Source organism: Lathyrus oleraceus, chromosome 4 (genome assembly GCF_024323335.1).
Source record: "Lathyrus oleraceus cultivar Zhongwan6 chromosome 4, CAAS_Psat_ZW6_1.0, whole genome shotgun sequence".
NCBI lineage: Eukaryota > Viridiplantae > Streptophyta > Magnoliopsida > Fabales > Fabaceae > Lathyrus > Lathyrus oleraceus.
Genome location: NC_066582.1, coordinates 400,695,517 through 400,767,605, shown reverse-complemented (window position 1 = coordinate 400,767,605; position 72,089 = coordinate 400,695,517).

Sequence of the window (72,089 nt, the reverse complement as noted above, 5' to 3'; positions counted from 1 at the left end):
CCCATTACCTCACATCGATGTGTTGGTAGATAATACAGCTCAGTTCTCGGTGTTTTCCTTCATGGATGGCTTTTCTGGCTATAATCAAATTAAAATGTCGCCAGATGATATGGAGAAAACAACGTTCATCGCACCGTGGGGCATTTGTTATAAGGTGATACCATTCGGTCTCAAGAACGTCGGTGCCACGTATCAAAAGGCTATGGTGACTTTGTTTCATGATATGATTCATCATGAAATTGAATGCTATGTTGATGACATGATAGCAAAGTCCTAGATAGAAGAGGGGAATCTGGTAGATCTGGCCAAGCTGTTTGACCGGTTGAGACAATTCAAACTGAGGTTGAATCCGAATAAGTGCACTTTTGGTGTGCGGTCCGGTAAATTGATGGGGTTTATTGTAAGCGAAAGAGGAATCGAGGTTGATCCTGCTAAAAATAAAAGCAATACAAGAAATGCTTGAACCGAGAACAGAAAAAGAGGTGCGTGGTTTCTTAGGTAGATTGAACTACATTTCATAGTTCATATCTCATCTAGCAGCCACGTGTGAACCCATATTCAAGCTGTTAAGAAAAGATCAAGCGGTCAGGTGGAATAATGATTGCCAAGCGGCATTTGAAAAGATAAAAGAATATTTGTAGGAGCCTTCGATTCTGATGCCTCCTGTGGAGGGACGACCATTAACTTTGTACTTGACAGCCCTCGAGGGATCTATGGGGTGTGTATTGGGGCAGCATGACGAGTCTGGTCGAAAAGAGCATGCAAATTACTACCTTAGCAAAAAGTTTACCGACTGGGAAGCAAAATATTCACTGCTCGAGAAAACTTGTTGTGCTTTGGTATGGGCTGCTCGCCGACTGAGACAGTACATGCTGGTTCATACCACTTTGTTGATTTCCAAGATGGATCCGATCAAGTATATTTTTGAGAAGTCAGCATTGACCGGACGAGTTGTGAGATGGCAAATGATTTTGTCTGAATACGATATTCAGTATACCTCTCAGAAAGCAATGAAGGGGAGTGTATTGACTAATTACCTCGCCCGACAACCCATTGAGGATTATCAACCGGTGAAGTTTGAGTTCCCTGATGAGGACATCATGTTTCTCAAATCGAAAGATTGTGAGGAACCAATCCCGGAGGAGGGGCCTGACCCTGAATCCGAACGGATTCTGATGTTTGATGGGGCCGTTAACGTGAATGGTAATGGAGTTGGTGCTGTTTTGGTTACGCCGAAAGGATCCTACATTCCTTTTGTTGCCCGGCTAACGTTTGAATGCACCCACAATGTGGCAAGTACGAAGCTTGTATCCTGGGTATCGAACCTCGGTGCATACATATACTGGGGCAACGCCTTTCTCGCTCGCATATGGGATGGCAGCTGTGTTACCAGTTGAGGTCCAGATTCCGTCATTGAGAGTCCTGATGGATGTGAAATTAAAAGAGACGGAATGGGTAAGGACTCGGTAGGAAGAGTTGAGCCTGATTGTGGAAAAGAGGCTGGCGGCCATTTGTCATAGGCAGTGTACCAGCAACGAATGAAGCGTGTTGTTGACCGAAAGGTGTGACCTCGTGTGTATCCCGTAGGAGATATGGTGTTGAAAAGGATCCTTCCTCCTTAGAACGATCGTCGGGGCAAGTGGACACCCAAATATGAAGGTCCATTCGTGGTCAAGAAGGTTTTCTCTGGCGGAGCCTTGTTATTGAATGACCATGGATGGCGAAGATTTTCCATCCCCTGTGAATGCAGACGCAGTTAAAAAATACTTCGTATAAGAGACCCGCTGGACGAAAAGAATAAAATAGTCCAGGCAAAAAGGGGCATCCCGGTGAACCAAACAAAAAATGAAAAAGGTTCGGGCAAAAATTAGGGATAAAAAGGAAAAACTGTACACCCGACAAGCCGAAAACCCCACAAGGGCGGCTTGGGCAAAAAAGGGTATCCCGGTGGACTGAAAACCTGAAAGGGCGGTCCAGGCAAAAGAGGGATTTAAACGAACAACTGCGTCTAGCATGATCGTTTGTACTTTGGTTATGACACCTGGATAGTCCCCGGTAGAGATCGGTTGGAAGCGCCTTGTTCAGAAGGCAGAAAGTGCGGAGAGTCTTGAGGACATATGGAGTGTAACCGAGTTGGATCTCAATGAGATCACGGGTTCACATTGCCATTAGGATAGATTTTCCTTTTGTGCGCAATTACCTCTTTTCAGGAATTGCTTCCTGTGCTGCTCAGTTACGAGCCACCTTTTTCAATCAATAAATGTATATTCAGTCAAAAAATTTTATTTTTGTTTTCATTACCGCTTTGATTGCAAAAACATCAGTTTATTTTGATAAGAATCTTTGCATGTTGAGATATATGGGTCCCTTCCGATGCATGTTTATAAGGTTGAAAACGTGAAATCTTATTCGGAAGTCTGAGTGACCTAAGTGTTGAAATTTTGGCACGCCTGGGGCACGTTTTATCTAACGATCTCTTTTGCAGGTGCTGTTGGTTATTTTCACTCACTTGCAGGTTGGGATATGAAGCCTTTTGGCAAAAGAATCCTTTGAAGTCGAATCAGGGACGAGGGATAGAAGAACGGTGAAAAGACGGCGAAAGAATGATGACGATCCTAGAGGGTAATCAAGAAGACTCTTCAAAGTCTGAGGATTAGAGAGTTGGCCCGGATCTGAGCAGATAGTCGACAGGCGTTCCGTGTCAAATAGGCTGTATCTCCCCAGTAGGTTCGGAGATTGTTATCCACCCAACGGGCCCGAGATCGGTGTTTCCTTAGCAGCCAGGCCTGAAGTTTGCTTTTTCCCCTAGCAGGGTTGAGAGTGTTATTTCCCCAGCAAGTCTGAAGGTTGTTGTTTCCCCAGCGGAGGTTTGCGTTGGTAGTTTTTCCCCAGTGAAGTCCCCAAGCGGATCGAGTTCAGTGGAGGTCATCCCCAATGTGGATTATCCTTTTCCCAGCAGTAGTGTTATTCCCCAGCAGGATGGAGATGGGAGTGATATCAAGTTCCTCAGCAGGGTTACTCGTGTCGTCCCCGGAGGGGGATACCTTTTTATGCATTCATCATTTAAAGGAGCATAGCATATTGCATCATTAATTGCGTAGCATTTCCATGGTTATGGAGCATTACGCTGTAAAATTCATGCATCAGCATTGCAAGCATAAGCTAGTCCCAAGCCGTGGTTACCGTTCGAGGATCGGTTTAGCTAGTTGGTGAATATGTTGCTCTGAGGAGTTTAGCATCACGACGTTGGGTCATCTAGGTCGATTTCAGAATTTGTTTCCCCATCATGGTCGAGAGGTTGGTGTTTTCCCAAGCACGCGAACGGTCTTCATCTCTCAACTCCTCTACTCTTTGGTTAGGGAGGGTTGAAGGCCCAACGATAACCATAGGTGTAGGTCTCGGATAGTCATACGACATGCAGTATTCAGAAGCTCTCTTCCTCACCCACAAGGTGTAGGGTTCCAAAGCAATACAATTCTTCGGACCAAGCTCTTTCCCTCCCTTCCTATGGATCTTACGCCAAGCGCGGACCATCCTGCCCATCAAGTTCTGGGGATTTTTACCCTCTTGAAAGAACACACCTTCCAACAAAACATTGTTAGGTTTTTCCTTTAAGGGGAACCCAAGCTGACGGCGAGGCAAAACAAGGTTGTAGTTAATCCTACCACATGTACCAAGAAGAGGTACATTGGAGAATTCACCACAAGAGTCAATAATCTGCACACCATCATACACACGGTTATACCAAAATATATCGTCATTAGTGAGAGACATAAGTCTCGTAGACCACCGTAGACATCCTTTGTTCTCCTTGAAGGCAAGCGTTTGTGGCAAGTGCAAAATAAACCACTTGTACAACAGAGACAAACAACACACAATGGTACCACCACCCTTTGCATTCCTCATATGCAAATAGAAATAAGTGTCACCCAACAGAGTAGGAACGAGATTAAGAGTGGAGAAAATCCTAATAGCATTCACATCCACAAAATTATCGATGTTGGGGAATAACACTCGCCCATAGATGAGAAGTACAAATATGGCTTCAAAGGCGTCGTCACTCATGGCCTTCCCAAACAAAGTAGCTTGGGCAATGAGGAAATCAGATGGGAGACCTTGAATTCCAACTTTGGTAGTCATATGAGCACCAATATCAGATACATCTATATGCAACAGATCAATAATCTCTTGGGAAGAAGGAATTCTCTCCAAGCCACTGAACGACAACTGATCTAAGATAGGTATACCCACAAAATAGGCATACTCCTCAAGTGTAGGAAAAAGCTGGAAATCCGGAAAAGTGAAGCAACGGTACAAGGGATCATAGAATTGCACCAACACACTCATCAGACCTTCATCCACCTGAGTAGCAAGAATAGACAAAAGCTTCCCATGACGAGCTTTGAACTCCAAGGGGTCTAATACATAGTATGTCAAACTCCTTAACTCTTTCAAGTCGGGTTGTCTGAAACTGTACTTCTTCGTATTCCTTCTTTGCTTATCCATGTCTGAAAATTTGCAAATAGACCTCTTAAGTTCCTTGAAATTTTATCATTGTTGATGATATGGATGCAAATGAGTGCATGAATGCATGGATGCAACAATCACACTCAAGGATCAAGCAAGTCACACCACACAAAGGTTACGGGATGGATCAAGTCATCCTTAATATCAATCATCCATTTTGGTGGATTATGGTTTACACCTTATCAACACCCAAGTTCCATTGATATTAAGGATATACGAGAACGGATCAACCGCGAATCAAGGGTTTGTTGCAAGTCACGAGCATGGAGTCTTGGTTAAGAACCACCCAATGGGAGTGTACTATGGTTAAACCTGACAATCATGTCCTAAAAAAAGGTTCCCAGAGTCATCATCTCATCTTTCGGATATTATCGGATAAACAACTACTCGTATTCCAAAAATATTCTTAAGAGAGACTCTTATGAGTGTAGTATCATGTAACAATCGTATCAAATCTTACACTTAAACGATCTTCACACTACGTCCTAAAATAGGCCAAGATGGGCTAGGTAATCTAAGGTCCTTGGCTTCTAAGGTATATATTGGAAAGAGTAATGCCTAACCACAACTACTCGTGTGACATTATTGATCCCAACAAAACCTCCACCAAGTGAATGGGCTTGCAAGTCAACTTGCTAAGGAATAACTCCACACAAGTCAATAAGACTATGCCATTCTACTATCATAAGTGCACTCGAGTTCGGGTATAGAACTCATCTCACAAGAAACCACCAAGCATACAAGCAATTAATATATCAAGCAATTCATACATTACAAACAATACAATAATCCCAAATTTGCACAAAAATATGTCACAAATAATATAAACATACAATACAACAAGCAAAAAGTAGGCTAAACTCACTAGGAAAATTTATTCTTCCCCAGCAGAGTCGCCACTTTTCTGTAGCGGGGTATTCGTTACCTTTAGATTTATTGACTAAATCAAAAGTAAGCTTACAATTCGAGTCGCCACCGCACTTCTATTTATCCAAAGGAAAGGTTAGAAAGCGAACAAAAACCGAGAAGTTTTATCAATTCAAAAACTAATAAAAATGTCAGAGATCTGGGTAAGGGGGTTGGTTATGCAATGGGAAGGTTTTAAGCACCCAAAACATCCTTAGTACTCTAAGGGAGCCCTCTTTGCAAATGTTGCATGGTAGGTTGGTATTTGTGAAAAAAATATTCGTGCAAACATGATTGGGGAGATGAGAAAAGAATATACAAATTATTTACAATTTTGTTGTTTTAATGGATAAACCCATTGCCTACGTACCATCACAAAAGGTAGGATTAAAACCTCGTAGTTCGGGGTAAAAATCCCAAAATATGTTGGTGAATTGGTTTGTCAAAAGCCTTAAGGTCTTTTGTTATCAAAGGGAGAAAACTCAACCTAAACCAACAATCTACCATGTGAGGAGAGCTTTAACATACTAGTGAGGGATCCACCCTATAATAAGTATGGATGACTTATAGTCCAAATCACTAAGGATGAGGTGAGGTTTACATCAACCACTAGGATAACTCAAACCTATGGCTAATAGTTATGACAAAGGTTTTAACAAAGGTGGTCATTGGAACCACAAAAGAATCATTTGAAGTGAGTTATATTTACAAATTAAAAGTATTCACAAAAATGAAGTCAAAGTTGGCTTAAGATTCAATTCAAAATAAGTATTCATGAAAAGAGTTTGAAAAATCAAAGGCATAATGCCTAGGTTTCTAATTTTGAAAACAATGTCAACGTTTGCATGAAATCAGTTTGGCTTGGGTTAGAGTGGAGAGAAGAAGATAAGGGCTAGTCATAAACATGCAAAGATGAGAGAAGAGATAAAACCCTTGGAGTTCCTTTCTTGAGATCATAAATATGATTCAAGATGCTCCTTTCCTTTGGACTTAACAATTAACTCAAGTAATCAATCAAATATTCAATCAAGGTCCTAGGATCTTCCAATTGGCATGTCTCTCTTAACTTGGATGCTCATGACAATGATCCTTCTAACTATCTCAAGTTTGGGAATCCCTATCACACAAGAACAAACAATAAAAAAGTTCACAATACAATAAGAAATGGACAAAGAGAGAGTTTAGATTAGGGGTCCTTTCAAGTCAACATCAAGATGTAAGCATTCTAAAGGCATGAGGCCTAGTTGCTCTTCAACAATTTTAGCATTCTAAAGGCATGAGGCCTAGTTGCTCTTGAACTCCATTAAGCATAGGTGAGGTCCTAATTCTAAGTCCTTTCTCCTTTTTGCATTGGGTTCACACAAACAAAGACAAAACAAGCACAAGGCAATAGTATATTTACACAATAATGTGCTCAAGTGAGCAAAAGGCAAATGGCATAAACATAAACATGAGCTCAAATGAGCAAAGGGAAAAGACAATATGAATAAATGAGCAAGAAATTAAATTGCATTAAAGTAAATTGCAAGAATTAAATGCTTGAATTAAAAGTTAGCAATTAGTAGTTAGTGTTAGTGTTCCATAAGGCAATTTAGCGCTATGTTAAGCAATCGTAAGTGAACTAATGTAGTAGTCACACCTATCTGAGGCCGGTCAATAAAACTATAGGAAAATAAACACAAGTTAGAGATCATGACTAGTAAGCCAAGCTCCTACAACTTGCCATGCCAAAAGAAAAGAAGGATGACCTTATATGGATTTCAGGTTCTTTGCTTGACCAAGAAGCAACCTATCTTGGACATAAAGCAATTCACTTGATCTTTGATCAAGTTGAATTTGATTTGGATCAAAGAAGGTTAAGCCTCTCATATGTCAAGGCTAACGAAAAATCATTAACTCATTGGTCAAAAGAAAGAGAAGAAGAAAAGAGATGGAATGAAATGTACAAAATGGAAATTCAAATGACATAATCAAAACATAATGGTCAAATGTGAATGGAATCATCATCAACCAATGGTAAACAGAAGTGAAATGAAGATTAGAAGTCAAGAAAGGTCAAACATATTTTTGGTATTTTTTGGAATTAAAATAATACATAAAATAAAATGAACAAATTAAGGTCAAACTTCAAATCCAATTCAAATCAACTTGGATAAGTCCAATTGGATCATCATAAGTCTAACATGGTCAAACAAGGTTTGTCAAATTTTCTCAACATTTTTTGAAAACAGAAACTATTTTTAAACAATTAAAAATGAAGAAAAATAACACAATTGGACTAAAATCTCAAATAAATCTCAAATCAATTAAGAAATTGATGAGAATATTTTTCATAGACTTATCATCATCCAAAGATGTTAAGAAAATATTTCTGGCAATCAAAAGATGTTAAGATGTTAAGAAATTGATGAGAATATTTTTCATAGACTTTTCATAGACTTATCGAAAAGTATTTAAAATGAATTAAAAACAATCAAAAACAAAATAATTCACAAAAAGTATTAAATGGGATCACAAAAATAATTAAAAATCATATATGAAACTAGAATCTAAGAGAATTTTTTTGCAATTGGTCCCATATTTTTGTGATTCCAAATAAAAGAGTTATGAATTTTTGAAAATAAATGGATTAAAAGAAAAATAAAACAGAAATAAAAAATATAAAAAAAAAACCACAGCGCTCAGATCCACTTTCATTAATTGACGTGGCTGATCCTAAGGCGATGAGGCGTGCGCGCATGGTGTTCACAAGTCAACAACATCACATGTTGTATTTAAAAAAGTAAACATAATACAAGGCCATGATTAGATCTGGAGAGTTGGATCCAAAGGATATGGATATTCCACGTGTGGACGATGGTGGAAACCACCATCTTCTCCAGCGAGCAAGCTAAATCTGGCCACCAGTTGCAGGTTTTGCAACCTCAACCAAATCAAATGATCCTTATACCAAATTAAAGTTGGGGTGATGTACATCACCCATGTAACCTTGGATTGTTCTCTAGATCTCTATGGAAGGAGAAATCAGAGATGGAAAATCCAGGTACTTGATCTGAAGTTCAACAATTCACAAAATTAAAGCCACCATTGGCTTGCCTCTCACATGAGGACTTCAGAAAACTAAGCAAACTCAAGCAATGCACAATATATAGTGAGATTCAAAGCAAAACAGTTCAGATGGAAACCTTTGAAGGTGAAGCTTTGATGAGCATGATCCAACCAATCTCTTGCTTGCAGCTTGATCTTGAGGTATGGTATAAGTACAAGGCTTAGGAATTAGTGTTGAAGATCAACTGATGTTGTTGAAAATTAAACTTGAAAAAGAGAAATAGAAATTCAAATTCCTTTGGTGTGAGGTTAGTATTAAATTCCATCAGGGTTTTAGGCACCTTCAGGTTGATTATTCAATGAAGCAGTGCATCTATTTATAGCTAAATATCCAAGGCAAGGTGGATGGAAACCGTGTGCATGAAGCTTTGGGTCCTCTATGCATGGGCCTGTACAGGGGCAAGTGAGGCCCAAAAGCTAATGGTTTTGCATGCTGAGCTCAATTGAAGTATGTTTGGACATGCAGATTGAATGGCATTGGCTTGTGCATGAAGGTTTCACTTGGATTCCATAAATGGTCACAAATGTTCTCCTCTTCTAAAGTCATACATGACAAATCCAAACATAGGCATGTGAGTAATGGTTGGAAAGGTCTTGACATAAGGAACAAAATATATGTTGGACAAAAATCCATTTGGAGTTTGGAAAATTGTGAAAACTGGCCATGAAGTTCAAGGTACAAAACATGTATTTGAAAATTTTGCCAAAAAGGACCAACTTCAATCCCTTTTGTTTCAATGCTTCAAGACAATGAATTTGGACTTAAATTTTACATCATTTGGATTTTTGATAAGAAAGTTATGGGCGCTTGAAGTTGGACTTTTTCAAGATTCAATGGCTTTGGTCCAAAGTGACCTCTAATGTTTTGTATTATCACAGATGTTTCTTTTAGGATTATGAAATTTTGTCCAATATAAAAATTGAATAGACGTCTTAAAATTTTCAATGCACTTGGTCTCACCTCAAAATCATAAAAAAAGAAGGAGTTAGGTCCTTGGGAAGTTGACCCAAAATTAGGGTTTCAGTCAAAATGACATATAATGATTTGAAATGAATGATAACCTTACAAGTTTCAAACAAATTTTTTATGAAAATGAAAGTTGTTCATATGGTTCTTAAGAACAGTTTGTATCTTGGGGTCATCTTCATTTGACAAATAAATCAAAAGTTAGGTCTCAATGGATCTCAAAATAGTCAGATGACTTGACTGGTCAACTTCTCAAGTCCAAACTTCAAATCTTGATGAATGAATGATTGAGGGGCCTCACATAGGCTCATATATGCATAAAATTATGAATTAAAGAACTTACCTTGATTGAATTTGATAATAGGTTGAGGTTGCTTCATGAGCAAGGCACAGTCAATGCATAGTTGAATTAGGGTTTCCTTGGGAAGCAATCCTCAAGCCCTTTGGTTTATCTTGATCAAATTGGCAAATTGAGATACTTGGGAGACATATATGATGATCGAGAGCTTTGGGAACCATTTTCATGCTTGCTTTCATCTTTATCTAGCCATTTCATTGAGCATAGGGGCCTCCTAGGAGCCTTGGATCTCATGATTGCTTAAGCTACAAAACAAAAGAGGTTAGTGACATATTTTTATGCTTTTGGTTAGTAAACAAAATAAGAAAAGCAATAATATACAATTCAAGCATGCTTGGTGGTCTCAAACCAACTCACACAAGTCCCAACCCTAGGGTTAAGGAGCCAAGATGCTAGGATCCTTGAGGCAAATGTAAATGAGCAATGTTATGATGCCATGAGGGATCTTAGGGTCAAAATTAGGGTCTTACAAAACCCCCCTTTCTTATTTTTGTCTACCTTCAGGTCATTACTATCCCAATAAACTAAAAAACTTCCAAACAGATGATATGTACCACTAGTTCTTTTCCTATTCAACTTGCAATCGACAAATTTAGAATCATAAAAACCTACTAAGCTACAATTGCTTCTTTAGGAAACCAAATACCGTGATGTGAGGTTTCGTTAAGATACCTCAAAATTATTTTTACGGTCTTAAATTTTGATTCTGTCAGACACCCCTAAAATCTAGCACACATACACACACTAACCAAAATATCAAGAGAACTTCAAGTTTTCAAGTTGGTTCAAAGAGGTTGACGAGAGAAAGTCAATTGGTCAAAACTAGGGTTCCCTCGACCTTATCTCCTATAATGTTTGTCATATTAAAATTATTCCAAGAGAAACTTTACTCCTTATGATATTCCAAACAACTTTCATGTTGACATCAAGAGCTAGGTTTGCTTCAAAAGTCATTTTTTATGGCGAACAATTATATGTCATTTTGTTTGTGCCCTAACTAAGAGGTCAACTTCCAAGGACCATAACTTGCTCAATTTTTATGAGATGAAGGCTATCCAAGTTTAATTATAAATTTCAATATTTCCTCTCCAACTTTTGTTCTTTGAGAAATGTCAAATTTAACATGAAAGGGCATGTTTCAAGAGGAAACATTTAAGGTCATTTTGGGTCATTACCATTGAACAAGTAATTTTCCCCAACTTCTAAAATACATAACTCCTTCATGCCAAATTAAAATGAGGTCAAATTTGTGGCAATATTGAATAGGATTTAAATAGATACAACTTTTATGAAGGAACTGAAGGAGAATTGCGATCCAAAACGCAGCGGAAATAAAATTTTCTCCTTTAGAGATCCTTACGAATGGTCATGATCGGTGATAGAATATTTACCTCTTGTGACGATTGAAACCTTTGATGCAGATCCACGGAGTGATCATGAACGTTGAACGATGACAATGTCTCTACTCAGTCCACACGAACAGATTCCTTCAATCTCAATGCTAGCTGGTACGAATGAAGGCTTTGAGTGAGAGAGACAGAGAAAACGAAAATAATGCAACCGCAATGAATGCTTCTGCACAAGGGTTCTATTTATAGAACCACTTGTGTGGGCTTCAAGCTAAAAAGCCCACTTAAGTGTATTTTGGCCCATATCTTATAATATGCCCAAAATCACTAAAGCCCATGGTACCTTACCATATTTCGTATTCTACTCAAGTAAACCGTACCTTACGATGTTCTATAATTCACTTAAGGGCACCGTACCTTACGGTATTCCTTAGTTACTCTATCTCTCATCAATCCATCCATTGTGTGTGACCCTGTAGGTTTTCGTGACGTTGGCAATTATATTAAATCATGCATTTAACATAATAAACAGTGAGCGGTATCTAGCAACACATCACTGCTACCCAAGACACGAAAATGTCATGTGATCTGACAATTCCTTCTGTGATAATACTTATGTGTATAATTACCCTTTTTCCCTTATGTCTATATTGAACACAAGGCATAGACCGTGTCATCCTTGTCCAGTTCAATATTGGGCCCATAGACATTTATCCTGTTATGCAGGATGGGCAAATTCCATCTAGGTCACTCATGTCCCTCAGCATGCTTCGTGGAGTACCCATCAACTGTCTTTATGGTTATCCAGTTACGGACAACGTTTGATCAGCAATAAAGCACTCGACTCTACATCTAGGGTCCATAGTGGTTTCAGGTCGAAGAGTGGTATACACCATTATCACCATGAGAATAACTTATGACACTTTGCATAACTTTCTATATAGTATTCTCATAGCGGGTCAATCCGGTATAAATATTACTCCTAATACTCATACCTATGTTTAAGACTTGATAACTCTTTATCCATGATCCATGAGATGTGATCATCAGTCTACAAACATAATAGTCTTAATGCTTTAATGTTATCCCACTTCACACTAAAGCTCGACTACGGATACTTTAAGAATAATGTCCTTATGTTTAATGTGATCTCATGATTAAGTCATACTTGATACATTAAACAGACTAGCTATTCTAGGGACTTTATTAAACAAACGTAATAAAGAAAAAGCCTTTTATTATTAATAAATAATTCGATACAAGTACCAAAAGTATTGGCCTCTAGGGCTTACACCAACAGGAACCATTTCCATTTGAAACTCATAGAAAAAGTTATTCAAGGTGGAAGAAGTGGATATTTTACTTGGTACTTATAAAATTTTCAATTATGATTGATTTCTCAAACTTCCACCTCAAAATTAATCATGATCCAAGCTTCAAATGGAAAACTGTTCAACATAAAAGTTGTTCCCCTTGATGTCTCCTTTCCAAAAAGTCCAAGATCACTTCATTTAGAAAAGATTTGAATGACTTTCGCATGGTTACTCTTCTTGGTCCCATTTGGATGAATCACATAATCATTTCTCAAGTAAAATTGCATGGCCTCATGTTAAGCTTCCAGCATCATTCATGCTCATTTTTGGACGTATTCCAATCATCTCATGGGCCTATCACACGCCCATGCAAGCATGCACTAACATTTCCAACTTTGGCCAAATTTTCAAGTATGTGAAAAGCAATGCAAAACCCTATAAATACATGACCATTGTGATTAGAATGAGGATCCTGCTTGCCTAAGCTTTGAACCATTGCTTCCCTAACATCCATTAAAGGATAAACTTGAAAATTTCACCTGAAATCGAGTTTCAAATCTCCTTCTGTTTTGATATTGAAACTCCAAGAATCCAAGCCTCTCCTTGATCAATTTCACTTCCTACAAGCTTTGAGAGTCAAGCCAGGCCAAATTGGAACCAAGATCAAGCTGATATGAAGCTCCATGAAGGTGAGATTTCATAAACTTCTCTTCTTTGATTCTCTTTCAATTCTTCACTATTCTTGTTGATTTTTGGTTATCTGAAGTCCTACCAATGTAGGCAACAAGATTGAGTTGTTTTGAGGTCAAATGAAAGCAACTCAATTCATGATCCTCAAAATTCAAATCCATGTATCTTTCAATATACTTGGAATTGGAAGAAATTGAGGCCAAATTCGAGCTCCCGAGCATTTTTTCTTTAAAATAGTATGCTCACTTTTCATTTTCTTGATGGTTGGTGGTGGACCAGTCTAGTGAGGTCCACCGGAGAAGATGAGGGAGATCTGATGGCCCTTGTTTTTTTGTATTTTCTGAATTTCCATTTAATCCACTTATTTTATTTAATTCATAGAAAATTCACTTTTAATCTAAAAAATATGGGACTTTCACCAACAATCTTTAAATATTTTTCTCTTTCATATTTTGAATTAAAATCATTTTTTGGGTTAATTTTGATATTTTTCATGAATTAAACTTTTTTGGGCATATTTTTAATTATTTTAAAATACTTCTGACTTTTTAAAATTTAGAAATGTTTTGTCTAAGGTCCTTTGACCTTGTGTTACTTAGGATAAATCCTTTGGCCATTTATTTGGTGTTTTGAAAGGATTTGAGGTTTTGACCAAATTGAAATGCATTTTAATTCATTTTTAAATTGATTAAATGTTTGAAAATTAAGTTAAGCCATTTTTATGGTCTTGTGATGTTTGACTTTCTGTTTGAGCCTTGGTCATGGTTGATTTGACTTTTGTTGGATCAAAACCATTGGATTTATTGGATTGATAGAATGTAAATTTCATCTCCCAAAATGAATGAATGGTTTTGATCAGATGAAATTCCTCTCATGATCAATTTGTGTTTCTATCTTCACTCCCCTCTTCACCTTTATCCCTATTCTTTCCCATTCCCTCATTGAACCAATGAAATCTCTAATTTCTAAATGTTAGTTGATTCATCAATGACCTTGTGTTAGATGAATCAATACAAGTATGACTGAGATAGGTCCCTCCCATTTTCTTTTAGTGTGTGGTGTGTTTTAGGAGTTTGGTTCTTTGTACCAAATCTCTAAAACGCATTAATACCTATATTTTTATTGCCCGACCTCAGATAGTTGTGACTTGTCCATAAGTCCAATTACGATTGCTTAATATAGAGCTAAATTTGACCCTCAAGGCATATCATTCTAGTAAGTGAGATTGTAAGTCTCCCATTCTTCATGGCATTGTGTCGAGACTTGACCTTTTTTCCTTTCATGATAGCTAGTGGCATACTTGTTGAATTATCCAAGTTGGATCCCTTCTTATGGATGATGTCTTGGTTCAAGGATCCATACTTGTGAATGAATGGTTGAGTGTTCTCCAAATAATGAGTTAATCAATTAAACTCAACACTAACATTTGATAAACCATTGACTAACCCTTTATTCATTATGCTTCTACTTTCAAGTCATTTACTTTATGAAATTTAAATTTCAGTCATTTATCATTCATGGCAATTTACATTTCATATAACTTGTTTATGTTTCTATCCTTTTCACTTTGCTCATTTGAGCCATATCTTATGATTGTATATATTGTTTGTGGTCTTAGTACCTTAAAACACCTAATAACAACAAAAACCCAAAAAACATTTGGTGGACTGTTGGGATTTGATCTAAACTGTTGGACTTAAAATTAGGCAACTTTCCCTATGCTAAAGGACTTGGCCAATGCCAACATCTGAGACTGAGCTATCTTTGACAATGACTTTCATATGATGCAAGACTTGGGGATCTCTTTCATTCATCTGCTACTTTGTCTATGTGCTTAATGGTTATCTTGTTGTTGCATATATCTGATGTTTTTGTTCTGAGACGATCAAGGAACACTTCATCTAATGCATTGGAAGACAATGAAAACTGCTAGCTATTGGAAATGCTTGCTTGGATGTGGCTATCTTTATTTGACGCCTTGATCTTTATGATGCCTAGATATTGCTTATTGCTTATTGTTTGGTCAAAGTCTAAAGGAAAATGGGTTTCTATATGACATTCTTGTCTGTTGGATTGCCTCCTATTGGTCAGATCTTTTCAACTCTTAAATTTTAAATTTTTTCTTAGGGTAGTCTCTTCATCTCCTCCCACTTCTTAAATTTCAAAATCTCTCCCTCTTTTGAAAACCTTAATTGTTTTCTATTTTTCAACTTATACATGCTTTAATGATTAGAAACTTTGGCCTTATGCCAATGGATTTTTAAATCTTTTCTTAATCAAATTTGTAAATAAACTTAACCATATTGACTTAAACTTCAAAAGACAAAAAGAACTAACAACCTCATTCAAATCCACAACTTTTATGCCCTTTTACTTAAACTTTTTTTTTGTTAAAATCAATTCACCAACTTATTTGAAATTTTTACCATGAACTACAAGGTTTTGATCCCTCATTTTTATGTTGGTACGTAGGCACAAGACCGAAGGGCTTGTCAAACATAAAAATATAATCAATGCATTCTTTTCTTATCCCCACACTCTATATTTAATCAAACATCATTTACACCCAAAAACACATGCACACAAAAAGGGCTCCCTAGGATTACCTAGGACACTTTGGGTGCTAACACCTTCCCTCTATGTAACCAACCCCCATACCTGTAATCTATGGAATTTTATTAGTTTTGATTTGAAAACTTCTTATCCTTATATTTTGTTCGTACTTTTTCCTTTTCCTCGGGAAACAATAAAAGCGTGGTGGCAACTCTAGTTTTATTGACGTCAAGTTTATCAATAACTTGATGGACATGAATTTACCGCTACATAAATTAAGTGGCGACTCTGATGTGTATATATTTGTATATTTGATGTTTGTATATTTTGTTTGTGTGATATAATATGTCTGATGTGCTTGGTGATCTCTAAGTGGTGCGATAAGTTCTAACCCGAACTTAAGTGTAATTAAGATAGGAGGACGGTATAGTCATGTTCAACTTGTATGAAGTAGTCCTTAACAAGTTGGCTTGAAACCCATCTACTCAGTGGAGACCTATTTAGAGTTACTGATGTCACACAAGTTATTTATGGATAGGCATTACTTTCTCTAAATTTGGGTCCGAGAAGCTAAGGACTGTAGAACATTTAACCCAACTTGGCCTATTTAGGACATAGTACAAAGACTATTCAAGTGTAGACTTAATAACAATTGTTACGCGATACTACACTCAGACGAGCTTCTCTTGAGAATATTATGGGTTGATAAGTCAGTCATATAAACTTATAATATCCGATAAAATGGGATTAAGATTCTGGGCCCTTTTATAGAACATGGTCTACAGGTTTCTACCCTTAGTACATTTCTTTGGGATGGTTGTTAACCTGACTCCATGCTCGTGACTCACAATAAACCCTTTGATTCGTGGTTGATCCGATCAAGTCTTGTCAATATCAATGGAACTTGGGTGTTGATAAGGTGAAAACCATAATCCACCAAAATGGATTATTGATCTTGATGATGACTTGATCCATCCCTTGACCTTTATTTGTGTTTGCCTTATGTGTGATTGTTGCATACATGCATACATGCACATCATAACATTCTTCAAAGAAAATAAATTTCAAGGAACATACTAAGGTCTTATTTGAAAATATATTCAGACCATGGATTGTGGACGAAGGAACACTAAGAAGTACAGTTTCAGATGTCCTGATTTGAAAGATCTAAGGAAGTTGTCATCCTTTGTACTAGATCCCTTGGATTTCAATAAAACTCATGGGAAGCTCTTGTATGTTTTATCTACCGATATAGTTGAAGGACTTCTGAGTGTTCTGGTTCAGTTTTATGACCCCCTTTATCGGTCTTTCACTTTTCCATATTATCAGCTTGTGCCCATGTTGGAGGAATATGCCCATCTATTGGGTATATCTGTATCTAGCAAGGTACCTTTCGATGGATTGGAGGAGATCCCGAGATCTCACGTCATAGCCAAAGCTCTTCATTTGATGAAATTTGAGATTGATGCTCATTTGGTGAAGAAAGGAGGAATTCTTGGTTTGACTTTTGAATTTCTCATTGGTAGAGCTACTGTTTTTGCTCAAGCCGGTATCATGGATGGTTTTGAGGCTATCTTGGTACTGCTCATTTATGGCTCGGACTTGTTTCCTAACATTGACGGTTTTGTTGATGTTAACATCATTAGAATTTTCTTGATTGGGAATCTTGTTCCGACTCTGTTGGGTGACATGTGTAGCGGGAAATTCATGATCATCAAGCTATTGACATGCTAGAGATTAAATAACAAGAGTCGCCACCATACTTTTATTGTTTCCAAGGGAAGAGAGAAAAAGTAATATCAAAAACCAAAAGTAAGAAGTTTTCAAATCAAAACTAATAAAAAGTCAGAGATCACAGGTAAGGGGGTTGGTTACACAGAGGGAAGGTGTTAGCACCCAAAGTGTCCTAGGTACTCCTAGGGAGCCCTTTTTGTGTGCATATGTCCTTGGTATAAAGTGATGTTTACAAATAAATAGAGTGGGGGGATGAGAAAAGAATTTATTAATTATATTTTTGTGTTTGACAAGACCTTCGATCTTGTGCCTACGTACCAACATAAAAATGAGGGATCAAAACCTCGTAGTTCGTGATACAAATTTCAAAGTGGATGCATTGATTTTAATAAAATTTAAGTTTGAAAGGCACAAAGGCCTAAAAATGGTTCGAATGAGTTAGTTCTTTTTGGCTTTTTGAAAGTTTAAGTCAAGTATAGTTAAGTCTATTTACAAGTTTGATTTAATAAAATAAGTTTGAAAATGCAATGGCATAAGGCCAAAGATTCTAAGTCCATTTGTCCAAGATCAAGCCAACAGTCCACTCAAAAGTTTTTTTAGGGTTTTTTGTTATTATTATGTATATTAATGGTCAAAGACCACACAAACAAGCAAAGTATACACAAACAAAATATATCACACAATATGGTCCAAATGGACAAAGTGAAAATTGCATTAACATAAACAATTAGGATGATATGAACAATGGAAAATGAAATAGAGTAAATTGCATTAAAATAAAAGCTTGAAATTAAATGTTAGTAGTTAATTGGTTAGAAGTTAGTCTTGTTTTGCTTTTGCTTTTCATCTTAAGACATTCTTTGGAGAACACTCCACCCACTTATCACAAGCATGAATCCTTGAGCCAAAACATCTTCCAAAGGAAGGAAAGAAGGCCAAGTTTCCACACAATACCATGAAAGAGGGGAGACTTACAATCTCACTAACTAGAATGCTTATGCCTTTTATGTCACAAATTTAGCGCTATGTTAAGCAATCGTAATTGGATTTATGTAGAAGTCACAACTATTTGAGGTCGGACAATGGAATTTTAGTGTTAATTCATGTTAGAGACATAGTATAATGGACTATGCTCATGAAACATACCACACACAAAAAGAATATGCAAAAGGTGTGGCCTAATCTCATCCATACTCATGTCAATTTTCAATCAACTAGCATTAGGACTTTGAGATATCATAGGCCAAATGGAATGAATGAATGAAGAAAGGGAGTAAGATGAAGTGGGAGGGGAATGGATCAAAACACAAATTGGTCAAAGGAGGACTTTTACCAAATTAATATCATCCATTCATTTTGGGAGATGGAATGTACATTCCATCAATCCCCTAAATCCAATGATATTAATTTGACAAAGTCAAATCAACCTTGACCAAGGGCCAAAAACAAGAGTTAAACATAAACAAGTCATCACAATTGGTCAACAAATTTATTTGGCATTTTATTCAAATTAAAATACTAAAATAGTGCATTTAAATTAAATATGGTTTGTCCAATTCCTAAAATCTCATCAAAACACCAAAGAAATGTCCATGAGATTTATCATAGGTCAAACAAGGTCAAAGGACCTTGTAGAAAAAAATTCATAATTTTTGGACATTTAAAAATATTTTTAAACAATTAAAAACAAATGCAAAATCAATTAATTCATGAAAAATATTAATAATGATCCAAAAAATAATTTTAATTCAGAATATGAAAGAGAAAAATATTTAATTTTTTTTGGTGAAAGTCCCATATGTTTTGGATCAATATTGAATTTAATATGAATTATTGAAAATAATGCATATAAAATGAAAATTAAAATATCAGATAAAACGTGCACCACTTGATCTCCCTCATTAATTGAGGTGGAAGATCAAGTGGCCAGAAACGCGCTATCCACGATTGACATGAGTCAGCGCGCCAAAACATTGGTATTTAAAAGGGACGATCGTAATTAAAACAAAACAAGAGGATCATGTGGTTGTGAGACATGCCAGCGCATGGCCGGAGCTGTAGCTTCGGTCTTCTTCTCCGGTGGACCTCACCGAACTGCTCCACCATCAACATCACAAAAATTTAAAACAAGGACATGATTTCAAAGTAAAAATGGCACTGAGCTTGAATCTGGGTTGCTTCGATTTGGCCTCAAAGCAACTCAATCTTCTTGCCTACATTGGTAGGACTTCATACAACCAAAGAATCAATGGAATTGAGCAAGAATTTGAGAGAATCGAAGAGATCAAAATTTCTGGAAAATACGTTCAATGAAGGTCTAGATTCGACTGATCTTGATCTTGCTTGTGCTTGATCTTACTCCACTTGCTTGCAGAAGAAGGATTGGATGCTTACAAGGCTGTGGATTCCTAGAGATTTGAATTTCAAAACAGTGGAAATTCAACCTCAAATTCAAATGAATTTCTCAGGTTTATCCTTTACAAAGAGAGGGTTAGAGATGGGGGATCAAAGTTGGCGTGAATGTGTGTTGATTGTTGAGCATATGAGGCTCTATTTATAGATGAAACCATTGATATTTGCACACTTGAAATCACTTTCCAAATTTGGTCATTGATGATGCATGGGTGCATGGGAGCGCATATGCCTATAAAATCATTTCCATAAGTCCGCAAATGAATGTTAGATAGTTTGAATTCAGCTTGGATTGAAAGGCAAGTGCGCATTTGGATTTGAAGTTTTATCCTTGCCAAGTGATGTCACCATGTTCATGCCATGCGCAACCTATGCATTCCTTGTCCAAAATCAGTGAGTTTGAACTCTTTGGAAAGGTGAGATCAAGAGGAACAACTTTCATGTTCAACACCTTTTCATTTGGAGCTTGCAACTTGGAGAAATTTGAGGTGGAAGTTTGGAAATTTTTGACATATCCAAATTTTTCTAAGTGTCAAGTCGTATGTCTCAATATTCCACCTTACTTAACTTTTTATATGAGCTTCAAATGAGAAATGTGTCTTAATAAAAGTTGTATCTCTATCAAATACCTTTAAAATGGTCACCAATTTAATGTCATTTGGATTTAAAATGGTAGAGTTATGCATTTTTGAAGTTTGGAAAAATCACTTGATCAATGGTATAGGTCAAAAGTGACCTATAATGTAACCTCATATCACATGCTCAAAAAAGTTGAATTAGCTCCCACTACAAACATAAAAGTTTAAGTAGAAACATTGAATTTGATTGTTCAACTTGGAAATATTTCATCTCATAAAAATTGAGAAAGTTATGGCCTTGGGAAGTTGACTTTCAAATTAGGGTTTAGACAAAATGACCTATAATGTTTCAACATATAAAATGATTTTCCAAGCAAAACTAGATCTAGGTATCAACATGAAAGTTGTTTGTAATTTCATTTAGAGTAATTTTTCTCTTGGAATCATTTTCATATGGTGAAAATTGTAGGAGATAGGGTTTAGGGAGACCCAGTTTTGATAAGATGAATCCATCTGGCCAACCACCATCAACCAACTTGTTAACCTCCAATTATCTTGACTTTCTTGGATCATGGTAGATCATATATGCATAAGATGATTAATTTTGATGTGTCCCTTGAGAAATTTGATCAATTGGCGAGATAGCTTGTTGGAGAAGTTACTCAAGATTCCTAGTCAAATTAGGGTTTCCAAGGCAAATCACCCTCAAACTCTTGAAGAAAAATTGATCAATATAACATGTAGAGAAAATTGGGACTCATATATGATGTTCATAACCATTATTTAATCAATTATTGGTTGTGCTCTTTGTTCATGAGGGTCTCAAACCCTAGATGTGAACTTGATGAATCAATGGAATCATGCCCTTCCTACAAAAGAGTTAGACAAATGCAAAGACATATTTTTGGTATTTTGGTTAGGGAAATGATAAAATACAAGTATGATATAATCACAAAGTTCTTGGTGATCTCTCCCAAAATAAACCCAATGAAAATGGGTAAAGTGGATGCCAAGGTATGATCCCAATGCTAATACTTATGATGGAATTGCATGAGGGATCTAAGGGTCAAAATTGGGGTCTTAACACATTCAATTCTCTTTTCATTTGAGGAATTATAAAGGTGGTGGGACTATTGTGTCCTGTGTTCCTCTTTTGTACAAATGGTTTATTTTGTACTTGCCTCAGACGCATACCTTCGTAGAGAACCAACAATGTCTACGGTGGTCCCAAAGACTTATGTCTCTCACTAATGATGATATTGTTTGGTATGATTCTAAATTGGTTATCTTGGACATTATTTTCAAGTGTCGTGAGTTCTCTAATGTGCCTCTCATTGGTACGTAAGGAGGAATCAACTACAGCCCTGCTTTGGCTCGTCGTCATCTTGGGTTCCCCTTGAGAGATAAACCTAATAACACTTAGTTAGAAGGTCTATTGTATAAAGAGGGTAAAGATCCCCAAAAATTTGAAGAAGAGGATGATACATGCTTGGCATAATGTGCATAAGAAAAGGAATATTTGGGCTTGGTCCATGCAATTGTATAACTTTGGAAGCTTACACTATTTTGGTGAAGAAGAGATCTTTGGAGCTGAAGATGTCGTACGCTTGTTAAAAGACCTATATTTGTGGTTGTGGTTGATCCATCAACTCTCCCTAACCAAGATGTAGAGGATTTGGAAGACTCACTTGCCAAGATGAAGCAGGAGAGAGACATGTGGGAAGAGTGGTTCCATGCTTTGAGCCGAAAGCATGAAGAGTTGCAGCTTGAGTCTAAAGACAAAGATGCACTTATTGAGATTCTTGAAGACCGAGCAGTGAAGAGACAGAGAGAGATAGAGGGTTTAGTTTCCTCTAGCATGCCTTAGCCTTCCGGTACTTGGAAGAAGATTGTTGATTAGCTTGTCCTCGAGAAGGCTTAGATGAAGACATCCTTTTAGTCCACGATTGTACGCATCCGAAGGAAGTATGCACCCGTAGCAAGATAATCTGATGCAGTTGTTATGGATCCTTAGGATGATGTTTTCCTTTTCTCTTCTATTTTTTTACTTTGGTTTCTGAAAATGTACTCAGTGTAATCCTTCCAATTTTATGAATAAAAAGAGATTTTGTGGTCAATCAAATTGTTATTATTGTTATTATTTGAATATATATTTGCAAATAGGATTTCATATATTCCTTGAAATTTAAAAAAATCAAAACATTGCATTTCATGCATCATTTGCATAATAGGTTTTCTTCCACCAAATATATTATCATTTCTTTTTCTGTGCATCAGCCAAGCTGACTCACCGCTATAACACTCGTGCTAATCAACTGAAGATAATGGAGCATCTAGAGCAAGAGAACAAAGAGCTGAAGGATGATATCTCCAGGCTTATGGCGCTAATGGTATCCGTGATTGCTGCTCAGAATCAGCTGTCACCATCTCCTGCAACGCCTCCTCCTCAGAGGACTGTTATATCTGATATTGTCTCCTCAATTGTTCCTGTTGCTGCTCCCAGTCAATCCATTCCTGCTATGCCTGTTGGATTCCCTTGGGAAATGCCACAAAACTTCATTCCAAAAGGGTATGCACCCACATTTATTTCTCTACCGGCATCTATCCTGGTCATGTTTGTGCCTCCTCCCATCGTTAATACTTTGCCTCGTGTTGAGGAGTTTATCTACCACTCTGAGCCGTCTGAAGGTCCATATGTCTTTGAGAAGATGGGTGAGATGAAAGATCAATTCCTTGAGTTGCGCAAAGAATCAAAGACTCTAAGAGGGAAAGACTTGTTTGTAAAGAGTGTTGTTGAACTCAGTTTGGTTCCCAATGTTGAAAAGTACAAAGGGAATACTTGCCCACTGAGCCATCTTGTTATGTATTCTTGGAAAATGTCTACTCAAACTGATAATGATCAGATGTTGATTCACTATTTCCAAGACAGTTTAACCAGAGCTGCCCTAAGATGGTATATAGGCCTGGATAGTGCTAGCATTCGTACTTTCAATAACTTAGGCGAGGCCTTTGTCAAGCAATATAAGTACAACATGGATATGGCGCCTGATAGAGACCAGTTGAGGTCTATGTCTTAAAAGGATAGAGAGACATTCAAAGAATATTCCCAGAGATTGAGAGAATTGGTCGCTCAGATAAGTCCACCTCTTGAAGATAAGGAGATGAAAAGATCTTCTTAAAAACACCGAGTTCTTTTTATTACGAATGCATGATTGCAAGTTCCCCCAATGATTTTACCAAAATGGTAAACATGGGGATGAAGCTAGAAGAAGGAGTTCGTGAAGGACGTTTGACTAAAGAAGAGGCGTCATCCAGCAAGAAGTATGGTGGTAGTTTCTCTAAGAGGAAGGAGGAAGAAGCTAATTCAGTGTCAATGGAGAGGAAGAGGAGGCCTCATATCAGGAAAGGTTCTCAATCCCGTCAACATCAGCACCAAGTTTCTTCAATAATTCCAGTTTTTTTCCAACAATTCCAACAACCAATCAACTCCAATTCAGCAACAACAACTGCAACAAATAACCAACTACAACAATAACAACAATAATCATCAACAAAAGTTTGAGAGGAAAAAGGTCTCCTTTGACCCTATTCATATGACTTATGCAGAGTTGTACCCATCCCTGGTACTCAAGAATCTTATTCAATCAAGAAACCCTTCGCAAATTCCTGAGCCACTATCATGGTGGTTCATACCTGATCTTCGTTGTGCTTTTCACCAGGGAGCCCCTGGTCATGATATAAAGAACTGCTACCCACTGAAGTACGAAGTTCAAAAACTTGTGAAAAGTGGTATGGTGTCCTTTGAGGACAGGGTGCCGAATGTGAAAGTTAATATGTTTCATGCTCATGGTAACGCTTCTCTCAATACGATTGATGGTTGTCCAGGGAATTTTAGAGTTTTTGATGTGAGACCTATTCGGAGGTCTTTGGTAGAAACGCGTAGAACTCTGTGTTTAATCAATGACTGTGAACATGACCATGATAGTTGTGTTATTTTCACCGTGAACCCTCGTGGGTATGATTGTCAAGAGAGATATCCAGAAGTTGATGGATGAGAATGTAATCCAGATTCAACAGTTGAGAGATATGAGAGATAATGTGAATGTCATTGTACCGGTGTTTAAGACCCCCGAGCGGGTAGTCATTCAGTTTGATTGCAGCAACAACAATAATATCAATAGATCGATATCGTCATTGTTTATACGGTTAGCGAACCCTGTCCATTATGCATCCGATAAAGTTTTTTCATACCAATATAATGCCACAATGATTGGTAATGGTCAAGAGGTTCCTCAACCAGTTGCAGGCTCAGTGGTAAATATTGCAGATATTGCGAAGGTGACCCGTAGTGGTCGTGTGTTCAGTCTAGTATTCCTAAAGGTTGTAGAAGATATGTCAGTAAGTAAGAAGGCACATGTTCCTGCAAATAATCCGATTTATGCTCCAATGTGTCAGTCTGGTAAATCCAGCAAATTGAAGACTAACGATGATGATGAGGTGTTAAGATTAATTAAAAGAAGTGAATTTAACATTGTGGAGCAGCTGCTCCAAACACCGTCAAATATCTTTATGTTATCATTGCTAAAGAATTTTAAAGCACACAGAGAAGCATTGCAGAAAGTGTTGGAACAAGCTTATGTTGAACATGATGTAACTGTGGATCAGTTTGACCACATAGTTGCCAACATCACTTCTCGTAACAATCTGATTTTTTGTGATGAAGAGCTTCCGGAGGAAGGTAGAAATCACAATTTGGCGCTACATATTTCAATGAATTGCAAGGAGGACGCTTTGTTCTATATGTTGGTTGACACTAGGTTATCATTAAATGTATTTCCAAAGTCAACTCTGTCAAGACTCTCCTACCAAGGCGCCCCTATGAGGTACAGTGGTGTAGTTGTTAAAGAGTTTGACGGGTCTCGTAAAACTGTCATTGGAGAAATGGACCTTCCAGTGAAGATAGGTCCAAGTGATTTCCAAATTACTTTCCAGGTAATGGATATCCATCCGGCCTATAGCTGCTTGTTGGGAAGGCCATGGATTCATGAAGCTGGAGATGTGACATCTACTCTACACCAGGAGTTGGAATTTGTGAAGAACGGCAAGCTTGTCGTTGTTGGTGGAGAGAATGCATTATTAGTGAGCCATTTGTCATCTATCACTTATGTTGATGCTTTGGAGGAAGTTGGAATGTCGTTCCTAGATTTGTCCATTGCTAATGAATTAAAGAAAGCGGGGGCACCCATGTCTTCTTTGAAATATGCGCATGAAGCTATTCAGGCTGAAAGTATTGATAAGTGAGGCCGAGTTGTGGAGGTGGCTGAGAACAAGAACAAGGAAGGGATAAGATTTCAAACAGGTTCACTCAACACTAATGTCAAGGTTATGCAACCAATATTCAGAAATGGAGGGTTCATTCATGAGAATGATCAATACTCAACTGCCATTATTGAAGACAATGGTGATGAAGACGAAGCTTGTGCGAACTTTGTGACGAATGGCCAGACTTGCAACAATTGGGTTGATGTTGATGCTTCTACTGTTATTCACCATTCGAAGTAATTTTTTTTCATTTATTTTAAGAAAAATCCTTCTCATATGCCTAAGGGAGAAGTGAACATTGTTGGGTATTTTCCTTATTATCATCAATGAAATACAATTTTATTCATCCACATCTATGATGTTTTATTTTTACTTTTCTCTTTTTCTTAAAATGGTAATCACAAAAAACATAAATAAATAATAATCTTCCATCTACATAATATTTCTTCGCACTCCACCTCTCTAAAATCAAAATATCAAATCATTAGGCAGGTTGGCTCTCAAAACATTGAATACAATGATCCTATTCCCTCTCCAAACTTTGATTTCCCTGTCTTTGAAGTAGAGGAAGAGATTGATGATGATGAAGCATCTGATGAGTTATCCCGTTTACTTGAGCACGAGGAAAAAGTAATTCAGATGTTTGAGGAGCAGATTGATTTAGTCAACTTGGGTTTCGATGATTTTGAGAAGGAAGTCAAGATTGGGTCTCAACTGTGTCTAGAGCTAAGAAGGGGTTGATTGATCTTCTTCGAGATTATTCTGATGTGTTTGCTTGGTCCTATCAAGACATGTCTGGTTTGGATTCTAAGATTATGGAGCATATATTATCGTTGAAGCCAGAATGCCCGCCGGTCAAGCAGAAGTTGAAAAGAACTCACCCTGATATGGAAGTGAAGATCTAAGAGGAAGTGCAAAAGCATATTGATGCTGGTTTTCTTTTTACCTCTGAAAATCCGTAATGGATAGCCAATATTGTGCCTGTTCCAAAGAAGGCATAGCATTCTAGTTAGTGAGATTGTAAGTCTCCCCTTTTTCATGGTATTATGTGGAAACTTGGCCTTTTTTCCTTCCTTTGAAAGATGTCTTGGTTCAAGGATCCATGCTTGTGATAAGTGGGTAGAGTGTTCTCCAAAGAATGACTTAAACAAAAAAACAAAGCAAAAGTAATACTAACTTCTAATCAACTAACAACTAACATTTAATTTCAAGTCATTTACATTTAATGCATATTAATTTTTAAGCTTTATCCATTTGCCATTATTCATACCATTTAAGTTGTTCACTTTAATGTCATTTTCCCTTTGTCCACTTGGACCATATTTTGTGATATATTGTGTTTATATATACTTGTGTCTTTGTGTGTTCTTTTGACCTTAATATACATAATCAGAACAAAAACCATAAAAAAAATCTTGTGTGAACTGTTGGTTTAATCTGAGACTATTGGACTTAGAATTTAGGCAACACTCCCTATGCAAAGGACTTGGCCAATGCCAACTTTCATGAAACCAAGTGCTTGTGAAGTGAACTTTCATCTGATACAAAATTGAAGATCCACTTGAGTTAATCTACAACATGATCATTGTGGAGCTGTTATTTTGAACCTGTGTCTAATGCCATCTTTAAAGTCATCTGATGCATGGGAAAATTTTGAAGAAGATCATGGAGTTGCTAAGCTTGGATGTGGCTGAAGTAGAAGGGCGATCCAAAACGCAGCGGAATTTAAAAATTTCTCCTTTAGTGATCCTTATGAATGGGCATGATCAGTAATAGAATCGTTACCTCTTGTGGCGATTGAAACCTTTGATGCAGATCTACGGAGCGATCACGAACGTTGAACAATGACAACGCCTCTACTCAGTCCACACGAACGGATTCCTTCAATCTTTGTGCTAGCTGCTACGAATGAAGGCTTTGAGTGAGTGAGAGAGAGAGAGAGAGAGAGAGAGAGAGAAACGAAATTGCAACTCCATAAATGCTTCTGCACAAGGGTTCTATTTATAGAACCACTTGTGTGGGCTGCAAGCTAAAAAAGCCCACTTAAGTGTATGTGGCCCATATCTTATAATATGCCAAAATCACTTAAGCGCGTGGTACCTTACTCTACTTCGTATTCTACTTAAGTACACCATACCTTACGATGTTTTATAACTCACTTAAGTGCACCGTACCTTACGGTGTTCCTTAGTTACTCTATCTCTCATCAATTTGTCCTTTTGTGTGTGACCCTGTAGGTTTACGCGACATTGGAAATCATATTAAATCATGTATTTGACATAATAAACAGTGAGCGGTGAAATTCTAGTATCAGATATGAGATGTTGAAGGTAATGTCACGACACTAATATCTGATCCATACAAACAGGATAAAAGATAAAGAACAGTAATGCAAGAGACACAAGCAATTGTTAACCCAGTTCGGTGCAAACTCACCTACGTCCGGGGGCTACCAAGCCAGGAAGGAAATCCACTAAACAGAATTAGTTCAAAGAGACTCTCAATAAACAACTTCAAGTTACAGTCTTTTCACCTAATCTCTACCCATGTGACTTCTACCTAAGAACTCTTAGATATGAGATCTTACTCACTCCCCCTTAATCACAGCAGTGATATAAAATAAGAATTATAATGAAAATAAGACAATCTAGTTGATTATATCTCTTTGGAAAATAAGTCAATCTATTTGTAATTACTGATTGATAGCGTGTTCAATTATCTCATCAATCATACATAGATTAGCATTAAAAATGCAATCACATAATACATAACATTCAGACTGAATGTTCTGTATACAGATGTCATGACATCGGGTCTGACATCTCAGTAAAATCCTACATAATCACATTTTAAACATCCTATAGCTACATGTTATCTTATGTCAAGACAACACATGTGACAACTTGTGAACACTCTAGGTTTTACCAAAATTGCTGCCAACACATAGAACCAACAAACGGTATCTAGCAACACATCAATGCTACCCAAGACACGAAAATGTTATGTGATCTGACAAATCCTTTTGTGATAATACTTATGTGTACAATTACCCTTTTGCCCTTATGTCTATATTGAACACAAGGCATAAACCATGTCGTCCTTGTCCAGTTCAATATTGGGCCCATAGACATTTATCCTGTTACTAGGGGTGGCAAAATGGGCTCGGCCCGCGGGGGATGCCCGTTTTGCCCGCACTTTTGTGTGGGGCGGGCCAAAGATTTAGGCCCTCACCCTCAAATGTGTCCGCCCCGCCCCGCCCCGTTTTTTTCGCGGGCTTTTGCGGGAACCTGTATTTACATATTTTTTTTGCATTTTTAGGCTTAAAGAGTGCAGTGCCCGCGGGCTTTCCCCGCCCCGCCGTCACTTTTTGGCAGGGCGGGTCTAAGTTTTAGGCCCGCATCCTCAACTATGACCGCCCCACCCCGCCCCATTTTTTTGTGGGCTTTTGTGGGGCGGGTCTAAACGGGGCGGGCATGCCCGTTTGCCACCCCTACCTATTACGCAGGATGGGAAAATTCCATCTAGGTCACTCATGCCCCTTAGCATGATTCGTGGAGTACCCATCAACTGTCTTTATGGTCATCCAGTTACGGACAATGTTTGATCAACAATAAGGCACTCGACTCTACATCTAGGGTCCATAGCGGTTTCAGGTCGAAGGGTGGTATACACCATTATCACCATGAGAATAACTTATGAAACTTTACATAACATTTTATATAGTATTCTCATAGCGAGTCAATCCAGTATAAATATTACTCTTAATATTCATACTTATGTTTAAGACTTGATAACTCCTTATCCATGATCCATGAGATGTAATCATCAGTCTATATATACATAATAGTCTTAATGATTTAATGTTATCCCACTTCACAATAAAGATCGACTACGGATACTTTAAGAATAGTGTCCTTATGTTTAATGTGATCTCATGATTAAGTCACACTTGATACATTAAACAGACTAGCTATTCTAGGGACTTTATTAAACAAGCATAATAAAGAAAAATCCTTTTATTATTAATAAATAATTCGATACAAGTAACAAAATTATTGGCCTCTATGGCTTACACCAACAATCTCCCACTAGCACTAGAGCCAATCAGGCATACCCCTAATGCCCATAGATCAAGTATGGTCGTCATGCTTCTGCTGCGCAAGAGGCTTTGTCAGTGGGTCAGCAATACTGTCAAGTGTAGGTACTCTGCATATTTTCACATCTCTTCTATCTATTATCTCTCGAATGAGGTGATAACGCCTAAGTATGTGTTTAGATCGTTGGTGAGATCTAGGCTCCTTAGCTTGTGCGATAGCACCATTGTTATCACAATAGAGACCAATGGGATCCACAATGCTAGGAACTATGCCAAGTTCACTAATGAACTTTTTGATCCAAACAACTTCCTTTGCTGCACTTGAGGCAGCAATATACTCGGCCTCGGTTGTAGAATCAGCAACTGTATCTTGCTTTCAACTTTTCCAGCTCACAACGCCACCGTTTAAGCAAAACACATAACCAGATTGCGATCTAAAGTCATCCTTATCTGTCTGGAAGCTAGCATCGGTGTATCCAATTACAGCAAGCTCTTCCTGACCTCCATATATCAAGAATGAGTCCTTAGTCCTTCTCAAATACTTAAGGATGTTCTTGACAACTACCCAATGAGCATCACCAGGATCAAATTGGTACCTACACATTGCACTTAAAGCATACGAGACATCTGGTCGAGTACATAACATGGCATACATGATAGATCCTATTGCAGATTCCTATGGAATCTTATTCAGGTGATCCCTTTCTTCCTTGGTTGAAGGGGTTTGTGTTTTTGATAGACACATGCCATGTTGCATATGTATGAATCCTTTCTTAGAATCATGCATATTAAAGCGTCTCAGCACTTTGTCTATGTATGTACTCTGACTTAGGCCAAGCAATTTTTGTGATCTATCTATATAGATCTCGATTCCTAATATATAGGTTGGTTCCCCTAGGGACATCGTTTCTAATGAGTAATATGTCATCTACATATAATACTAGGAAAACGATCAGGCTCCCACTAACCTTCTTGCAGACACAAGTCTCATCTTCGTTCTTGATGAATCTATATTGTTTTACTGTTTCATCAAAACGAAGATTCCATCTTCTAAAAGCTTGCTTCAATCCATAGATTGATCTTTTTAACTTACATATCTTTTGGGCTTCTTCTGGTATGTCAAATCCTTCAGGCTGTGTCATGTACACATCCTCAAGAAGATTCCCATTAAGGAAAGCAGTTTTGACATCCATCTGCCATATTTCATAATCATGATATGCAGCGATAGTAAGTAAAATCTGAACAGATTTAAGCATTGCAACTGGTGAAAAGGTTTCATCATAGTCAACCCCATGAATTTGTTTATATCCTTTGGCAACCAGTCTTGCCTTATAGGTATGTACCTTACCATCCATGTCAGTCTTCTTTTTGAAGACCCACTTGCATCTTATAGGGTTAACTCCTACAGGAGGCTCTACCAAGGTCCAAACTTGGTTTGTGTACATGGAATCCATTTCAGATTTCATGGATTCTAGCTACTTCTCAGGCTCGGGACCAGTTATGGCCTCTTGGTAGGTCACATTCTCATCTTGATCCATGAGTAATACATCACCTTGATCAGTTATGAGATATCCATATCTCTCAGGTAGGTGACGTATCCTGCTTGACCTACGTTGATCTTGTTCTACTTGAGCAGGTTTCTCTTCCCTAACTACTTGTGTTTCTAGCTCTAATTCCTCCATAGGTGTATCAATGCTTTGTGATTCTTGAATTTCTTCAAGCTCTACTTTCCTCCCACTAATTCCTTTGGAAATAAAATCCTTTTCTAGGAAAACTCCAGTTCGAGCGACAAACACTTTGCCCTCAGAAGGATTGGAGAAGTAATACCATCTTGTGTCTTTAGGATACCCCACAAATAAGCATTTGTCAGATTTGGGCTCAAGCTTAGTTGAAATTTGTCGTTTCACATAAACTTCGCAACCCCAAATCTTCATGTAAGACATATGTGGTTTCTTACCACTCCATATCTCATATGGTGTCTTCTCAACCTTTTTGGAGGGAACACAGTTAAGTGTGTAAGCTGCTGTCAATAGTGCATGTCCCCAAAAGGAGTTTGGAAGATCGGCGTGACTCATCATGGATCGAACCATGTCTAATAGGGTTCGATTTCTTCTCTCAGATACACCGTTCCATTGGGGTGTTCCAGGAGGAGTAAGTTGGGATAGGATCCCACACTCTTTCAGATGGTCATCAAACTCTATGCTTAAATACTCACCACCTCGATCTGATCGAAGAGTTTTAATATTCTTACCTAGTTGGTTTTGTACTTCATTCTTGAATTCCTTGAACTTTTCAAAGGACTCTGATTTTTGTTTTATTAAATACACATAACCATATCTACTAAAATCATCAGTAAATGTGATGAAGTACTGAAAACCTCCTCTGGTTGGTAGGTTTAGTGGTCCACATACATCGGTACGTATGAGGGACAAAATATCATTAGCTCTTTCACCTTTTCCTGTGAATGGAGACTTTGTCATCTTTCCAATTAAACAAGATTTGCATGTCTCACATGACTCACAATCAAAATAGTCCAAGAGTCCATCTTTATGGAGTTTGGAAATGTGTTTCTCATTTATGTGGCCTAATCGACAATGCCAAAGGTAAGTTGGATTTAACTAATTAGGTTTCATCCTTTTAGTATTAATGTTATAAATAGGCATTTCAAGATCAAGGACATATAATCCATTGTTCATTTACGCAGTAGCATAAAATATATCATTCAAATAAATTGAGCAATAATTGTTCTTTATTATAAATGAAAAACCAAACTTGTCCAAACAAGAAACAAAAATAATATTCCTACTAATTACAAGTACATAATAACAGTTCTCTAAATGAATTATTAAACCACTAGGTAAAGTCAATACATAAGTTCCTACGCCTAAAGAAGCAACCTTTGCTCCATTGCCAACTCGTAGGTCAACTTCAGCTTTTACCAAATCTCTACTCCTTTTTAGCCCTTGCACATTGGCACAAATGTGAGAACCGTATCCAGTATCTAATACCCATGATGCAGAAATAGATAAATTAATTTCAATAACAAAAATACCTGAAGTTGAAGTCTCTACTCCATTCTTCTTATCTTCCAGGTACTTTGGGCAAATTCTCTTCCAATGTCCGGCCTTACTGCAATTGATGCAGGTGCCTTCCTTTGCTACGCCTCCACTAGGCTTCAAAGCAGCAACAATGGGTTTGGGTTGTCGCAACCTGAAAAATACAGTGCGAAAAAAAAACAACCGGCGAAAGAAAAAGACAGAAGAGTCGCCACCGTGCGTTATTCATCCCAAAGGAGGGAAAGGAAACGCTCGAAGTAAACCTGAAAAAAGGAAAGAACAAGACGGGGTCTCGCAACCAAATCTTGGGTTCGGGAGTCGGTTATGCGAAGGGAAGGTATTAGCACCCCTACGCATCCGTAGTACTCTACGGGATCCACTTTTGTAGTTCTTGTCTAAAGGGTGTGGGTTTATCTTGTGCTGTTTACAAAAAAAAAGGGTTAAATGAAAATGACTCGCGCGGATGTCGCATCCACTGCATACGTATCTCATCTGAATATGAGAATCAGAGTCTTCGTAGCTCGACTGACCTATGGGTTGGGGGGATGTGTGCTCGCTAAGACATCGCGTCTTATGCCTACGTATCTCATCTGGCCTGAGAATCAGAGCAAAACGTAGTTCGGCTAACTACAGGGTTATGGATTGGGTTTTGGGCGAACAACGTTACTACGCAATCTACCGGATGCTCGACCTTTGGAGACTTACTCGCCTGTAGTAGAAGGAGTTAACGTGTTGCTTTGGGTTTTAGGGTTTGGGATGCTCAAGGGCAAAAAGGGCAGTCCTTGATGAAGGAACCACGCCACCTGTAGGGATACGAACACAAAACACAAAACATGTATCTTGAGGTAAACACAAAACATTGCCTCCTATCGAGGTCTTCCAGCTAGGAAAGCAGTAAAATGCGGGAAAAGGTAAAAAGTACCACACGGATAAATATCCGTAGTAACAGCAATTAAAGGAGTAAGAAACCCAGGGATCCTTCCAAGCTAACATCATCAAAGAAAGGTGAGTCAGTACAGGTAATCGGAATGAACCTCCAGGGGTTATCCCACAAATAAAGTGGGAAACCACGCAAGTTATCCCTGCAAAAGTCATGTGAGCCCTCACAAAAACTCAACAAAAGGGTTAGTGAAACATCATAAGCATTTTTTTCATGATCAACAGTATGGTTTCAGAAACCTCAAATCCTGTGGCATACACTCAAAAACTAAACGGTTAAACATTCAAGGCATTGTTTATACATTCATATACATATTAAACCCATGGGAAAAGGTAATGGGAATAATGGCAAACCTGATTGGAGAGCTTGATTGAAATTGAGTTGCACCCGTGAGGTTTACAAAACAATCTTCAGGGTTTATGTGAGGCAGAGGTGATTCTGGGTAGTTGAGTTCCCTTCGGGGTTTCGAGGCTGCTCTGAACTCCGTTAAGTCTTCTCTCACTATCTTTTTCCTCAGGGTTTTGTTCCAAGGAAACCTCAGAGTATTTTGCTTCTCTTCAAAATCCCCCTTTGTTCTGTGTTCTCTCAAGTGAAGCCTTGGTATTTATAGACTGAATTTCATGGTTTTGTGGGCTCAAATGAGAGAGACCCAAGTCCAAAATTTTTTATTATATTTTATTTATTTAATTATTTAATTAATTAATTAATTAATTAATTAATTTTTTTATTATTATATTTTTTTTGTAAAAAATTATATTATTATTATTTATTTATTTTTCGTTTCGTTTTCGTTTTTTTTTCGTTTTTTTTTTTAATTTTTTTTTTTTTGATCTATGTCTGATTGACATGATGAAATGCAATATGAAATTCTAAATCAATGCATGAATGAGGAGGGCAAATTTTGGGGTGTTACAGCTGCCCCTATTCAAACATCAGCTAACCCGAGTAGGATGAAAGCGAACATCTTATCAGACAAACGGGGTGAGCTGTGATTGAATACCAAAGACAAACCGAAAATTTGCGCTCCGAGAACACCACAAAAACGCGGAAATACACCGTGCTGTTTATTTTTCTTCCGATCCTCTGGCTTAATCTGGAGTTTCGATCCTCTGGCTGAACCTATACTCAATTTAGTCCTCTGGTTGGATATTAATTTTGATCCTCGGGCTGGATACGATTTTGATCTTCTGGCTAGATCTTCTTCGATCTTCTGGCTAGATTTCCTTCGTTTCGATTCTCTGGCTGAATCTATTTCCTTTGATTCTCTGGCTGAATCTACTTCGATCTTCTGGCTAGATCTGAATTGTTGCGATTTTCGATCTTCTGGCTAGATCTTCTTTGTTTCGATTCTCTGGCTGAATCTATTTCCTTTGATTCTCTGGCTGAATCTACTTCGATCTTCTGGCTAGATCTGACTTTGATCTTCTGGCTAGATCTGGAGTGTCGATCCTCTGGCTGAATCTGAACTTAATTTGATTCTCTGGCTGAATCTACTTCGATCTTCTGGCTAGATCTGAATTGTTTCGATTCTCTGGCTGAATCTATTTCTGGTCTTCGGGCTAGACCTGACTTTGATCTTCTGGCTAGATCTTCTTCGATCTTCTGGCTAGATCTCCTTTGTTTCGATTCTCTGGCCGAATCTATTTCGATCTTCTGGCTAGATCTGGATGGTTTTGATGATAAATTCCCATCATTAGGATCCCGCATCTGAGGCATGCGCTGGTTGACCCTCTTTTGAAATCTACACCCAACCTTCATATTAGATATGCAGCTTCGAGCATATTCCACTTTTGGGCTTCGTACATATTCTTCGGGCTAGAACATGTTGTAACGACTCCTCAATTAGACTTGCTGGGGAAATAAAGCTTGTAGGCGACTTCACTGGGGAATCTTCAAATTGAGCCTCAGGCTGACTCTTGGGAAAACGATTCTCAGGCTGAATCTTCAAAAATGACCCTCATGCTGGATCACGGGAAAACGATTCTCAGGCTGAATCTTCAAAAAGTGACCCTCATGCTGGATCACGGGAAAACGATTCTCAGGCTGAATCTTCAAAATGACCCTCAGGCTGGATCACTCACGCTTGATCCTCTGGCTGGATCTCATGACCTTGGTTGTAAAGTAATTCTTCAGTCTGCTTGGAAGAACCTGTTTATCAGCTTATGTGTATGCTTGATATGATATGCATGCGAATGCAAATGCTATGCATGGTGTAAAAGAAAAAAAGAAATCTGCTAGGGGAAGCAAACTCCGGTAGGGAATAGATCGCTGTATCAATCCTTGAATGCTCTGTGGGGAATGATCCGTCTGCCGGGACCAATGAGCCACCAAAAATAAATTGGCTGCTTGAAAAGTCGACCTTGCGGGGGGAGTATCAACTATGGAAACTTTGTTCGGCGAGGCTCTGTTAGGAGAGTCTGTGGGGAAAACACTTCCTGGGGAAATGTCGTAGGAAACGACCTTTGCTGGGGATATGAACTTGCTAATCGTCCTCTAGCTGGGGATTAGAACAAATCTGTTAGAAATAATCTGTTGGGGATGAGATGAACACTGGGAACACCACCCTTTTGTCCGTTGGGCATGCAACCACTCCGCTGTTGCTAGGAAGATACAGTCTGACACCGTCAACTCCGCTGGGGATAGACAGTCTGGATACTGTCAACTCTACTGGGGATAGACAGTCTGGATACTGTCAACTCTGTTGGGGAACATGCTCTGCTGAGGAGAGACTTTGTCAACCGCTTAGGGATGAGGATTCATGACTTGGCATCCGGTTCCTGTGACCTGCAACCAAAAATACACGTATGCCTCGGGGGAATTACTCGGTTTGAATTCACCGTTCGGGATTAAGCACATTCAAAGCAATTTTAAATGTTTTCCTGTGCAAATCATCTGCAAAAGCCACCATTATATTCATATGCAATATGTTTTATCAAAAATTCGGACATTTTTGTAAACAAACTGATAAATGAAAAATAAAGAGGCTCTTTAACTGAATTATTCGACTCTTAATGGGGAGAAAAATTGTGTCAGGAATAGGCGAGGGTATCAGGAAGCTGATCCCTGAAAAGAGGTGATCGCTATAAAAAGAGAACTACCCTAATGACAACGTGGATACGGGGTCCCACTGAGTTTCGACTCTGCTATGGTTCGTATGTCCTCAAGACGCTCTGCTCATCTTGCTTCCTGAAGTGGATGATTAGTCGATCTTTAACCTTCGAAGATTGTCGGATTGAATGAAACGGTGATATAACACTGATGAACTCAGATCATAGTCATTCGCTTATTCCCTAACTTTTGCCTGGATCGCCCCCTTTTCGGGTTTTCAATCCACCGGGATACCCATTTTTGCCTGAGCCGCCCTTTTGGGTTTTCGACTCACCGGGTGTACTCTTTTTTTTTTATATATCCCTAATTTTTGCCCGAACCTCTTTATTCTTTTTTTTTTGGTTCGTCGGGATGCCCCTTTTTTGCCTGGACTATTCTTTTTACTGTCCAGCGGGTCTATTTTATGCGAAGTATTTTTTAACCGCGTCTGAGTTAATAGGGGACGGGAATCCTTCGCCCTCCATGGTTGTTAGCGTCAAAGCTCCGCCATAGAAAATCCTTTTAACCACGTGCGGACCCTCCTAGTTCGGTGTCCATTTGCCCCTGTGATCTGTGTTGGGAGGAAGAAATCTTTTGAGTACCAATTCACCGACTCGATACTCCCGAGAGCGCACTTTCTGACCAAATGCTTTCTTCATTCGTCTCTGACCGAGATACGTCAATTCTGGGTACGTAGTTCCAGCATAGCACCATTTCCCGTTGGTTTGATTGATGACCAAAGCTGAATCCCCGTATACATCCAGGGTTTTAATCTGTATATTGACGACTTCCTCAAGTCTTAGGATACAAGCTTCGTATTCGGCTTCATTGTTGGTGCAGGGAAAAGTTATTCTGGCACCAAATGGCATATGAACCCCCTTCCGGTGTGATCAACACTACACCAACTCCGCGACCATTGATGTGGACTGCCCCATCAAACATCATAACCCATTTGGATTCAGGGTCAGGCCCCTCCTTTGGGAGTGGTTCCTCTCAATCTTTCGATTTGAGAAACATGATGTCCTTATCAGGAAAGTCAAATCTCATAGGTTGGTAATCATCAATCGGTTGCTCTGCAAGATAGTCTGACAAGACACTTCCCTTGATGGCTTTTTGTGAAGTGTATTGGATGTCATACTCTGTCAGTATCATTTGTCCCCTAGTAACCTTTCCGGTAAGTGCTGGCTTTTCAAAAATATACTTGACTGGATCCATTTTTGATATCAATAGAGTCGTGGGAGTCAACATATACTGTCTTAGTCGGCGAGCAGCCCATGCCAAAGCGCGGCAAGTTTTCTCGAGCAATGAGTATCTTTGTTCATAGTCGGTAAACTTTTGCTAAGGTAGTATATTGCATGCTCTTTTCGACCTGACTCGTCATGTTGACCGAGCACACAACCCATTGACCTTTCTAACACAGTTAAGTACATGATCAACGGTCTTTCCTCTCGGCCTGTAGACTTACCCCGATCTTGATCTCTTTCTTGTCGTCTTCGGTACCAACGTTGATGGTCTCAACCACCTCCTGATAAGGTGTAATAGCTCGGTCCTCCTGTTTCAACAATCTGGCTAACCCTTCAGGCAATTCACAATCTTCCTCAGCCCCTTCTTCGGCTTGATAGATAGGATTGTCGAAGTCATACTTGGCCATAGCAGTGTCGTTAGCAGTGAGATCCGGGTGGTCGGCTCTGCATGATGGAGGATCATGCTTTACCTTAGAATGAGAGATTTTTTTTTTTGAAAAAAAGGAAAAACGAAAAAAGAAACATTGCCATTTTTTTTTGTAAAAAGTAAAAAAACTGAAAGAAAGAGAACACAAAATTGTTTGCAAAAGCCGTCCTTTATTGATGATAAAAATAATTGCGAAACGTAACTAAATGGATGGCCCTACAAATGAGCCGTTACACCTTGGGCAAAGTGTAAGACTTTATTATGCATGTAATAAAGGAAAACAATAAAAATCACTCTTTCAGTAGAGTAACCCAGACGGTTTTTTCAGACGACCAATTGTCGAGCTTTTCTCCCGGGACACACGGGCGAATCCAGCTATCTACGTCATAGTTGCCGTCAACCTTGTCTTCTTTGATGACTGGCTCCACAAATTTTCCCCAGCCTTGGGCATTACCAGCTTTGACCACTTCAACAACATTAATCCCCTGCCCGCCGTGAGCCGGCATCGGGTTCTGGATAACATTAGGCACCGGAGCAAAATTGATAGCCTGGGCGTCTCTCAAATCTTGTACCTTTAACTGGAGAGCCTTGCAATTATCTGTAGTATGGCCAGGTGCGTTGGAGTGAAAAGCACATTTGGCGTTGACATCATAACCTCTAGGCAAATTATTGGGATCGATTGGTGGGGCCAGAGTTCTCAACGTAACCAGATTCATGTCAATCAGCTTGGGAAGTAATACTGAATAAGGCATTGGGATTTGCTCGATGACCCGGTCCGTCTCCCTTGGACGTTGTTGATAGTGTCTCTGCTGACCCGGATTACCTCCTTGTTGTTGATTGTTGTACCTGGGTTGTTGTTGCGGATGATATTGTGGTTGAGGAACAGGTGTTGGAATAGTGACTGCGGCCACTTGATCTTGATAATAATTAGGGCGTCCTCTACCCCTGCCTCTGCCGGTATACACAGCGCTTGTCTCGCCTTCTTTTCTTTGCTGACCGTTACCAGCAAACGGTCTCTTGGGACCTGATGAGTTGGAAGCACTATTGTCTTGAATTCGGCCCATCTTCAACAGACTCTCGATTCTTTCTCCAGCAATTACTATCTCTGCAAAGCTGATTGACGGGCAAGCAGCCAATCTCTCAATATAATTGCCTTGAAGAGTGTTCATGAACATGTCCGCCATCTCCCTTTCAGACATAGGGGGTTGGACGGACGCAGCAATCTGTCTCCAACGCTGAGCATACTCCCTAAAGGTTTCCTTGGCAGTCTGAGACATACCTTGCAACAAGGTCCGATTTGGAGCCATGTCCAAGTTGTATTGATATTGCTTGATAAAAGCCTCTGCCAAGTCTTTCCAGCTCTTGATGGTAGTACGAGACAAATGAGAATACCATTCACGAGAAGCTCCAGTTAGACTGTCTTCAAAATAGTACATCCACAGCTTTTCATCTTCCGTGTGAGCTCCCAACCTTCCCAGATAATATTGGAGATGAGTGCGTGGGCAAGAAGCCCCGTTCTATTTCTCAAAAGTAGGGGGTTTGAACTTGTGAGGAATCCTTACTCCCTGAACCAGACCAAGATTTGTGACATCAAAGCCTAAGGAATTTTGAGACTCCAAAGATTTGAGCTTCTCAGCAAGCTCATCCATACGGCGAGTGGTCTCGAGGGCTTCGTCGTGCAAAGAAAATTGATCATACTGACAATCTTCAGTAACGGGGTGCCTGTTAATCCGAATTCCTTGATTCACATTGTACCTTCCGCCAATACCATTTCCAACATTCCCTGTGTTGCCAACATTACCCGGGTTTCCATCAGCATTTGCGTTACCCGCGTTACCAGTGTTCACAGGGTTATCAGCGTTCCCAGGGTTACCAGGGTTTCCCTCAACATTTGGTATCTCCACCTCCGGATCGTGTCTCGGTTGCTCAACCAATTCCCTCAGCTTTTCCTGACCTGCTACCATACCAGTCATCAATGTCATGAACTGATCCATCCTTTCACGCATATCAGCCAGCTCTTTCTGTACTTGGTCCATCGCTAGTTGTGGACGATTTTCCTTTGTCGGGTACCTGTGGACTCGCTTGGGACCAATAACTGCCTGATACAAGGAACAAACATTAGACACTGCGGTGACACCTGCAAAACAGACAAGGGTTAATATGCATGGTATGCGATGCACTGCTTGTTCAGTTTTAAGGCACCCCCGTTTTGAAAGGGAATACCCTGCAAATGAATAAGCATGAGATGTTGGATGCAAATATGCGGATGATGTTATGCAATGCAAAGGCATGTCAATCAGAATTGATGGACCCGCTTGAACATCTGTCAGGTTGCACTGTCTGGAGAGAAATTAAGAGCACACCAAACAAAGGTCATGGGATGGGTCATGTTATCCTTAATATCAACCATCCATTTTGGTGGATTATGGTTTACACCTTATCAACACCCGAGTTTCATTGATATTAAGGATGCCTGATCGGATCAACCATGAATCAAGGGTTTGTCGCAAGTCACGAGCATGGAGTTTAGGTTAAGAACCACCCAAAAGGAGTGTACTAAGGTTTAAACCTGCCAAACATGTTCTACAAAAGGTTCCCATAGTCATAATCCCATCTTTCGGATATTATCAGAGGAACGACTACTCGTATTCCAACAATATTCTCAAGAGAGACTCTTATGAGTGTAGTATCGCGTAACAATCGTATCAAATCTTACATTTGAACGACTTTCGCACTACGTCCTACGAATAGGCCAAGATGGGTTTGGTAAACTAAGGTCCTTGGCTTCTTAGGTCTATATTGGAACAAGTAATGTCTAACCACAACTTACTTATGTGACATTATTGATCTCAACATGACCTCCACCAAGTGAATGGGCTTCCAAGTCAACTCGCTAAGGAATAACTCCACACAAGTTGACAGGACTATGCCATTCTCCTATCCTAAGTGCACTCGAGTTCCGGTATAGAACTCATCTCACAAAGATCACCAAGCAGCCATAGTCAACAGAAACAGCAATGATATATACACAATGCAATAAGGTAAAGCAGGTAAATAAATAACTGTACAAAAGCATGAACACCCAATAAACAAGAAATCACACAAGCTAGGAGGGACTCGCTTAGGGAAGATGGACCAGCAAGAGGTCAACTTCGTTGTCCCCAGTGGAGTCGCCAGCTGTCGCAACCTGAAAAATACAGTGCGAAAAAAAAACAACCGGCGAAAGAAAAAGACAGAAGAGTCGCCACCGTGCGTTATTCATCCCAAAGGAGGGAAAGGAAATGCTCGAAGTAAACCTGAAAAAAGGAAAGAACAAAATGGGGTCTCGCAACCAAATCTTGGGTTCGGGAGTCGGTTATGCGAAGGGAAGGTATTAGCACCCCTACGCATCCGTAGTACTCTATGGGATCCACTTTTGTAGTTCTTGTCTAAAGGGTGTGGGTTTATCTTGTGCTGTTTACCAAAAAAAAAGGGTTAAATGCAAATGACTCGCGCGGATGTCGCATCCACTACATACGTATCTCATCTGAATATGAGAATCAGAGTCTTCGTAGCTCGGCTGACCTATGGGTTGGGGGGATGTGTGCTCGCTAAGACATCGCGTCTTATGCCTACGTATCTCATCTGGCCTGAGAATCAGAGCAAAACGTAGTTCGGCTAACTACGGGGTTATGGATTGGGTTTTGGGCGAACAACGTTACTACGCAATCTACCGGATGCTTGACCTTTGGAGACTTACTCGCCTGTAGTAGAAGGAGTTAACGTGTTGCTTTGGGTTTTAGGGTTTGGGATGCTCAAGGGCAAAAAGGGCAGTCCTTGATGAAGGAACCGCGCCACCTGCAGGGATACGAACACAAAACACAAAACATGTATCTTGAGGTAAACACAAAACATTGCCTCCTATCGAGGTCTTCCAGCTAGGAAAGCAGTAAAATGCGGGAAAAGGTAAAAAGTACCACACGGATAAAGATCCGAAGTAACAGCAATTAAAGGAGTAAGAAACCCAGGGATCCTTCCAAGCTAACATCATCAAAGAAAGGTGAGTCAGTACAGGTAATCGGAATGAACCTCCAGGGGTTATCCCACAAATAAGGTGGGAAACCACGCAAGTTATCCCTGCAAAAGTCATGTGAGCCCTCACAAAAACTCAACAAAAGGGTTAATGAAACATCATAAGCATTTTTTTCATGATCAACAGTATGGTTTCAGAAACCTCAAATCCTGTGGCATACACTCAAAAATTAAACGGTTAAACATTCAAGGCATTGTTTATACATTCATATACATATTAAACCCATGGGCAAAGGTAATGGGAATAATGGCAAACCTGATTGGAGAGCTTGATTGAAATTGAGTTGCACCCGTGAGGTTTACAAAACAATCTTCAGGGTTTATGTGAGGCAGAGGTGATTCTGCGTAGTTGAGTTCCCTTCGGGGTTTGGAGGCTGCTCTGAACTCCGTTAAGTCTTCTCTCACTATCTTTTTCCTCAGGGTTTTGTTCCAAGGAAACCTCAGAGTATTTTGCTTCTCTTCAAAATCCCCCTTTGTTCTGTGTTCTCTCAAGTGAAGCCTTGGTATTTATAGACTGAATTTCATGGTTTTGTGGGCTCAAATGAGAGAGACCCAAGTCCAAAATTTTTTATTATATTTTATTTATTTAATTATTTATTTAATTAATTAATTAATTAATTAATTTTTTTATTATTATATTTTTTTTGTAAAAAATTATATTATTATTATTATTATTTTTTTTGCGTTTCGTTTTCGTATTTTTTTCGTATTTTTTTTTTTTTTTTTTTTTTTTTTGGATCTAATTCTGATTGACATGATGAAATGCAATATGAAATTCTAAATCAATGCATGAATGAGGAGGGCAAATTTTGGGGTGTTACATGGGTTTGGAAACTTCCTTGTCTTTCCCTTTATCACCCTGCTTGGTGGGTCTTTTGTTCTGTCTCTTTCCATTCCCAATCATCAGAATGGACTTTCCTTTTGACTTCAGATTCTGCTAAGTAGTTCTTAACATGGCTAGCAGTTCAGGAAGAGATTTGTCCATATCATTCATATTGAAATTAAGGATAAATTGACTGAATATATCTGGCAACGATTGCAAGATCAAATCAGTCGCAAGTTCCTTTCCGAGGGGAAAACCCAACCTCTCAAGGTTCTCCACATACCCAATCATCTTGAGCACATGGGGAGCTACAGGGGCTCCCTCAGCTAACTTGCCTTGAAAAAGGGCTTTTGAAACTTCAAACCTTTCATGTCTTGCTTTCTCTTGATAGAGCATCTTCAGGTATTCGATCATATCGAATGTTGCCATATTCTCATGTTGCTTTTGCAACTCTGATTTCATGGTAGCTAGCATGAGGCAAGCAGTTTCATTGGTATCATCGACATGCTTCTTATAAGCATCTCTTTCTGCCTTAGGTGCATAACTTGGAGGTTCCTCTTGAGGAACAGGTTTCTCCAAGACATACAACTTTCTATCATGTTTGAGGAAAATCCTCAGATTCCGGTGCCAATCCAATAAATTTTTCCCAGACAATTTTTCCTTGTCAAGGATTGATCGCAAAATGTTATTAGAGGTGTTTATTGTCATGGTAATCTACATGAAAATAATGAAAATATAAGTATCAATAACATATTTAATTAGGCCGTTAATTAAATAAGATCCCACTATTTTACTCAAAACAAATGACCATCACCATTTGATTCGGAAGATCCCGTTGGAAGATTTTCAAGTGGGTCGAGATCCACATTTCACTTTGTTTTAAGTCCGCGTAGGTGGATTACACAAAACTAGGTTATTTAGGTAGGAACTCTTTCCAATTGTATCTAATACAACTCTCAAATATTTTAGTTGGATGAATAACTCCTTATTCCAATCCATCACATGGATCATTTCCAACTCTTGCTTCTAAACATATATAATCTTATTATAATTTGTTTAGTTAAGTTTGACCCATTGTTTTAACAATTGGCTATTACAATTATCCCATCGCATCTTACTAATATAGAACATGCATCTCGTGTAGGCGAAACCTACATTATTCGATACTAGTCTTGATTAGTGCTAAAACTTGGAAAGCATAAACTTAATATTTCATTTGAGGGAATTTGCAATTATTATGATCTCACCGGCTTATATATCATATAAATCGTCTCTCACATGCATCAACATACATTCACATTGTAGCGGGGTTTTCGTTACCTTTGGGTTTATTGACTAAACCAAAAGTAAACATACAATTCGAGTCGCCACCACACTTTTATTTATCCAAAGGAAAGGCTAAAAAGCGAACAAAAGCCGAGTAAGAAGTTTTATCAAATAAAAAACTAATAAAAATGACAGAGATCTAGGTAAGGGGGTTGGTTATAAAATGGGAAGGTTTTACGCACCCAAAACATCCTTAGTATTCTAAGGGAACCTCTTTTTACAATTATGTGTTGTAGGTTGGTATTTGTGAAAATATGTGAAAAATATTGGAGGGATGAGAAGAGAATAGATTATATTTGGAAATTTTGTTATTTGAAAGGATGAACCCATTGCCTACGTACCATCACAAAGGTAGGATCAAAACCTCGTAGTTCGGGGTAAAAATCACAAAAGATTGGTGAACTGATTTGATCAGAAGCCTTAAGGTCTTTTGTTATCAAAGGGAGAAAACTCAACCTAAACCAACAATCCACCATGTGAGGAAGGCTTCAACATACTAGTGAGGGGTTAACCCTATAATAAGTATGGAAGACTTATAATCCAATCACTAAGGATAAGGTGAGATTCACATCAACCACTATGATAACTCAAATCTATGACTAATGTTTTTGAAAAGTTTTAATAAGGTGGCCATTGGAACCACAAAAACAACTTGAAGTGAGTTATATTTACAATTTATATGTATTTACAAAATGAAGTCAAAATTGGATTAAGATTCATTCACCATGAGAATTAATGAAAAGATTTTGAAAAGTCAAAGGCATAAGGCCTAGGTTTCTAGTTTGAAACAAAGTCAAACTTTTGAAAAAAAAATTTGGCTTGGGTTAGAGTGAGGAGAAGAAGAGAAGGGCTAGTCCTAAAGCATACAAAGATAAGAGAGAATATAAAACCCTTGGAGTTCCTTTTCTTGAAATCATAGAGATGATTCAAGATGCTCATTTCCTTTGGACTTAGCAAACACAATCAAGCAATCAAACAATTTGGATTCAAGCTCCTAGGATCTCCATTTAGCTTGTCTTTCTTAACTTGGCTACTCATGACAATGGTCCTCTTTGCACAATCTCAAGGTGGACTCCCTATCACACAAGAACAAATATCAAAAAGTTCACAACACAATAAGGGGAATGAACAAAGAATAAGTTTGGATGAGAAGTCCTTTGAGATCAACTTTGAATTTTAGCATTCTAAAGGCATGAGGCCTAGTTGCTCTTAAACAAATTTAGCATTCTAAAGGCATGATGACTAATTGCTCTTGAACTCCTTTAAGCATAGGTAAGTCCTAATTCTAAGTCCTTTCTCCTTTTTGCATTGGATTCACACAAAACAAAGACAAAACAACCACAAGACAACAATATATTTATATACAATAATGAGCTCAAATGAGCAAAAGGAAAATGGCATAAAAATATGTGCTCAAGTGAGAAAAATGAAAAGGCAATATGAATAAATGAGCAAGAAATAAATTGCATTAAAAGTAAAGGGCAAGAAATTAAATGCTCAAATTAAAGTTAGTAATTAGCATTCTAAAGGCATGAGGCCTAGTTGCTATTCAACGAATTTAGAATTCTAAAGGCATGAGGCCTAGTTGCTCTTGAACTCCTTTAAGCATGGTTAAGGTCCTAATTCTAAGTCCTTTCTCCCTTTTGCATTGGGTTCACACAAACAAAGATAAAACAACCACAAAGCAACAATATGTTTATATACAATAATGAGCTCAAATGAGCAAAATGAAAAGCAATGTGAATAAATGAGCAAGAAAGTAAATTGCACTAAAGTAAATTGCAAGAAATTAAATGCTTGAATTAAAGTTAGTAGTTAATAGTTATGTTAGTTGGTCATAAGACAATTTAGCGCTACGTTAAGCAAACGTAAGTGGACTAATGTAGTAGTCACACCTATCTGAGGACGATCAATAAAACTATAGGCAAATAAACACAAGTTAGAGATCATGACTAGTAAGCCAAGCTCCAAAAACTTGCCATGCAAAAACAAAAGGGGAAAGGCCTTGTATGGACTCTAGGTTTTTTGCTTGACCAAGAAGCAACCTATCTTGGACACAAAATAACTCACTTGATCTTGGATCAAGTTGAGTTTGGTTTGAATCAAAGAAGTTTAAACCATCTCATTTATCAAGACCAAACATAGAACATTAACTCATTGGCCAAAATAAAAAGAAAGAAGCAAGTCAAAGGGTTTGAGGTTTGTTCCTCAAGGAAACCCTAATTCATCTGATCATCCACAATGCCTTGCTAATGAAGCAACCTCAGCCCATGGCCAAATACAATCAAGGGAAGTTATCTAGTTCATCATTTGATGCATATTTGAACTTATTTGAGTGTCCTCAATCATCAATTCATCAATATATGAGTTGTGGACTTAAGAAGTTGATCAGTCAACTCATCTAACTATTGTGAAATGCACTGAGACCTAACTTTTTATGTGTTGGTCAAATAGAGATAATCCCAAAAGAAACAATGTTCTTAAGGACAATATGAACAACTTTAATGTTCATAAAAAATTGATTTGAAGCTTGGAAGTTCATCTCCCATTCCAAGACATTATAGGTCATTTTGACTGAAACCCTAATTTTGGGTCAACTTCCCAAGAACATAACTCATTCATTTTTCATGATTTTTAGGTGGATTCAATTAATTGGAAATATTATTGTCTCTACTTCAAATGTTATGTTGAACAAAATTTCAAAATCTCAAAGGAAATACATGTGATAATGCAAGACATTATAGGTCACTTTGGACCAAATGCATTGAAAGGCAAAAAAGTCCAACTTCAAGTGCCCATACCTTCTTCATCAAAAATCCAAATGATGCAAAGTTTAAGTCCATCTTGATTTTCTTGAAAATATCTACAACTTTGATGTTGGAGGTTTTTCCATTTGAGGCTTGAAGTTGGACCAAAACAGAAGGGCTTGAAGTTGGACCAATCTGACAAAATTCTCAAAGGCATGTTTTGCACTATGAACTTCATGGCCTGTTTTCATAAATTTCCACACTTCAAATGAGTTTTTACTCAACATAACATGTGTTCCTTATGTCAATACCTTTCCAACCATTACCCACATGCTTATGTTTGGATTTTCTAATTGGCATTTTCGAAGAGATGAAGTTTTAGGCACAATTATGCAATTCATGTTGAAACTTCATGCACAAGCCATTGCCTTGCAAACTACACCTCCATTTCAAGTTGTTTGGCCATCAGAATGCAAATACAATTGAGTTTGGGCCTTCCACATGATCATACAAGCCCATGCAAGGAAAATCCATTTGCCATGCACACGAGAAAACTCACTTGTTCAACCAATTCCAGCTATAAATACATGTGTTATGCTTCATTATGAACTAACCTAAAGGCGCCTAAAGCTCTGTAGAAATCAATTCCCAACCATACCAAAGGAACTAAGTTCATATTTCTTCAAAATTTCAGATCTGAAATTCAATTGAATTTGGTTGAATCTTCAGATCTAAAGTTCCTAAACCTTCATCATCTAGTCCATTGAAGTTCTGTTTGGCAAAAGGAAGCAAGGAAAGGGACTCAAAGCTCCACAGTTCAAAGGTGTGCATCAACTGGATTTTTATTCGAAACTCCTTATTCCTTGATCTATTGGCCTTGATATTGTGTTGTCTGAAGTCCTCTCTATAGAGGCATCATTGCTATATGCTCAATTTTTGAAATCCATGAAGTTCAGCATGAACGCCATGTTTATCTCCTTCTAATTTCTCTTACTATGGGGATCTAGAAGAGAAACTAATGGTACAGGAATGATGTACATCACCCCAGCTTTAATTTGGTATATGGATCGTGAGTTTTGCTTAACTTGTGCAAACCTGCAACTCTGGCCGGAGCTGGTGTGCTCGCAGGAGAAGACGGTGGTGTACACCACCGTCCACCATGCCAGATTGAATCTGGACCATTGGATGTGTGTCCCACGATCTAATCCTAGCCCTTGTTATGTTTGACTTCATTTAATGCACGATACCACGCGCTTGACTCATGTACATGGTAAGCGCGCGCTTGAGAGCCCTCTGATCAGCCACGTTAATTAATGAGGCTTGATCAGACGCTTGTGGTTTTCTTTGTTTTTTAATTTCCATTTTATTTTCTTTAATTCCATTTTATTTCAAAAAATTCATAACTCTTTCATTTTAATTCCAAAAAATATGGGACCAATTGCATTATTTCTCTTTTTTATTCTAGTTTATAAAAATGATTTTTAATATTTTTTATTTCATCATTTGATATTTTTTGTGAATTTTCTCTTTTCTGGTCAATTTTAATTCATTTTAAATAGTTTTTGATATTAAAAAAATACAAAAATATTTTCTCAACCTATTTGAATGATGATGGATCTATGAAAAATATTCTCATCAATTTATTAATTGATTTGAGATTGATTTGAGATTTTAGTTCAATTAGGTTATTTTTATTCATTTTTAATTGTTTAAAAAATAGTTTCTGACCTTTAAAAATGCTGAATTTTTTTGTCAAACTTTGTTTGACCTTGTTGAACTTGGGATAAATCACTTGGACTTTCCAAAGTTGATTTGAAGTTAGCATTGACTTCCAATCTTCATCTCACTCCTCTTTTTGATTGTTTGACCATGATCCTCAATGTCATTGGTCAACACTTGTTGATTGGTACATTCCATCTCATTTAATGTCCTTTATTATTTCCATTTTTATTATCCATTATTCATCTCCTTCTTCTTCTTCTTTTCTTTTTGATCAATGAGTTAAAGGTTGATAAGTTAGCATTGATTAGGGAGGCTTAATCTTCCTTGATTCAAATCTAATTCATCTTGATAAATTGATCAAATGAATGGCTTTGCATTAAGGATAGATTTCTTCCTAAATCATGCCAAGGACTTAAACCAATACTAGATCAATTCTATTTTCTTTTTGGCATGGCAAGTTGTTGGAACTTGGTTCACTAATCAAGACTTCTAACTTGTGTTGTTGCCTACATTATTATTGACCGGCCTCAGATAGTTGTGACTTCTACATAAGTCCAATTACGATTGCTTAACATAGTGCTAAATTTGCCTTATGGCACACTAACTACTAACACTAACCATTAACAATTAACACTTGCTTTTTGCTCTTTACATTTATGCAATTTACTATTCTTGTACATATTATTCATTTGCTTTTCCCTTTGCTCATTGGAGCACATGTTTATGTTAATGCAATTTGCCTTTTGCTCACTTGAGCACATAATTGTGTATATACTTTTGTGCTTGTGTTTTGTTTGTTTGTTATTGACCACAATGCAAAGAATTGGACAAAAATGGACTTAGACTTTAGGACTTTCCCTATGCTAATTTGGAGTCAAAGAGCAACTAGGCCTCATGCCTTTAGAATGCTTAAAGCTTGAAGATGACCTTGAAAGGACCAACTTCTAAACTCTTCTTGTCCATTCCTTGTTTGTTTTGCTAGAATCTTTTGATGTGTGTGTTCTTGTGCTAGGGATTCCAACTTGATCCAAATTGAGGAACCATTACCATGAGGCTTCTTTTCAAATATTAGAAACCTAAGCCTTATGCTTTTTATTTTCAAACTCTCTCTTTTCATAACACTTATTTTGAATTGAGGTAGATGTACATACTTTTCATTAAGAGTAATATAATTTAGTCAATATCTCTAATGGTAACGAATACCCCGCTACAAGACCCTACTCACTCCCCCTGAATCACAACAATGATATAAAACAAGAATTATAATGAAAAGAAGATACTCTTCAAAGACACACACTTGATCTTACTTAAAAGCTTCAATCATGTAGACACACACTCATGCTTAAAAGCTTAGAGTGACAAATTACAACTCAAAAATTAGGCCAATTCAATCATCTATGGATGAATTGAATGGCTTACAAGTCACACGACCACACAAGACTAAAACCCTTATTCTCTCTCAATATTTCGTTCGTTATTTCTTGTGTATCAAATCAGGTTTTCCATGTCCTTTTTATAGAAGCATTTGGTTGGGCTTGGACATCATAAAACCCTAAAACTATCTTCCATTCATATCTTCTCATGACAGTTGATTAGATTTCTTTGGAAAATAAGTTAATCTCGTTGTAATTACTGATTGATAGTATGTTCAATCATCTCATCAATCATACATAGATTAGCATTAAAAACACAATCACATAATACATAACATTCAGACTGAATATTCTGTATATAGATGTCATGACATCGGGTCTGACATCTCAGTAAAATCCTGCATAATCACATTTTAAACATCCAGCAGGTACAAGTTATCTTATGTTAAGATAACACATGTGACAACTTGTGAACATTCGAGGTTTTACCAAAATTGCTGCCACCACTTAGAACCAACAAACTCCCCCTTTGGCAAATTTTGGCTAAAACATATATCAGTCCATTTGCTCACAAGAGTAAAAACATATCAGCAGTTAAGCAGCAGCAGAAGCAATAACCACACAATTACTATCTATAATAGCAACTAGTAATAAACACACAATAAATACATAAGTGCTTCTTCTCCCCCTAAGAATGTTCAACACAGACATCTCCTTCAACAACAACAACACCTGTAACATTCAGAATCACCCTCTGACATCTCCTTCAACATCACCTGTACAACACATAACATTATTCTGTTCAACATCAACTGTCATCTGTTTAGCCTAGCTACTTTGGCACATATTAACTGCAGCTCTCCACATATCCACATATTAACTGCAGCTCTCCACATATTAATTTCTCCCCCTTTTTAGTCAAAATAGACCAAAGAGACCAATTAGACAAAATAAATGTCAATTAGTCCAGCAGAGAATGTCACAAAGAATGTTATAACATATAAAATGTTACAACAAAATGTCAGGTGTTACAGAACCATAATTATACACAGCTATAAAGCTGAGATAATTAGAAATCCAGAGAACTCACAAAGAGCCCAAAAATTACATCATGGCATCAAACAAGACTGCCAAAAAAACTACAAACATCAAACAACAAACATCAAAGCATCCAGAGCATTCAAGCATCCAAGCATCCAGAACACACATCATTATAACAGGGGGACCATCATCACCATAACTCAGTATGAGGAGCTGGCATCTTCTTCACCTTCAGATCCAGAACTGCCACTAGATTTTTTTTGAGAATTAGACCTCTCACTTGAGGTGTGGGCATCTGTTTCATTGGCTTCACCAACATTATCCATATCTTCTTGCTCCAAGCTACTAATTAGCCACCCTAATCCTAGTTTCCAATTCCTTATAGGTCTCTTTCAATTCAGCAATCAGGCCACCTTGAGAGGCTGGCTTCTTCATTTCAGATGTCATGACATTGTCATTTACATGATTGCCTTCAAATAACTTGTAATGAATTGACAATGGAGGATTTCTTCTACTAGGGATATCACTTGTGCTTAAAATACCAGGTTGCTGGCTTAGAATTATCCCACAAATAATTGAGGGAAAGGCAATTAGCAGCTTCATTGCATTTGTGGAAGCATGTCTAATAATTTGTCCAAACATGAACCTTCCATAATCAAAGTTGAGCCTGGTTCCAATAGCATATATTATCTTTCCAAGAGCATTAGAGATTGTTGAGATGTGGTTTGTTGGTACCTAGTTGGCTGACCCTATCTTATGCAAGATAGCATATTTTACAGTTAATTTGCGAGCAGAGAGATTCTTTTTGCTTGGCCATTCCTTGACTTGTCCAGCAGTGATTGTCCTATAGACTTCATTGTCTATGGCCTCTAATTCAACAACACCTTTTGTTCCTCTTCCTAGGAACTTATTAATCACAGTAGGGGAGAACCTTACACACTTTCCTCTAACAAACACTTTGCAAAACTCTTTGTTGTTCTTGTCAGCAATATCCTCCGGGATGTTCACCACAAACTCCTTCACAAGACCTTCAAAACATTGGGGTAATGCACTAACTGTTTTCATTAAACCAGCAGACTTGATCAATTCCATAACCTCCTTCACTTCCACAACATCCTTTCCTAGTTCCCTTTCCACATCAACTCTCCTCTGTATAACAAATTTTCACTTGGCTGCACCATCTTCCAGATGGAAGGAAATGTTATCCAAATGCACAACAACAACCTTAGCTGGAGATTTTCTAACAGTTTGCTTTTTGACAGGAGAGATGCCTGGGACATCGTCTTCAACATCATCCTCAGAATCAGAACTATCTCTGACCTTTCTCTTCTTGACTTCCACTTTACTCCATGATTTTGAAGGACCTACAACAACAACCTTCTTACTAGTTCTGGCTGTCATCATCTCAGCCACAGACCTCCCTTTCCTGGTCTTCATTCTCTTTGTAACCCTTGGCTCCAAGTGATGAAGCAAGGTGTCATCTTCATTATCTGAGTTCTTTTCTTCCAAATAACTCACCTTCTTAGTAGTGTCATGCTTCTTAGACTGAGAAGCATCTACAAGTTTCTTACTAGGCACGGTTTTTCCTAAAGAACATAGTCATTCTGCAGCAATATCTTTCTCTGACCTAGATGAATCATCATCTTTCTCAGTTTGAGGTTCCACCTCAGGTGAGGGGTCCCTTCTAGACAGAGGAGTCGAAACTCCCTTGACTGAGTATCCTTCATTTAGGATCCTCATTAGCAGATTCCTAATGACACGATCAGTATAATGCATGTCATCCTTAGAGGGAGGGTTATCAGAACTGTTACCTTGAGTGTTTCCTGCAGTGGAAGATGGACCAGGGGCGTCGCCTGGGATGACTGATAGAGGAATCACTTCCAAAACGTCTTCATCCAGAAAATCCATGGAGGGTGTTCTTGCTTTGTGAGTAGGTTTTGAACCAGAAGATGACGGATGTTGTGACATCTTGTTGAGCTTGTGAAAATATTTTTGTTGCCCTAGCAGAGATGGTCGAAACAGTTTGATGAAGATGGAAGTGGTTGTTCTGAGGTTGCGTGTGAAAATGGTAAAGATGGTAGTTCCAATACTAGGTAATAATTTACCATAAATGGGGAACTTTCTTTTCAGTGGGCAAACAATATTTTTATTACCTTTTCCACTCCAAATTAATTGCTATAAATTCTCATGGATACAAATCCCTAATTTTCCTCTTAAACATTCAAATTGATTAACATCCAAAGCCTTTGTAAATATGTTAGCTAATTGCAATTCAATAGTAACATGCTCCAAGGCTATAATTTTCTCTTCCACTAGTTCTCTAATAAAGTGATGGTGAATATCAATGTGCTTTGTCCTGCTGTGCTGAATAGGACTCTTAGAAATATTTATAGCACTCAGGTTGTCACAGTACAATATCATGACATCTTGTGTGACATTGTATTCAGTCAACATTTGTTTCATCCAAACCAGTTGAGAACAACTACTCCTGATGTGCTTTTCGTATCATCAGCACTTCCAGCCCAGTCAGCATAGATCCAGATCCATGAGTATATAACATCCCATAGTCACTGGTGCCATTGACATATTTCAGTATTCTCTTCACTTGGCTTATGTGTCTGACTTTTGGTTCAGCTTGATATCTAGCACAAACACCTACAGGAAATGCAATGTCAGGTCTGCTTGCTGTGAGATATAGCAGACTTCCTATCATGCTTCTGTATAGACTTTGATCTACACTAATACTATTTTCATCTTTTGAGACTTTCAAATGTGTAAGAGCAAGTGCTCTTTTATGACTTGCAATCTCCATGCCAAACTTCTTAACAATGTTTTTGGCATATTTGCTTTGAGATAGAAAGATAGAATCTTCCCTCTGCTTGACTTGTAGCCCAATAAAATAGGTCAGCTCTCCAACATGGCTCATCTCAAACTCAGACTGCATTTGTCTAACAAAATGTTCGACCATATGATCTGACATCCCACCAAACACAATATCATCTACATATATTTGTGCCACCATGAGTTTTCCTCTTTCATTCTTCACAAATAGGGTCTTGTCAATACCTCCTTTCCTGTATCCATTGTTAGTGAGGAACATTGTGAGTCTCTCATACCAAGCCCTGGGAGCTTGTTTCAAACCATAGAGGGCTTTCTTCAACATGTACACATGCTTTGGAAGATTTGGATATGTGAATCCTTTAGGTTGTTCAACATATACTTCCTCATTTAAGTAGCCATTCAAGAAGGCATTTTTTACATCCATTTGGAACAGTTTGAACTTCAGAATACATGCCACTCCAAGCAATATTCTAATGGATTCAAGGCGAGCTACAGGGGAAAATGTTTCATCAAAATCCACTCCTTCAACTTGAGTATATCCTTGTGCTACCAATCTTTCTTTTTTTTTAGTAACCACCCCTTGTTCATCAAATTTATTCTTATACACCCACTTTGTACCTATGACATTTACTCCTTCAGGTCTAGGAACCAGTTCCCATACTTCATTCCTCTTGAATTGTCCTAACTCCTCCTGCATGGCATTGATCCAAAACTCACCAGTCAAGGCTTCCTTGACATTCCTAGGCTCATTCTTGGACACAAAGCAGCCATGTGAGATCACTTCCCTTGATCTAGTTGTGACCCCTTTATTTGGGTCTCGTATAATGGTTTTATGTAGCCAAATTTTCCACAGTAATGACATCTCCATCTTTGATGTTTCCCTTTCTGCTGTCTTCCTTTATAATGTTGTGACATATGATGTGACATCTCTGGTTTCCTCCCAGTGTGACTGCACTTGGGTTTGGACTTTGGTTTGCTACCAGTGTGGCTGCACTCAGGTTTAGATTCATTGAACCCAATGCCAGACTTGTCTCATGTTATTTGTCCATTCTGGAGAATTTTGTCTAAGGTGTCAGATCCATTGTTTAGAATTCTTACATACTTGGTCATCTCATCTAGTTTAGAATTCAAGAATATTGCTTCAGTCTTCAACTTGGAGATGGTTTCCAAATGTTCTGCCTTCTCATTCTCCAGTTGTGCTATCACTTTCATCTGGATTTCAACTTGTTGACACACTTATGCACTTTTGTGACACAACTTTCTGTAGGTAGTGGCCAACTCTTCAAAGGTTACTTCGTCATCACTTGAGTCTTCATCAGAACCCCATCTTCCAGTCGAGGCAGTCACAAGATTTGCAGACTCTTCTGTTTCACTTTCATCAGACCAAGTGGTAGCAAGACTCCTCTTCGGTTTCTTGAGGTCGGTTCCACATTCAGTTCTAATGTGTCCATACCCATCACATTCATGGAACTGAACTCCTTTTCCTTCTTTGGGCTTTTCATTTGACCTTGTTCTTCTTCCAGCATTGTTGGATTTACTGATGTCAAATGAGATGTTCTTGACATTAGCCTTAGATCTTACATGCAGCTTTTTCAGAAGTCTGTTGAAATGCCTTCCCAGCATTGCTACATCATTTGTCAGATCTTCATCAAAATCTTGACCACTTTCCTCCTCTGTCTCCTCAGTGTTTGACATGAAGGCTATGCTTTTGACTTTCTTTTCAGATCCATCACACATTCCTATCTCAAATGTTTGGAAGGATCCAATTAGCTCATCAACTCTCATATTGGAAATGTCTTGAGACTCTTCTATGGCTGTGACTTTCATGGCAAATCTCTTAGGGAGTGATGTGAGTATTTTCCTCACTAATTTTTCATCTGACATCTTCTCACCCAGGGCTCCTGAGGCATTAGCAATTTCAAGGATCTTCATATGAAATTCATGAATGTTTTCATCTTCTTTCCTCCTTAAATTTTCAAACTTGGTAGTGAGCAGCTGCAGTCTAGACATCTTCACTCTAGAGGTGCCTTCATGAGTGGTTTTGAGAATGTCCCAAGCATTTTTAGCCACCTCACAGTTGTTTACCAATCTGAAGATATTCTTATCTACTCCATTGAATAAAGCATTCAATGCTTTAGAGTTCCCAAGGGCTAAATCCTCCTTCTCCTTGGTCCATTGTTCTTCAGCTTTCTTGTCAATAGTAGCTTCTCCATCCTTAGTAATAACTGGATGTTCCCAGTCTGTTAAAACAGCCTTCCAAGCCTTATTATCTTGATATTTTAGGAAGGCTACCATTCGAGGTTTCCAGTAGTCATAGTTGGATCCATCCAGAATAGGTGGTCTGTGAACAAATCCTTCATCTCTCTCCATAGTACCAGAAAGTAACGTCCCTAGATCTCACCCAAAACCAGACCAGGATGCCCGCTCTGATACCAATTGAAATTCTGGTATCAGATATGAGATGTCGAAGGTAATGTCACGACACTAATATCTGAGCAATACAAATAGGATAAAAGATAAAGAACAGTAATGCAAGAGACACAAGCAATTGTTAACCCAGTTCGGTGCAAACGCACCTACGTCTGGGGGCTACCAAGCCAGGAAGGAAATCCACTAAATAGAATCAGTTCAAAGACTCTCAGTAAACAACTTCAAGTTACAGTCTTTTCACCTAATCTCTACCCGTGTGACTTCTACCTAAGAACTCTTAGATATGAGACCCTACTCACTCCCCCTCAATCACAACATTGATATAAAACAAGAATTACAATGAAAAGAAGACACTCTTCAAAAACACACACTTGATCTTACTGAAAAGCTTCAATCAAGTAGACACACACTAATTCTTAAAATCTTAGAGTAACAAATTACAACTCAAAAATCAGACCAATTCAATCATCCATGGATGAACTGAATGGCTTACAATTCACACGGCTAAATAAGACTAAAACCCTTATTCTCTCTCAATATTTCATTCGTTATTTCTTGTGCATCAAATCAGGTTTTCCATGTCCTTTTTATAGAAGCATTTGGCTGGGCTTGGACATCATAAAACCCTAAAACTATTTTCCATTCATATCTTCTCATGACACTTGATTAGATCTCTTTGGAAAATAAGTCAATCTCGTTGTAATTACTGATTGATAACGTGTTCAATCATCTCATCAATCATACATAGATTAGCATTAAAAACCCAATCACATAATACATAACATTCAGACTGAATGTTCTGTATATAGATGTCATAACATCGGGTCTGACATCTCAGTAGCTCCTGCATAATCATATTTTAAACATCCAGCAGGTACAAGTTATCTTATGTTAAGACAACACATGTGACAACTTGTGAACATTCTAGGTTTTACAAAAATTGTTGCCAACACTTAGAACCAATATCTAGCATAACAACATTATAACGGTACGAGACCACTTTGTCTGATACATACGGGATAGGGCCCGCTGGCTTGATCGCAAGAGCTGGCGACACTTTCTTCTTGCTGTCATCATACTTAATGACAATAGGATCAGGAATCTTGAACACTGGAGTGATAACATCAACCTAATCCTCATTACGATTTTGAAGTATCTCGATCATCCCCTGGTCTAGCATCTCTTGGATGTCCTTCCTCAACTGGTGGCATCCTCTTTCATTGATAGTGCACACCTGGCACCTGTCATGATCATGCTCATAATGATTGTGTTCACACAACAACTTATGCATCTCTACCAAGGATTGTCTTATGTCATTCACATAAAGGACTTTGTATTTACCAGGGCATCCGTGAACCATATTGACAGCTGCCTTCCCATGCTCGGGCAATGGGTTATTCTTCACATTTTGGCCTACATCCTCAAAGAATAGTATCCCACTCCTCACAAGGTCTTACACCTTGGTCTTCAACGGAAAACAGTTCTCCACGTCATGTCCGGGCGGACCGGAATGATACACACAGTGAAGTTCGGGCTTGTACCACCATTGAGGATTGGCTGGCACAGCAGGAGGATCACGCGGAGTTATCAGCTTTCTATCAATTAATGAAGGATAAAGTTCAGTATAGGTCATAGGAATCGGGTCAAAAGTCACCCTCTTCCTCTCATAGTTGTTGGTGTTGTTGTTGTTATTGTTGCGAGGCTGGTAAGCCTGTTGTTGTTGACGAGATTGTTGTTATGGTTGTTGAGCTTCTCTGAAAGCAGGTGCTATGTGAGCCACCTGGTGTTAGTTAACAGTTGGTCGGACTTCTTTCCTCCTCACAGAGGGCCTTCTTTTGATATGGGAAGAAACAACACGAGTCTCCCCTTCTTTCTTCCTGGCAAATCCTCCATACTTCTTTGCTGAATTGTCATCACAGGACAGCCGTCCTTCACGGACTCCCTTTTCTAGCCTCATCCCCATATTTACCATTTCAGTAAAGTCTGAGGGAGCACTAGAAATCATGCGTTCATAATAGAAAGAGCTCAAAGTCTTCAAGAAGATCTTTGTCATCTCCTTCTCCTCCAAGGGTGGCACCATCTGAGCTGCCAATTCTCGCCACCTCTGGGCATATTCCTTGAAGGTCTCTTTGTCTTTCTGGGACATTGCCCTCAGCTGATCTCTGTCTGGAGCCATGTCCATGTTGTATTTATATTGTTTCACGAAGGCCTCTCCAAGATCATTGAAAGTGCGAATGCTTACACTCTCCAACCCCATATACCACCGGAGCGCAGCACCTGTCAGGCTATCCTAAAAGTAGTGAATCAACAGTTGATCATTATCAGTCTGGGTCGACATCTTGCGGGCCTACATCACGAGATGACTGAGTGGACATGTGTTTCCCCTATACTTTTCAAAGTCAGGCACTTTGAATTTAACGGGGATCTTCATGTTGGGCACCAAGCACAGTTCAACATCACTCTTCCCAAATAGATATTTGCCTCTCAGCGTCTTCAGTTCCTTGTGCAACTCAAGGAATTGATCCTTCATCTCGTCCCTCTTCTCATATACGTCCGGGCCCTCAGATGGTTCGGAATGATAGATGGTGTCATCAACACGCGGCAAGGTATGCACAACGGGTGGTGGCACAGACAGGACTGGGCTAGATGTCGGTATAGAAGCAAGAGTGGGGGCAAAACCCTCTGGCATGAAGTTAGATGGAATTTCCCAAGGGAAACCAGCAAGCATACTAGGAGCGAAGTGGGCGGTGACAGCAGGCACTGTTGAAGTAACCACTTCAGAGATGACCGTCCTTGTGGGAGGAGTTGCAGGAGTTGGAGAAGCTTGACTTTGTGCAGCAAGAACTGACTCCATCATGGAAGTCAGTCTGGAAATCTCTTCTTTCAGATCCCGGTTCTCTTGTTCGAGGTGTTCCATGATCTTCTGATAATTTGCTCGGGTGTTGTACCAGTGCGTCAACTTGTCTTCAAAACAAATGAAGAGCAAAGAGTTAGACCACTGTATCAGAGCTCTGAACCAAAACCTGCTTATGCATATGATGCATGCAATGCTTGTGCATATGATTCATTTTTTTTATCAGAGGAACTTTATAAAGGTCTATTTGCAAATGTTTTTGAAAATATTGAACTTTTTAAGACATATATGGAGTACTCATAGCAATATAATATTTGGAAACTTTTTATACCAAAGAAGTAGTACAGTTTTGGTAACCAAATACAATACAAGAGAAAAGGAGAATAAACATCCTATGTGAAGGTGAGAAAAACAAGAAAGGGGGGTTTGAATTGTTTTGGAAAATAAAGGCTTTTTTAAAAATAAGAAGACACAGGATTTTATACTGGTTCGCTTATAACACAAAGCTACTCCAGTCCATCCGACCAAGGTGATTTCGCCTTCAAAAAGGACTTAATCCACTAATCTTGAAAGGTTAATACAACCAAACGTCTAAGAGAGTGATCTCTTAGTCCTCCCAAGTATACAGACTACGCAGAGTTACTTGAGGAACAAAAACAATTTAGCAATAATAGATTTGTAATCAAGAGTGCTTCTAAAGGTAAGCAAATATTACAGCAGAATAAGCAAGTGAGTGTTTTCACGTATGAGCAGCAGCTCGTGAAAAACTAAGAGAGAGAATGTTAGGAATTTTATGTGCGTTGTTGTATCTCTCACTGAAGTATGTTGTCCTTTATATAGTGTTGAAAGGACCGTTGGAGTGATGACAGAATATTGGCCTTTGATGAGCATTCAATGTCATTACTTATGTGTTTTTTACCATAACCAATATGTCTCCCTGAATAACTTCTTTCCAAAAATACTTTCTTTCCATTTGAAGAAGTTCTTTCCGTTAATCTTTCTGGATTTGGAGAATCTTCATCAGAGTCTTTGTTATCTCGGAGTTTCTATGTCAGTCAGAGATTACGTTGAGGTTACATCAGAGCTTCTAAGAGTACTGGTCTTTTAGATCATCAGAGTTGAGTCCGGTGGAAGTTTAGAGCTTCTAGTATTCAGCTGTCCTGTTTTGCTCAGAGTCATAACTTCTACAGCGCACTTCTTCTTCAGATGCTTCTGATCTTCTAGTTCTTTGTATCTGATTAGAGTTTGTATCTGATAAAGCGATCAGATTCCTTTGTTCTTATTCAGAGTCCTGCTCACTTATAGAGATTTCGTTAGGGAGCCATTTTTGGTTTCATCCTTTGTTATCATCAAAATCCTGGAATTCTATTGTAGAACTAATTTTGTTCTTATACTATGGAGCCCTAGAAACAATCGTCCAAAGCCTTCAAGATCGGAAGATACGTCGCACAAAGCCTCTTCACCTCTCTCTTATAAGCTGCTTCCATGTCGGCCTTCTCCTTGGCAAGATGATCATATCTCTTCTTCCAAAACCTAGATGAATGAGGAAGGAGAGAAGTAACCACATCATCAGGCTTATCAATAACCTGATGCTCTAGAAACTCTATCATTGCATCCTTATCCTTGAGCTGCTGAAGAAGCTCTTCACGCTCACGAACCCAAGCACGTGAACGGTCTTCGTCTCTCAACTCCTCTACTCCTTGATTAGGGAGGGTTGAAGGCCCAACCATAATCATAGGGGTAGGTATTGGATACTCGTACGGCATGTGGTACTCAAGAGCTCTCTTCCTCACCCAAGAGGTGTAAGGTTCCAAAGCAACACAGTTCTTCGAACCAAGTGCATTCCTCCCTTTCCTATGAACCTTGCGCCAGGCACAGACCATCTTATCCTTCATGTTTTGGGGATCTTTACCCTCTTGAAATAATAAGCCTTCCAACGAAATGTTGTTAGGTTTATCCTTTAAGGGGAACCCAAGCTGACGGCGAGCCAAAGCAGGATTGTAGTTAATTTCACCACATGTACCAAGAAGAGGTACATTGGAGAACTCACCACAAGAGTCAATAATTTGAACTCCATCATAAACACGATTGTACCAAGAGATATCATAATTAGTGAGAGACATAAGTCTCGTGGACCACCGTAGACATCCCTTGTTCTCCTTGAAGGCAAGCTTCTGAGGCAAGTGCGAAATAAACCACTTGTACAACAGAGGCAGACAGCACACAATAGAACCACCACCCTTTGCATTCCTCATATTCAAAGAGAAATAAGTGTCACCCAACAGAGTAGGAACATGATTAAGGGAAGAGAAAATCCTAATAGAATTCACATCCACAAAGTTGTCGATGTTGGGAAATAACACTAGCCCATAGATGAGGAGTACAAATATGGCTTCAAAAGCTTCCTTACTCATGGCCTTCCCAAACAAGGTAGCTTTGGCAATCAGGAAATCATACGGGAGACCTTGAATTCCACCTTTGGTAGTCATATTGGCAACAATGTCAGATACATCCAAGTGAAGCATGTTAGCAATCTCTTGAGAAGACGGAATCTTCTCCAAACCACTGAACGACAACTGGTCTAGAATAGGTATACTCACATGATAAGCATACTCTTCTAGTGTAGGCAAAAGCTGAAAATCCAAAAAAGTGAATCATCGATGCAAAGGATCGTAGAACTGCACCAATACACTCATCAAACCCTCATCCACCTTGGTAGAGAGAATAGGCAGAAGCTTCCCATGGTGAGCTTTAAACTCCAAAGGCTCTAATACATAAGATGCCAAACTTCTTAACTCTTTCAAGTCGGGTTGTCTTAAATTGTACTTATTCGTATTCCTTCTTTGCTTATCCATGTCTAAAAATTTGCAAATAGACCTCTTAAGTTCCTTGTAAAATCTTTATTGTTGATGGCATGAATGCGAGTGAATGCATGGATGCATGGATGCAACAAACATACTCAAGGATCAAGCAAGTCACACCATACAAAGGTCACGGGATAGCTCAAGTCATTCTCAATATCAATCATCCATTTTGGTGGATTATGGTTTACACCTTATCAACACCCAAGTTCCATTAATATTGAGGATATACGAGAACGAATCGACCGCGAATCACGGGTTTATTGTAAGTCACGAGCATGGAGTCTCGGTTAAGAACCCCCCAAAAGGAATGTAATATGGTTAAACCTGACGATCATGTTCTAAAAAGGTTCCCATAGTCATCATCCCATCTTTCGGATATTGACTAAACCAAAAATAAACATACAATTCGAGTCGCCACTTTTTTGTAGCGGGGTTTTTGTTACCTTTAGGTTTATTGACTAAACCAAAAGTAAACATACAATTCGAGTCGCCACCGCACTTTTATTTGTCCAAAGGAAAGGCTAAAAAGTGAACAAAATCCAAGTAAGAAATTTTTTCAAATAAAAAACTAATAAAAATGTCAAAGATCTAGGTAAGGGGGTTGGTTATGAAATGGGAAGGTTTTATGCATCCAAAACATCCTTAGTACTCTAAGGGAACCCTTTTTGCAAATACGTGTTGTAGGTTGGTATTTGTGAAAAAGATTTATACAAAAGATTGAAGGGATGAGAAAAGAATAGATTATATTTATAAATTTTGGTTTAATGGATGAACCCATTGCCTACGTACCGTCACAAAGGAGGATCAAAACCTCGTAGTTCGGGGTAAAAATCTCAAAGATTGGTGATTTGATTTGATCAAAAGCCTTAAGGTCTTTTGTTATCAAAGGGAGAAAACTAAACCTAAACCAACAATCCACCATGTGAGGAAGGCTTCAACATGCTAGTGAGGGGTTAACCCTATAATAAGCATGGAAGGCTTATAATCCAACACTAAGGATAAGGTGAGATTTACATCAACCACTATGACAACTCAAACCTATGACTAATGTTTATGAAAAAGTTTTAACAAAGTGGCCATTGGAACCATAAAACAACTTGAAATGAGTTACATTTACAAGTTAGATTGATTTACAAAATGAGGTCAAAGTTGGATTAGAGTTTATTCACAATGAGTATTCAAGAAAATGGTTTTGAAAAGTCAAAGGCTTAGGGCCTAGGTTTCTAATTTAAAACAAAGTCAAAGTTTTGAAAATGGTTTTTTTGGCTTGGTTATAGTGGGGAGAAGAAGAGAAAGGCTATTCCTAAAGCATACAAAGATAAGAGGGGAAAGATAAACCCTTGGAGTTCCTTTTCTTGAAGTCATAGAGATGACTCAAGATGCTCCTTTCCTTAGGACTTATCACACAAATAAGCAATCAATAAATTGAATTCAAGCTCCTAGGATCTCCACTTGGCTTGGCTCTTAACTTGGCTACTCATGAAAATGGTCCTCTTTTCACCATCTCAAGGTGGGATCTGTATGACACAAAAGCATACATCAAAAAGTTCATAACACAATAAGGGGAAAGGACAAAGAATAAGTTTGGAGGAGAAGTCCTTTTAGATCAACTTTGAATTTTAGCATTCTAAAGGCATGAGGCCTAGTTGCTCTTCAACAAATTTTGCATTCTAAAGGCATGAGGCCTAGTTGCTCTTGAACTCCTTTAAGCATGGGTAAGTCCTAATTCTAAGTCCTTTCTCTTTTTGCATTTTTGGTTCACATCAAAACAAACACAAATAAAACAAGATAGCAATATATTTATATACAATAATGGGCTCAAATGAGAAAAAGAAAAATGACATAAACATAAAATATGTGTGAGCAAAGTAAAAATCAATATGAATAATGAGCAAGAAATAAATGACATTAAAAATAAATGGCAAGAAATTAAATGCTCAAATTAAAGTTAGTAATTAGTGGTTATGTTAGCTTGTCATAAGAAGATGTAGCGCTATGTTAAGCAATCGTAAGTGGACTAATGTAGTAGTCACACCTATCTAAGGCCGGTCAATAAGAATATAGGCAAAGAACACAAGTTAGAGATCATGACTAGTAAGCCAAGCTCCATAAACTTGCCATGCCAAACAAAAAGGGGAAGGGCCTTATATTGTCTTTTAGTTATTTGCTTGATCAAGAAGCAACCTATCTTGGACACAAAACAACTCACTTGATCATGGATCAAGTTGGGGTTGGTTTGGATCGAAGAAGGTTAAATTCCTCATTTGTCAAGACCAACTTCAAGAACTTAACTCATTGGCCATGGATGGAAAGAAAGAGATGAAGATGAAAGGGAGGGGAAAAGAAGATCACAACCAAATCCAATTGATCAAATATGAATCAAATCATCATCAACCAACACCAAACAGACGAGAAATAAAGATAACAAGTCAAAGAGTCAATGGTATTTTTTTTGGTATTTTTTGGATTAAAATAAAATGCAAATAAAAAATAAACAAATAAGGTCAAATCTCAAATTCAATTCAAATCAACTTCAAAAAGTCCAATTAAATTCTCATAGATTCAACATAATCAAACAAGCTTTGACTAATTTTCTCATAAATTTTTGAAATCACAAAGCAATTAAAAACAATTAAAAAATAGCATAATATGAATTAAAATCTCAAATAATCTCAAAACAATCAAGAAATTGTTGAGACTATTTTTCATTGATTTATCATTATCCATAAATGCTATGAAAATATTTTTTGGATTTTTAAAAGTCAGAAAGTATTTTAAAATGAATTAAAACTATTAAAAATCAAATAATCCATGAAAAATATCAAATGAAGTCACAAAAATAATTAAAAATCATAATATGAAACTAGATTTTTCAAGAAAAATTATGGAGTTGGTCTCATATTTTTATGACTTCAAATGAATTTTTTTATGAATTAACTGAAAAAAAAAAGAAAATGGAATAAATGGAAGAAAAAAAACGCAGCCACATGATGGAGCTCATTAATTGACCTGGTGCTCATGGATGATCCAGATCATAGGGAACACGGTGTGTTTGAGTCAAATGCGCTACACAAGTTATTAAATGAAGTAATTACAATGGATGATCAAGATTAAAACGTGGAAACCAAATCCAAGGGCCAGGAGGGTGCACACATGGTGGTGGTGGTGGAAACCACCATCTTCTCCGGCCAGACAACCAATTCCGGCCACCAGTTGCAGGAAATAATATTTTAATGAAAATTAAAAACAAGGCCATGGAAATGAAGCTCGTGTGATGGAGATCATCATTGTACCATTGGATCTCCCTCACTCTTCCTATATTAAGAGAAACGTGAAGGAGAAGATCATGGTGTTCAAACTGTTTGCTCATGAAATGAAGAATTGAAAGCACCAATGGCTTGCCTCAAGTGTGAGGACTTCAGAAACCCACAGAAACACAAGGATGCTACATTGAATTAAGAGTTCTAGATCCAAAAAGTTTGAGAATCAACCATTTAATTGAAGCACTTCTGGCCACGAATCCTCCAAGTTCCTTGCTCCTCTTTGATCTATGGATGTAGTGGAAATGAAAGGCTAAGGAATTAGGCTTTAAAACTCGGCTAATGATGCTGAATTTCAAGCTCGAAAGTAAGAATTTTTTTTGAATAATTCCTTTGGTATGGATATGGTTTCAACTCTGCAGCAATTCAGATCTCCAAAAGGTTCCTCAATGAAGCTCATGGCGCCTCTATTTATAACTGAATGTGGCTGAATCCCACGCTTCTTTCATGTGCATGGCAATTTGAAATTGGATGCATGGGCCTATAAAGATGTGTGGAAGGCCCAATGATGAATGAAAAAGCTTGCTGAGATCAAGTGAAGGGCAAATGGTCGTGTGCATTGGACTGAACAAGCTTGCATATTCAAGTTTCATCATAAAGTACCAAAATGCACATAAATGGGAATGAATTCGAAACTCACAAATGGTGAATCCAAAAGAGTAATGTGAGTAATGGTTGGAAATACCTTGAAATAAGGAACAAAAGTCATGTTGGGCAAAAATTCATTTCGCATGTGCAAATTAATGAAAACTGGCCTGGAAAATCTAAATACAAAACATGTTTAAGTCATTTTGAAAAATTTCACCCAAAAGCAAGCTTAATCAAACCCCTCTGTCCTCATGATAAAAGCTTCAAATTAGAAAACATCCAACATCAAAGTTGTAGAAATTTTCAAGGTGATAAATGTAGACTCAAGTTTTCATCATTTGGATTTTCTATGACAAAGTTATGGTCATTTTAGGTTGGGTACTTTTTCAAACTCAATGAATTAGGTCCAAGATGACCAATAATGTTTTGCATTATCACATGTATTTCTTTTAGGATTATGAAATTTTGTCCAACATTAAATTTTAATTAGACATCTTAATATTTCCAATTCATTTGGTCTCACCTCAAAATAATAAAAATTAAGGAATTCATGTCCTTGGTAAGTTGACCCAAAATTAGGGTTTCAGTCAAAATGACCTATAATGTTTTGAAATTAATGATGACCTTCCAAGTTTCAAATGGATTTTTTATGAACATGAAAGTTGTTTATATGGTTCTTAAGAAGATTGTTTCTCTTGGGGTCATCTTCATTTTACAAACACATAAAAAAGTATATCTCATGGAATCTGAGCTTAGTCAGATGACTTGACTGGTCAACTTTTCAAGGCCAAACTTCCAATCTTAATGAATAAATGATTGAGGATACTCAAATAGGATCATATATGAATAAAATTATGAATGAAATAAATTCCCTTGATTAAATTTTACTAGAGGTTGAGATTGCTTCATGTGCAAGGCACAGTCAAAGCATAGTGGAATTAGGGTTTCCTTGGGAAACAATCCTCAAGCCCTTTGGGTTATCTTGATAAAATTGGAAAGTTGAGATACTTGGGAGACATATATGATGATTAAGAACTTTGTGAACCATTTTCATGCTTTTTCTCATCTTCATCTAGCCATTTCATTGGGCTTAGGAGCCTCCTAGGAGCATTGGAGCACATGATCACTATAGCTTCAAAACAAAAAGAGTTAGTGACATATTTGTATGCTTTTGGTTAGTAATCAAAATAAGAAAAGCAATAATATAAAATACAAGCATGCTTGGTGGTATCAAAACACTCAAACAAGTCTCAACCCTAGGGTTAAGGAGCCAAACATGCTATGATCCTTGAAGCAATGCACTTGTGCAATAACATGTTTCCATGAGGGATCTTAGGGTCAAAATTAGGGTCTTACAGTATAAACCTGAGCTTCGTTGTGCTTTTCATCAAGGAGCACCCGGATACGATATTGAAAATTGTTATCCATTGAAGTATGAGGTTCAAAAGCTTATGAAGAGTGGTATGGTGTCCTTTGAGGACCGCGCGCCAAATGTAAAAGCAAACCCTTTTCCTGCTCATGGGAACTCTTCAGTGAATATGGTGGATGGTTTTCCTGGAGAATTCAAAGTTTTTGACGTCTGGTTTATCCGAAGATCTTTGGTACAAATGCATAAGGATATCTGTTTGGTGAGTGACTGTGGACATGACCATGATGGTTGTGTTGTTTGTAATGTGAATCCAAAAGGGTGTGATGTAGTGAAAAGGGACATCCAACGTATGATGGATGAAGGCATGATCCATATTGTTCAATCTCGTCATGTAGATGAAGACGTCAATGTCATAGTTCCCGTTTTCAAGCAACAAGAGCGGTTGGTAATCCAATATGATAGCAACAACAATAATAATGTCAATCAAAGATCAGTATCGTCGTTCGTAATACGGTGAGCAGGCCTAATCCCGTATTCCTCTGATAAGACTGTGTTGTACCAGTACAAGGCTATAATGATAAAGAATGGTCAAGAGGTCCTGTTACCTACGACTAGTTCAGTAGTGAGCAATGACGATGTAATGAAGGTGACATGCAGTGGCCGAGTGTTTGGGTCGGTGTTCCCAAAAGTCAAAGAGGAAACAATTATTGGTAAAAAGGTGGATCCAGCAACTTGAAAGCCAATGATGATTATGAGGTACTCCGATTAATCAAAAGGAGCGAATTTAATGTGGTTAAGCAGCTGCTACAAACCCCCTAAAAAATCTCAGTGTTGTCTCTGCTTTTGAATTCTGAAGCACACAGAAAAGCACTATAGAGAGTTCTCGAACAAGCATATGTAGAGAATGATGTTACTGTGGATCAGTTTGATCACATCATGGCTAACATCACTTCATGCAATAATTTGAGCTTCTGCGATGAAGAACTCCCTGAGGAGGGAAGAAATCATAACCTGGCTTTACATATTTCAATGAACTGTAAGAAAGATGCTTTGTCAAATGTGCTTGTTAACACCGGTTCGTCACCGAATATGCTTCCGAAGTCAACTTTGTCAAAGCTATCTTACCAAGGAGCGCCTATGAGGTATAGCAGTGTAATCGTCAAAGCCTTTGATGGTTCGCACAAGATAGTAATTGGTGAAGTGGACCTTCCAGTCAAGATAGGTCCGAGTGATTTTCATATTACTTTTCAAGTAGTGGATATCCACCCGGCCTACAGCTGTTTATTGGGAAGGCCATGGATTCATGAGGCAGGGGATGTTACCTCCACTTTGCATCAGAAATTGAAATTTGTCAAGAATGGCAAGCTTGTGATTGTTGGAGGAGAGAAAGGTGTGGTTAGATAGCCACCTGTCATCTTTCTCGTATGTTGAAGCTGAGGACGAGGTTGGAACTCCGTTCCAAGCCTTGTCTATTGCTGCTGAGAAGAGAGTTGGGGCACCTATGTCCTCGTTGAAAGATGCTCAGAAGATTGTTGAAGAAGGTATTGTTGATTAGTGGGGGCGCATGGTAGAGGTCTCCGGCAACAAAGGCAGAACCGGTTTGGGGTTCCAGAAAGGCTCATCAACTGTAAAATCTGGAGATATGCAACTCAGCTTCCGTAGTGGAGGGTTCATTCATGGAAATGAACAACACTTAGCTGTTGTGCTAGAGGATAGCAAAGAGGAAGATTGCATCAACTTTGTAACGCATGGAAATACATGCAACAATTGGACTGTCGTTGATATTCATATCATTTTGCATCAATCTAAGTAATTAATTTTATATGTTTTCAAAATCCTTCTCATATGCCTAAGGGAGAAGTGAACATTGTTGCGCATTTTGAAATTGATCATTAATAAAATTAATTATATTCATCCATATCTATGATGTTTGTTTTTACTTTTTGCTTTATTCTGAAAATGGTAATCACAAAAAAACATAAATAAAGAATATAATTATCCATCTGCATAATATTTGGTCATAAATTCACTTCTCTAAAATCAAAATATCAAAGCATCATGCAGGTTAGTTTCTAACCCCATTGAATACAATGATCCTTCTCCTTCTCTAAAATTTGAATTCCTTGTGTTTGAGGCAGGGGAGGAAAGTGATGAAGAAGTGAGTGATGAATTGTCTCGTCTTCTTGAGCATGATGAGAAGACCATTCAGCCGTTCGAAGAGCAGATTGAGCTAGTCAATTTGGGTTCCGAGGATGGTATGAAGGAAGTCAAGATTGGGTCTCTCCTGTGTCCATATGTTAAGAACGAGTTGATTGATCTTCTTCGAGAGTATTCAGATGTGTTTGCTTGGCCCTATCATGACATGCCTGGTTTGGATTTTGAGATTATGGAGCATAGATTGTCATTGAAGCCAGAATGTCCCCCAGTCAAGTAGAAGTTGAGAAGAACGCATCCGGATATGGCTTTGAAGATCAAAAAAGAAGTGCAGAAGCAGATTGACATCGGTTTCCTCGTGACCGCTGAGTATCCGCAATGTGTGGCCAATATTGTGCATGTACCAAAGAAAGATGGAAAAGTCCGCATGTGTGTTGATTATAGAGATTTGAATAAATACAATCCAAAAGATGATTTCCCTCTACCCCACATTGATATGTTGGTAGGCAATACTGCTAAGTTCAAAGTCTTTTCATTTATGGACAGATTTTCTGGATATAATCAGATCAAGATGGCACCCGAGGATATGGAGAAGACCACATTCATTACGCCCTGGGGAACATTTTGTTATAGAGTGATGCATTTTGGTTTAAAGAATGTTGGTGGGACTTACCAGAGAGTAATGATTACTCTTTTTCATGATATGATGCATAAAGAGATTGAAGTTTATGTTGATGACATGATTGCTAAATCTATTGTTGAAGAAGAACATGTTGAGCATTTTTTGAAACTATTCCAGCATTTGAGAAAGTATAACCTCCGCTTGAATCCCAATAAGTGTACTTTTGGTGTTCGTTCTGGTAAGTTGTTGGGCTTTATTGTCAGCGAGAAGGGTATTGAGGTTGATCCTGCCAAGGTCAAAGCAATACAAGATATGCTTGCGCCAAAAACAGAGAAGCAAGTCAGAGGTTTTCTCGGCCGATTGAATCATATTTCCAGATTCATTTCACACATGACTGCCACATGTGCGCCTATATTCAAGCTTCTTCGGAAAGATCAGTCTTGTGATTGGACAGAAGACTACCAGAAAGCTTTTGATAGTATCAAGGAATATCTACTTGAGCCTCCGATTTTGTCTCCGCCTGTGGAAGGAAGACCGTTGATCATGTATTTGACTATGCTCGAAGATAGTATGGGTTGTGTTCTTGGTTAGCAAGATGAGACTAGAAAGAAATAATTTGCAATATACTACCTCAGTAAGAAGTTCACCTACTGTGAGACTCGGTATTCTATGCTTGAGAAGACTTGTTACGCATGGGCTTGGGCTGCTAAGCGTCTGCGTCAGTATATGTTGAATCATACCACTTGGTTGATATCCAAAATGGATCTAATCAAGTATATATTTGAGAAGCCTTCTTTAACTGGGAGAATTTCCCGTTGGCAGATGTTGTTATCAGAGTATGATATCGACTACCGATCTCAAAAAGCGATCAAAGGTAGTATCTTGGCTGACCACTTAGCTCACCAACCAATTGAAGATTATCGGTCAGTGCAATATGATTTTCCTGATAAAGAGATTTTGTACTTGAAAATGAAAGATTGTGATGAACCATTTCTTGAAGAAGGGCCAGAACCTGGTTCCCGTTGGGGCATGGTATTTGATGGAGCTGTTAATCAATATGGTAATGGCATTGAGGCAGTGATTATTACTCCTCAAGGCATACATTTTCTGTTTACAATTAGATTGACTTTCAAGTGTACAAACAATATGGCAGAGTATGAAGCTTGCATTATGGGGCTCGAGGAGGCCATTGATCTTAGAATCAAGTATTTAGACGTCTATGGAGATTCGTTGTGAATCAGATCAAAGGTGAATGGGAGGCGAATCAACCTGGTTTG